The 71,665-nt window shown below is 44.1% G+C and overlaps 3 protein-coding genes and 1 long non-coding RNA gene across 7 annotated transcripts; 3 read left to right on the forward strand and 1 right to left on the reverse strand.

The window, feature by feature from the left end:
• The first annotated feature begins 16,244 nt into the window (after positions 1–16,244).
• Positions 16,245–25,743, forward strand: LOC100282682 (myb family transcription factor-related protein). Of its 2 annotated transcripts, none has more exons than XM_020547733.3 (6): positions 16,245–16,914; positions 17,911–17,987; positions 18,063–18,117; positions 23,989–24,058; positions 24,188–24,257; positions 24,819–25,743. In XM_020547733.3, exons 1-6 carry the CDS (start codon positions 16,731–16,733, stop codon positions 25,059–25,061), a joined length of 699 nt encoding a protein of 232 aa, XP_020403322.1. In that variant the 5' UTR covers positions 16,245–16,730; the 3' UTR covers positions 25,062–25,743.
• Positions 25,744–26,969: 1,226 nt separating this feature from the next.
• On the forward strand, positions 26,970–30,106 carry LOC103647350 (phosphatidylinositol N-acetylglucosaminyltransferase subunit P-like). Of its 3 annotated transcripts, none has more exons than XM_020547988.3 (5): positions 26,970–27,219; positions 27,735–27,812; positions 28,613–28,919; positions 29,228–29,346; positions 29,468–30,106. In XM_020547988.3, exons 3-5 carry the CDS (start codon positions 28,639–28,641, stop codon positions 29,584–29,586), a joined length of 519 nt encoding a protein of 172 aa, XP_020403577.1. In that variant the 5' UTR covers positions 26,970–27,219; positions 27,735–27,812; positions 28,613–28,638; the 3' UTR covers positions 29,587–30,106. The 3 variants fall into 3 exon arrangements, with proteins under 3 accessions (XP_020403577.1, XP_008670114.1, NP_001288464.1); XM_008671892.4 differs by having other exon boundaries at positions 26,975–27,219; positions 27,721–27,812; positions 28,609–28,919; NM_001301535.1 differs by having other exon boundaries at positions 27,021–27,219; positions 28,609–28,919; positions 29,468–30,075.
• A 4,682-nt stretch (positions 30,107–34,788) lies between these two features.
• Positions 34,789–35,278, forward strand: LOC103647351 (uncharacterized). The gene is made up of 3 exons (XR_562779.2): positions 34,789–34,876; positions 34,966–35,180; positions 35,262–35,278. It is a non-coding gene; the product is annotated as an uncharacterized lncRNA (long non-coding RNA).
• A 19,420-nt stretch (positions 35,279–54,698) lies between these two features.
• LOC103647353 (two pore potassium channel c) lies at positions 54,699–58,691 on the reverse strand. Its single transcript, XM_008671895.4, has 3 exons — positions 58,567–58,691; positions 56,904–58,301; positions 54,699–55,133 (listed from the first exon to the last, which is right to left on the reverse strand). The coding sequence occupies exons 2-3, from the start codon at positions 58,079–58,081 to the stop codon at positions 54,944–54,946; spliced, it is 1,368 nt and encodes a 455-aa protein (XP_008670117.1). The 5' UTR covers positions 58,082–58,301; positions 58,567–58,691; the 3' UTR covers positions 54,699–54,943.
• Positions 58,692–71,665: the final 12,974 nt, after the last annotated feature.

The following is a 71,665-nucleotide window of genomic DNA, read 5'->3' on the forward strand; positions in this document are numbered from 1 at the left end:
GTCAACTTTTACAACGACCATATTTGGTGGTTGGGGCTATATCTACCCCCACTAGCATTGAAAAAACACAAGAGCTACACCAAACATCTATACACTTAGTGCAACACTCCCGAGCATTCAATAGTCTCCAAGTGCCACATCTAAGTGAATTGAGCTAGAAAAGAGTTAGCGCCTTGTGAGAGACTTATTCTTGAGTTGTTGCAAAGTTATTGTGCTATTGTTTGTGTTTCACTCTCATTCCCAACCCCATTCTTTCACCGTGTAAAGCTAGCAAGAGACACCAAATTGTGTCATGATTCTTGCGGGGACTTTGTGTCCTTTGAGATTAAGAAGCACTCAACCGGTCTAGGTGACTGATTGAGAGAGGGAAAGAGCTAAAAAAGATCCATCCTTTGTGGACTCCTCGATGGGGACATATATAGGTTCTTCGTAGCCGAACCTCGGGAAACAAATCATCTATGTTCTTTGTGTTTGATTCTTTGTTGTGATTTGTTTCTTCCTTTTCCCTCTCTCTAATTTTCTTGCTTGCACTTGATTTTATATCATTTGAGTTGCTTCCAAAGTAATTCTGCAATCGTTTGAGCAACTCTAGCAAGAACTCTCTCTCCCTCACTCTGATTGTTATTATTCTTGTTCTAACGCCTAATCAGGATTGAAGTTTGTGTTTTAAGCTATAAAATTTCAGGTTTCGCCTATTCACTTCCCCTCTAGGCAACTTTCATCGGCCCATTGGTGGAGCACCGAAGCTGCCACAGAGTAGCTACAGGCACAACTGAGGAGTTGGATCCCATCGAGGTGCGCGTGGTATTAGCGTCGATTTCTCAAAAAGTTTCTAGACGGTCCATCGATGCACGATGGTGCTCAAGGGAGGCAACAAAGCATGGTTCTCTTTGGCAAAGGGTGTGGCTTCTTGCTGCTACCCATGAGGCAACAACATCGGGGAGCACGATCGCATGGAGGAAGCGGTGACACAACAACATTTTAACCCTAGAACAACAAAACTAGCAACTGGAATCTAGCAGCGTAGATCACAGAGATAGAAGTGTATTAACCATGGATCCAGTACTCGTAGAGCGGATCGAAGTAGAGGACACTCATGCGAAAGACATGGCTGTGGGACCCATATGTCATGCTCATCGAGCAATAGAGGAGGTGGAAGGTGCATGTGAGGATGAGAAGAAATGAAAATGTGCTTCACACGTGACATATGATGACAGTGGAAATGGTAGAAACCGATGCTTTATAGTGGTAAAGACTTAAACTTGAACACCCATCCAGTGTAGAGGTTGCATGTTTACATACTAAGGGGTGTTCTGATCCAAAAAATCTAGCTCTAATCTAATTCCTTTCCAACGAAACACCTCTCCAATTCCAGAAAAATGTGGATCTATGTTTAACTCTAGTTTTTTGTGGAGCTCTGAAAAGGATGCTCCATAAACTGATGATTCTAATGTACTCATATAGTTGTAACCCACCTTTGTGAAAGGGAAATGAGCTTTGGACCATTTCTATATTGGTTTGGTGTTTGATGACCATCACAACTTATTTGACTAACTAGCTGGTAAGTGTTTGGTCACAGAGTCAAGATAATGAGTTTATAAGACCAAATGTAGAATTGTAGCCCAGACCTTGAGGAAATGTGCATATTGGAAACGGACCTTGGGTCATTTTAACATTTGGATAAGCTATAAATGATCAGAACAGTATATCATAACTCATTGGATCATCTAGATAACTTAGATTTAGAATTTGGAGTTTCGAGGGTCATTTGTAGCATAAACTCAACAAAAAAGAGCACATAGATTTAGAAGATAAATTGAGCCAAAAGATATGACTTAGAGTGTTTGGATAGACTCAACATATATTTATCTAAGTCATAGAAGTACCTAAGACACAAGCCAAGTGAAGACAATCAAAATGGACCCAAGTTATAAAAGTTTAGGCTAATTCAGAGTGCATTGAACCTATCCGGTGTGACACCAGTAAGGGCACTCAGAGACCATATTTTTAGGACATCACTGTGGCTACACCTGAGCTGTCCGATGTGACACTAGATATGTCACTAGATAGGGCATGCAGAGAACATGTGTTTGAAGCAGTTTGGACTGAGCGCAATGGAAGTATTCGATGTAACCCTAGATACACAATATATCCAATGGTTGTCAATAGGGGGATCCAATGGTCTGCTAATGTGGCAGGTTTGGTGGTGTCCGTTGCCTCATGTAGCAACCTGACTTTGACAGCTTTTCAGAACGACTACTGACCTAGCAGGTGAACAATGTCATATCGGGTGCACCACTGCGATGTCTCTAGTGTCACAACAGACTATGTAGTTTTGTGAGTGGAGTTCAAATGGTATATGTGGTCTAGGAGCCTATAAATACATCTCCAACTAGTTGATACAACATCCATGAGCTGATAAACAAAGCATACAAGTTAGAGCAACACCTCCAAGTCCTCCAAGTGATCCAAGTGCCTCAAATTATGTAGTGTGCTTAAAGATGTTCATCCAATTGAGTGATAGTGACAGAGCACTTGTGTTTGGGCTGAAAGAGAGGAGTTGGTGTGATCTTTGTGATTGGACTTAAAAGCTCTCATTCAGTTGTAAATCAGGCAAGAGTGAAAGGGAATTAGGCTTACACTCAGTCCCTAATTAATTTTGGTGGTTGAATTGCCCAACACAAATAATTGGACTAACTAGTTTGCTCTAGTGTATAAGTTATACAGGTGCCAAAGGTTCACACTTAGCCAATAAAAAGACCAAGTATTGAGTTCAATAAAAGAGCAAAGGGACAACCGAAGGCACCTCTGGTCTGGCGCACCGGACATGTCCGGTGCACCAGAGGACACCAACTTCAAACTCGTCACCTTCGGGAAATTCCAGAGGCGACTCGCTATAATTCACCGGACTGTCCGGTGTACACCAGACATGTCTGGTGCTCCAAGGAAGAGCGGCCTCCGGAACTCGCCAGCCTCGGGAGCAGCTCCGCTATAATTCACCGGACTGTCCGGTGTACACCGGACTGTCCGGTGTAACAGCGGGGCAACGGCTACTACGGCGCCAACGGCTACCTGCAGGCGCAATTAATGCGCGCCAGCGCGTGCAGAGGTCAGACACGCCCATGCTGGCGCACCGGACAATCTACAGTACATGTCCGGTGCGCCACCGGACATCCAGGCGGGCCCAAAAGTCAGAGCTCCAACGGTCGGAACCCAACGGCTTTGGTGACGTGGCTGTCACACCGGACATGTCCGGTGTGCACCGGACTGTCCGGTGCGCCATCGAACAGACAGCCTCACCAAACGGCTAGTTTGGTGGTTGGGGCTATAAATACCCCCAACCACCCACCATTCATTGCATCCAAGTTTTCCACTTCCTAACTACTTACAAGAGCTCTAGCATTCAATTCTAGACACACCAAAGAGATCAAATCCTCTCCAAATTCCACACAAATGCCCTAGTGATTAGAGAGAGAGATTTGCTTGTGTTCTTTCGAGCTCTTGCGCTTGGATTGCTTTCTTCTTTCTTGATTCTTTCATTGCGATCAAACTCACTTGTAATTGAGGCAAGAGACACCAAACTTGTGGTGGTCCTTGTGGGAACTTTGTGTTCCAAGTGATTGAGAAGAGAAAGCTCACTCGGTCCGAGGGACCGTTTGAGAGAGGGTAAGGGTTGAAAGAGACCCGGCCTTTGTGGCCTCCTCAACGGGGAGTAGGTTTGAGAGAACCGAACCTCGGTAAAACAAATCCGCGTGTCTCACTTCACTATTCGCTTGCGATTTGTTTTGCACCCTCTCTCGCGGACTCTATTATATTTCTAACGCTAACCCGACTTGTAGTTGTGTTTATATTTGTAAATTTCAGTTTCGCCCTATTCACCCCCCTCTAGGCGACTTTCAATTGGTATCGGAGCCAGGTTCTTCATTAGAGCCTAACCGCTCGAAGTGATGTCGGGAGATCACACCAAGAGGGAGATGGAGACCGGCGACAAGCCCACTACGAGCCACGGGAGCACTTCATCGGAAGAGTCCCGCACCAAGAGGAAGGAGAAGAAGAAGGACTCCTCCAAACGGAAGGAGAAAAGATCTTCTTCTTCTCACCACAAAGAGAAGAAGAAAAATCTTCTTCCCACAAGTCGCATCGGAAAGGCGACAAGCACAAGAGGATGAGGAAAGTGGTCTACTACGAGACCGACACTTCATCAACATCGACCTCCGATTCCGATGCGCCATCCGTAACTTCTAAGCGCCAAGAGCGCAAGAAGTTTAGTAAGATCCCCTTACACTATCCTCGTACATCTAGACCTACTCCATTACTTTCCGTTCCATTAGGCAAACCGCCAACCTTTGATGGCGAAGATTATGCTAGGTGGAGTGATTTAATGAAATTTCATCTAACCTCACTCCACAAAAGTATATGGAATGTTGTTGAGTTTGGAGCACAGGTACCATCCGTAGGGGATGAAGACTATGATACGAACGAAGTGGCCCAAATCAAGCACTTCAACTCTCAAGCTACAACCATACTCCTCGCCTCTCTAAGCAAGGAGGAATACAACAAGGTACAAGGGTTGAAGAATGCAAAGGAGATTTGGGACCTACTCAAGACCGCGCACGAGGGTGATGAACTCACCAAGATCACAAAGCGGGAAACGATCGAGGGGGAGCTCGGTCGCTTTCGTCTTCGCCAAGGGGAGGAGCCACAAGATATGTACAACCGGCTCAAAACCTTGGTGAACCAAGTGCGCAACCTCGGGAGCAAGAAATGGGATGACCACGAGGTGGTTAAGGTTATTTTGAGATCACTTATTTTCCTTAACCCTACTCAAGTTCAATTAATTCGTGGTAATCCTAGATACACACTAATGACTCCCGAGGAAGTTATTGGGAATTTTGTGAGCTTTGAATGCATGATTAAAGGCTCAAAGAAGATCAACGAGCTTGACGAACCCTCCACGTCCGAAGCGCAACCGGTGGCATTTAAGGCGACGGAGGAGAAGAAGGAGGAGTCTACACCGAGTAGACAACCAATTGACGCCTCTAAGCTCGACAATGAGGAGATGGCTTTAATCATCAAAAGCTTTCGCCAAATCCTCAAGCAAAGGAAGGGGAAGGATTACAAATCCCGTTCCAAGATGGTTTGCTACAAGTGTGGTAAGCCCGGTCACTTTATTGCTAAATGTCCTTTATCAAGTGATAGTGACAGGGATAACGACAAGAAGGGCAAGAGGAGAGAAAAGAAGAGGTACCACAAGAAGAAGGGCGGCGATGCCCACGTGTGCCACGAGTGGAACTCCGACGAGAGTTCCACCGACTCCTCCTCCTCCGACGAGGACGCCGCCAACATCGACGTCACTAAGGGACTCCTCTTCCCAAACGTCGGCCACAAGTGTCTCATGGCAAAGGACGGCAAAAACAAGAAGGTTAAATCCAAATCCTCCACTAAATATGAATCTTCTAGTGATGATAATGCTAGTGATGAGGAAGATAACTTGCGTACCCTTTTTGCCAACCTTAACATGGAACAAAAGGAAAAGTTGAATGAATTGATTAGTGCCATTCATGAAAAAGATGATCTTTTGGATTCCCAAGAGGATTTTCTAATTAAAGAAAATAAGAAACATGTTAAGGTTAAGAATGCTTATGCTCTAGAGGTAGAAAAATGTGAAAAATTGTCTAGTGAGCTAAGCACTTGCCATGAGACCATTAACAACCTTAGAAATGAAAATGCTAGATTAATTGCTAAGGTTGATTCCCATGTGTGTAATACTTCAATTCCCAATCTTAGAAATGATAATGATGATCTACTTGCTAAGATTAAGGAATTGAATGATTCTCTTGCTAGCCTTAAAGTAGAAAATGAAAATTTGATTGCTAAGGCTAAGGATTTTGATGTTTGCAATGTTACTATTTCCAACCTTAGAAGTGAGAATGATATATTACATGCTAAGGTTGTTGAATTAAAATCTTGCAAACCCTCTACATCTAATGTTGAGCATGTTTCTATTTGTACTAGATGTAGAGATATTGATGTTAATGCTATTCATGATCACATGGTCTTAATTAAACAACAAAATGGTCATATAGCATTATTAGATGCTAAAATTGCCGAGCATAACTTAGAAAATGAAAAATTTAAATTTGCTAGAAGTATGCTCTATAATGGGAGACGCCCTGGCATCAAGGATGGTATTGGCTTCCAAAGGGGAGACAATGTCAAACTTAATACCCCTCCTAAGAACTTGTCTAACTTTGTTAAGGGCAAGGCTCCCATGTCTCAGGATAACGAGGGTTACATTTTGTACCCTGCCAGTTATCCCGAGAGCAAAATTAGGAGAACTCATTCTAGGAAGTCTCACTCTGGCCCTAATCATGCTTTGATATATAAGGGTGAGACATCTAGCTCTAGGCAACCAACCCGTGCCAAGTTGCCTAAAAAGAAAACTCCTAATGCATCAAATGATCATAACATTTCATTTAAGACTTTTGATGCATCTTATGTTTTGACTAACAAATCCGGCAAGATAGTTGCCAAGTTTGTTGGGGGCAAACACAAGGGCTCCAAGACTTGTGTTTGGGTACCCAAAGTTCTTGTTTCTAATGCCAAAGGACCCAAAACCGTTTGGGTACCTAAAGTCAAGAACTAAAATTGTTTTGTAGGTTTATGCATCCGGGGGCTCAAGTTGGATACTCGACAGCGGGTGCACAAACCACATGACAGGGGAGAAGAAGATGTTCTCCTCATATGAGAAAAACCAAGACCCCCAAAGAGCTATCACATTCGGGGATGGAAATCAAGGTTTGGTCAAAGGATTGGGTAAAATTGCTATATCACCTGACCATACTATTTCCAATGTTTTTCTTGTAGATTCTTTAGATTACAATTTGCTTTCTGTATCTCAATTATGTCAAATGGGCTACAACTGTCTCTTTACTGATGTAGGTGTCACTGTCTTTAGAAGAAGTGATGATTCAATAGCATTTAAAGGTGTGTTAGAGGGTCAGCTATACTTGGTAGATTTTGATAGAGCTGAACTCGACACATGCTTAATTGCTAAGACTAACATGGGTTGGCTCTGGCATCGCCGACTAGCCCACGTTGGGATGAAGAATCTTCATAAGCTTCTAAAGGGAGAGCACATTTTGGGACTAACAAATGTTCATTTTGAGAAAGACAGGATTTGTAGCGCATGTCAAGCAGGAAAGCAAGTTGGGTCTAATCATCCACACAAGAACATCATGACTAGTGATAGGCCACTGGAGCTCCTACACATGGACCTATTCGGCCCGATCGCTTACATAAGCATCGGCGGGAGTAAGTACTGTCTAGTTATTGTGGATGATTATTCTCGCTTCACTTGGGTGTTCTTTTTGCAGGAAAAATCTCATACCCAAGAAACCTTAAAGGGATTCTTGAGACGAGCTCAAAATGAGTTCGGCTTAAGGATCAAGAAAATTAGAAGCGACAATGGGACGGAGTTCAAGAACTCTCAAATTGAAGGCTTTCTTGAGGAGGAGGGCATCAAGCATGAGTTCTCTTCTCCCTACACCCCACAACAAAATGGTGTAGTGGAGAGGAAGAATCGAACTCTATTGGACATGGCAAGAACCATGCTTGATGAATACAAGACACCGGATCGGTTTTGGGCCGAGGCGGTCAACACCGCTTGCTACGCCATCAACCGGTTATATCTACACCGAATCCTCAAGAAGACATCCTATGAACTCCTAACCGGTAAAAAGCCCAATATTTCATATTTTAGAGTTTTTGGTAGCAAATGCTTTATTCTTGTTAAAAGAGGTAGAAAATCTAAATTTGCTCCTAAAACTGTAGAAGGCTTTTTACTAGGATATGATTCAAACACAAGGGCATATAGAGTCTTTAACAAGTCCTCAGGACTAGTTGAAGTTTCTTGTGACGTTGTGTTTGATGAGACTAACGGCTCTCAAGTAGAGCAAGTTGATCTTGATGAGATAGGTGAAGAACAGGCTCCATGCATCACGCTAAGGAACATGTCCATTGGGGATGTGTGTCCTAAAGAATCCGAAGAGCCACCAAATGCACAAGATCAACCATCCTCCTCCACGCAAGCATCTCCACCAACTCAAATTGAGGATGAGGCTCAAGTTGATGAAGGAGAAAATTAAAGAGATGAGCCACCTCAAGATGACGGCAATGATCAAGGGGGAGATGCGAATGATCAAGACAAGGAGGATGAACAACCCAGGCCGCCACACCCAAGAGTCCATCAAGCAATACAACGAGATCACCCTGTCGACACCATCCTCGGCGACATTCATAAGGGGGTAACCACTAGATCTCGTGTTGCACATTTTTGTGAACATTACTCGTTTGTTTCCTCTATTGAGCCACACAGGGTAGAGGAAGCACTTCAAGATTCGGATTGGGTGATGGCAATGCAAGAGGAGCTCAACAATTTCACGAGAAACGAAGTATGGCATTTAGTTCCACGTCCTAACCAAAATGTTGTAGGAACCAAGTGGGTCTTCCGCAACAAACAAGACGAGCATGGTGTGGTGACAAGGAACAAAGCTCGACTCGTGGCCAAGGGGTATTCACAAGTCGAAGGTTTGGATTTTGGTGAAACCTATGCACCCGTAGCTAGGCTTGAGTCAATTCGCATATTATTAGCCTATGCTACTTACCATGGCTTCAAGCTTTACCAAATGGACGTGAAGAGTGCCTTCCTCAATAGACCAATCAAGGAAGAGGTCTATGTTGAGCAACCTCCCGGCTTTGAAGACAGTGAGTATCCTAACCATGTCTATAAGCTCTCTAAGGCGCTTTATGGGCTCAAGCAAGCCCCAAGAGCATGGTATGAATGCCTTAGAGATTTCCTTATTGCAAATGGCTTCAAAGTCGGCAAAGCCGATCCTACTTTATTCACTAAAACTCTTGACAATGATTTGTTTGTATGCCAAATTTATGTTGATGATATTATATTTGGGTCTACTAACGAATCTACATGTGAAGAATTTAGTAGGATCATGACACAGAAATTCGAGATGTCGATGATGGGGGAGTTGAAGTATTTCTTAGGATTTCAAGTGAAGCAACTCCAAGAGGGCACCTTCATTAGCCAAACGAAGTACACTCAAGACATTCTAACCAAGTTTGGAATGAAGGATGCCAAGCCCATCAAGACACCCTTGGGAACCAATGGGCATCTCGACCTCGACACAGGAGGTAAATCCGTCGATCAAAAGGTATACCGGTCGATGATTGGTTCATTACTTTATTTATGTGTATCTCGACCGGACATTATGCTTTCCGTATGCATGTGTGCAAGATTCCAATCCGACCCTAAGGAATCCCACCTTACGGCCGTAAAACGAATCTTGAGATATTTGGCTTATACTCCTAAGTTTGGGCTTTGGTACCCTCGGGGATCTACATTTGATTTAATTGGTTATTCGGATGTCGATTGGGCGGGGTGCAAAATCAATAGAAAGAGCACATCGGGGACTTGCCAGTTCTTGGGAAGATCCTTGGTGTCTTGGGCTTCAAAGAAGCAAAATTCGGTCGATCTTTCTACCGCCGAAGACGAGTATATTGCCGCAGGCCACTGTTGCGCAATTGCTTTGGATGAGGCAAACCCTGCGGGACTACGGTTACAAACTAACCAAAGTTCCTCTTCTATGTGATAATGAGAGTGCAATCCGCATGGCGGATAATCCCGTTGAGCATAGCCGCACTAAACACATAGCCATTCGGTATCACTTTCTTAGGGATCACCAACAAAAGGGGGATATCGAGATTGCATACATTAACACTAAAGATCAATTAGCCGATATCTTTACCAAGCCACTTGATGAACAATCTTTTACCAAACTTAGGCATGAGCTCAATATTCTTGATTCTAGGAATTTCTTTTGCTAATTTGCACACATAGCTTATAACTATACCTTTGATCATGTCTCTTTTATATGCTATGACTAATGTGTTTTCAAGTGTATTTCAAACCAAGTCATAGGCATATTGAAAGGGAATTGGAGTCTTCGGCGAAGACAAAGGCTTCCACTCCACTCTACTATTAATCCTTCGCCGTCGCTCCGCATCACTCTCCATCTTTGGTATAATCTTCACTTATATGTTTTATTTGCCAAAGGGGAGAATATAGTTAGGAAAGGGCCTATATTTCATTCCAAGTATCCGTTTTTGGCGATTCATGCCAAAGGGGGAGAAAGTATTGGCCCCAAAGCAAAAGGACCGCACCACCACCCTAATTTTAAAAAATTAATGATTTTCAATTGGTAAATTTCAAATTGGTATCTCTTTGTGTTCTAAAAGGGGAGTTTCAAAATTGATATCTTAAAACCCTCTTGAACTCTAAGAGGAGAATTTATTGAGGGGGAGTTTTGTTTAGTCAAAGGAAAAGCATTTCAAACAAAAGGAGAAAATTTCAAATCTTGAAAATGCTTCGCAAAAATCTTACTCATTTACCTTTGACTATCTTGCAAAAAGTCTTTGAAAAGAATTTACAAAAGAATTTGCAAAACAAAACTTGTGGTGCAAACGTGGTCCAATATGTTAAAAATAAAGAAACAATCCATGCATATCTTGTAAGTATTTATATTGGCTCAATTCCAAGCAACCTTTGCACTTACATTATGCAAACTAGTTCAATTATGCACTTTTATATTTGCTTTGGTTTGTGTTGGCATCAATCACCAAAAAGGGGGAGATTGAAAGGGAATTAGGCTTACACCCAGTCCCTAATTAATTTTGGTGGTTGAATTGCCCAACACAAATAATTGGACTAACTAGTTTGCTCTAGTGTATAAGTTATACAGGTGCCAAAGGTTCACACTTAGCCAATAAAAAACCAAGTATTGGGTTCAATAAAAGAGCAAAGGGACAACCGAAGGCACCTCTGGTCTGGTGCACCGGACTGTCCGGTGTGCCAGAGGACACCAACTTCAAACTCGTCACCTTCGGGAAATTCCAGAGGCGACTCCGCTATAATTCACCGGACTGTCCGGTGTACACCGGACATGTCCGGTGCTCCAAGGAAGAGCGGCCTCCGGAACTCGCCAGCCTCGGGAGCAGCTCCGCTATAATTCACCGGACTGTCCGGTGTACACCGGACTGTCCGGTGTAACAGCGGGGCAACGACTACTACGGCGCCAACGGCTACCTGTAGGCGCAATTAATGCGCGCCAGCGCGTGTAGAGGTCAGACACGCCCATGCTGGCGCAACGGACAATCTATAGTACATGTCCGGTGCGCCACCGGACATCCAGGCGGGCCCAGAAGTCAGAGCTCCAACGGTCGGAACTCAACGGCTTTGGTGACGTGGCTGTCACACCGGACATGTCCGGTGTGCATCAGACTGTCCGGTGCGCCATCGAACAGACAGCCTCACCAAACGGCTAGTTTGGTGGTTGGGGCTATAAATACCCCCAACCACCCACCATTCATTGCATCCAAGTTTTCCACTTCCCAACTACTTACAAGAGCTCTAGCATTCAATTCTAGACACACCAAAGAGATCAAATCCTCTCCAAATTCCACACAACGCCCTAGTGATTAGAGAGAGAGATTTGCTTGTGTTCTTTCGAGCTCTTGCGCTTGGATTGCTTTCTTCTTTCTTGATTCTTTCATTGCGATCAAACTCACTTGTAATTGAGGCAAGAGACACCAAACTTGTGGTGGTCCTTGTGGGAACTTTGTGTTCCAAGTGATTGAGAAGAGAAAGCTCACTCGGTCCGAGGGACCGTTTGAGAGAGGGTAAGGGTTGAAAGAGACCCGGCCTTTGTGGCCTCCTCAACGGGGAGTAGGTTTGAGAGAACCGAACCTCGGTAAAACAAATCCGCGTGTCTCACTTCACTATTCGCTTGCGATTTGTTTTGCACCCTCTCTCACGGACTCTATTATATTTCTAACGCTAACCCGGCTTGTAGTTGTGTTTATATTTGTAAATTTCAGTTTTGCCCTATTCACCCCCCCTCTAGGCGACTTTCAAAGAGCCTCCAAGTGTCTACAGAGCCGTGCGAGGCTTAGGTCTCACCATTGAGCAAAGGGAAAGACTCAAGTTTGATCTTCGTGATCACTTGTGTGAGGAGAGGGTTGAAAGCAATCTGATCCTCAATCGACTCCTCAATAGCGACGTAGGTTTCTTTGTGAAACTGAACTGTGATAAATAAATTGCTTGCCTCTTTATGCTCTTGCTTTGCCATTTGTTTTGTTCCTTCCTCTCTAAGTTCTACTTGCTTTAATCTTCACTTACATTCTATATTGTTGCTAAGTTCAATTTCACACTTACATTATTAGTGATAATAGCAAGTATTGAATTTGGAATTTATCCCGAGCTAACCTTTTCTGTTCTAACACTTAAAGTTTTATAAATCTTGGATCAAGTGTTGTTGTTTGAGTTAAAACTTTAGATATCGCCTATTTACCCCCTCTAAACGACTTTCACTTTGCCATTCGTTAAAACATTTCGATCTATTTTTCACTCTTCTCCCACAGTGTGGTAACCTTAATTGCCTTGCCATCTCACCCCTCCTCCACACCCTCCACACATGTGCCGTCACAATTCACCATCACCTTGCCCTTGCATGCCACAATCCTGCCCAACAACCGACACGTGTCCAGCTCTTGAAGTCCCGAAAACATGCTCCCGTCAGTTATATATGGCCAAGTAGGCTATGCTAAATGGACTGGCACTAGGCACGACAGAACCCGTAGTGCTTTAGCATGACACGAAACGATCCATATAGTGCTCATGCCAGTACGACACAGGGTCTAGTGTCGTGCCCGGTGCCACCCCAGCATGATGGGCTAGCACGAGCAGGACATAATAAGTGGTTGGCATTATCAAATAGGGCTTAGGCCAACTGGTGGCCTATAAATCATGTGATTATGATGCGTGCATTTTATTGTGAATTATGATTTGTTATTGTTTTGAATATAATAAATCCACTCTATAGTGCTATAAATGTTAATGTTTTAAAATTATTGTCGGGACCATAATTAGGGGTACCCCCAAGACTCCTAATCTCAGCTGGTAACCCCCATCAGCACAAAGCTGCAAAGGCCTGATGGGCGCGATTAAGGTCAAGGCTCAGTCCACTCAAGGGACACGATCTCGCCTCACCCGAGCCCAGCCTCGGGCAAAGGCAGCCGACCCCGGAGGATTCACGTCTCGCCCGAGGGTCCCCTCAAGCAACGGACACACCTTCGGCTCGCCCGAGGCCCAGTCTTCGCAGAGAAGCAACCTTGGCTAGATCGCCATGCCAACCGACTGTATCGCAGGAGCATTTAATGCAAGGATCGCCTGACACCTTATCCTGACGCGCGCTCTTCAGTCGACAGAGCCGAAGTGACCGCAGTCACTTCGCCGCTCCACTGACCGACCTGACAAGAAAACAGCGCCGCCTGCGTCGCTCCGACTGCTGTGCCACTCGACAGAGTGAGGCTGACAGCAGCTAAGTCCAGCCTCGGGCGCCATAGGAAGCTCCGCCTCGCCCGACCCCAGGGCTCGGGCTCAACCTCGACGCTGGACGACGGACTCCGCCTCGCCCGACCCTAGGGCTCGGACACAGCCTCGGCCTCGGAAGACGGTCTTCGCCTTGCCCGACCCAGGGCTCGGACTCAACCTCGATCTCAGAAGACGGACTCCGCCTCGCCCGACCCTAGGGCTCGGACTCAGCCTCGACCTCAGAAGACGGACTCGACCTCGACCTCGGAGGAGCCTCCGCCTCGCCCGACCTAGGGCTCGGACCGACCACGTCACAGGGGGGCCATCATTACCCTACCCCTAGCTAGCTCAGGCTACGGGGAACAAGACCGACGTCCCATCTGGCTCGTCCCGGTAAATAAATAATGATGGCGCCCCGCGTGCTCCATGACGACGGCGGCTCTCAGCCCCTTACGGAAGCAAGGAGACGTCAGCAAGGATTCGACAGCCCCGACAGCTGTCCTTCCGCAGGGCTCCAACTCTCCTCCGACGACCACGACATCACATGAATAGGGTGCCAAAACCTCTTCGACTGCCACGACGGCATGTACTTAGGGCTCTAGCTCCTCTCTGCTAGACACGTTAGCACACTGCTACACCCCCTATTGTACACCTGGACCCTCTCCTTACGCCTATAAAAGGAAGGTCCAGGGCTCTCGTACGAGAAGGTTGGCCGCGCGGGAGAACGGGCCGACGCATAAGGCTCTCGCTCTCTCTCTCTCTCTCTCCCACACGAACGCTTGTAACCCCCTACTGCAAGCGCATCTATCCGCCCTGGGCGCAGGACAACACGAAGGCCGCGAGTTCCCCTTACTGTTCTCTCCCCTTTTTGTGTCCCGTCTCGCGCCGACCCATCTGGGCTGGGACACGCAGCGACAATTTACTCGTCGGTCCAGGGACCCCCCGAGGTCGAAACGCCGACAATTATATATATAATCTTAGAGATGTTCTAGATGTTTTTGGCTCGTAGAGTAAAATAGTGCTTGTGCTGGCACGACGACTAACATGTGCTAGTGCTATATAGTGCTAGTACGATACGATTAGGTACTATAATGTCGTGTCTGGACCGATGACTAGTCACTAATGCTGACACATCACAACACGATTACTAACATGGCTCATGCTTTATAATGTCAGTGCCATTACCGTGTTGTGCGTTTATTTGGCCATCTATATCATCGGTGAACAACACGACCACAACGTCATGCGTGGGACATCGAGCGAAACAAGTCACTCCAAGAAGTCGTCCTCATCTACGCGAGGAACCTACCCCATCGGGTGCACCACTAGCTGCCTCCTCCCAGTCCTCAATGTCGTCGTTGCCTTGTCCCTAGCCATCTCGGCATGCGTCGAGGCTAGGTCTCTCCTAGTGAGACTGAGGGGATGTTTAGTTTCCCTGACTGAAGTTTAGTTCATATCACATCAGATATTTAAATATCAAATACTAGTATTAAATATAGTCTAATTATAAAATCAATTACACATATGAAAACTAAATGACGAGACAAATTTATTAAACATAATTAGTCCATAATTATCAAATATTTACTATAGTATCACTTGTGCAAATTGTGGACTAATTAAGTTTAATAGATTCGTCTTGCTATTTAGCTCTTATCTATATAACTAGTATTATAATTAGATTTCTAAATAACATCAAACATCCAGTGTGACGAGAAATTTAGTAGGGTGGATCCCAACGCCCCGAGCGGCCGAGCCTGAAACCCAGCGCCGCCATTATCTACTCCTCTTGTAAGCCGTCATCTACGGACGACGTTCTATAAATATTCCACATATAATGAATGTTTTAACTGTCTGGTTCCAGTGGTTTCCCTTCGTATTAAAGAATTTCTAATGTAATCACATGTAAATCCGCGTGTCGTGCTCTATGATTTATTGATTGATTTACTTTGTTTTTAATGCCGTTTCCTAACAACATGGTCGTCGGCGAGCGATGCAAAATTGCAATGTAGTGTCGTACGCGCATGCTGTGTAAATTTCAATCGTTTTGGAAACAAGGATAAGAAACATTTTCTCTAAAAATCTATTATTTATAAGTTAAAGTCAAATGCTAAGTTAAACAGATTTTTTTCTATTTCAACTCTATGATAGAGATTGTATGGTGGAATATGTGGCGTCAAATATTTTTTTTTTGGAATGAAGCAGCCCAGACAAGAGTAATATCTTTGTCCAGAAAGGGTGATGACGTCTGGATCTGGACATGAACATGTGAAAGACAATATTTTGTAAACAAGAAACACAGGAGCAGCAGAAAGAAAAACCCTAAACAATTGGAGAGGAGGCACCCATCAGTCGCTGTTCAGGTTGAGGCCTCACCCTCACATGTGCCGCCGCCCACTCTCGTTTTATATATTTTCTGCAAGCAAGAACTGATTAATCAATTACTATACTTCAGTCCAATTGCCAATTTGGCCCCCACCGAACAGACAGCAGAGGGATGGAGAGTGGGAGGGTGTTTGGTTGCTCCTGCTAAAGTTTAGCCCAGGTTATCAAGCGTTTGACTTTTAAATAAGAGTATGAAATATAGACCCAACCAACTGGACTAGATTCGTCTCGTCTTTTAATCTTTGGCTGACAAATTAGTTTTATAATCCGACTACATTTAATACCCGGAACGGAGGTTCAAACATTCGATGGGACAGGGGCTAAATTTTAGTGGGGTGTAACCAAACACGCCCTGAGAGTAGTGAGAAGGTAGCCCAAGTACAAAAAGGCAAAAGGGTGATGAAATTTCAATGCCCCAATGATTGTTCAGCCACCAACAACTCAGGATTTCATTCTACTCCAATCAAGCGAGATTAAAGAAACGATTTTTTTTAAAAGGTGGTTGTTATTTGTCTCAGAGATAATGATGTCTCTACTGACTTAAACAGATACAGTATTTATTAAGTCAGATGTAATTTTCCATCGACGGTGTCAGAAAAGGACATCGCTCTGCACTAACAAATATCATTACCGCCAATAACGTAATGCGAGTCTTGCAGCTTCAGCCACCAAGAGACCAGGGCTGAACTGCTGAAGCTGAGATAGGATTGAGAATCGCTGCCAGTGGAAAGCGGCACTAGCAGCAGGGCAGAAGCAAGAACCAGCAAGAAAGGGGAGAGAGAAAGCGGAAGGACTTTTTCTCGGATTGGATCCTTCGCTTTTGGGGGAAGGAGAAGGCCCCTCTCTGTCCTCTCTCCATCCTTGCGGAGGGCGCTAGCAGGAGCAGCGGAAGGAGGAAGAGATGTTCCCGCCTGGCCTGATCCACCACCGCCCTGACGCCCCCGTTCCCGGCGATGGGGCGACACGCTCCGGCCCCGGCGGGCCGAGCCTTGTACTGACGGCGGACCCCAAGCCCAGGCTGCGGTGGACGGCCGACCTCCACGAGCGTTTCGTCGACGCCGTGGCCCAGCTCGGCGGACCCGAGAGTGAGCTACTCCCCTCCTTCCTTCCTCTCCAATCTGGCTTCTTTGGTGGTCCGGGTCCTTGCTATTGGCATTGGAGAGCAATGCGTGGTTGCTGGTTAGTGCATTCATGGTGCTCACCTTGGTCTTCGGTAGGCGAGATTTCGTGGCGCGCTCGAGGTTCTGGAACGGGGAATGCACAGGATTGGGATGCATGCACTGAAATTATGGGAAAGTTCTGATCATTAGTGTAGAAATCCTGGAATTTAGGCTCGAGCTAAACGCAAGCCGTTTCTCGTTTGGACAAGTGCACTGTGCATGTGCGGTCAGATCTAGTGTGCCCGAGACAAGATGGTATTGCGGGCGTGCATGAATGATTTTTCCTGCTTTCTTGCTGTGGACCATGCTGACAGGTATGGCATGGATTTCTGCTGCATGTAATAAAGATGGGTCCTTTTGTTGATCACATCCGGTCTTTATATTATGCTGAAGTATGACCTGTACTGAACTACTGATGAAGTTTGATTCTTGATAGCAATACTATGAGGAGGGATTTCTGTTTTGTAGATTTTTGAACTTAATGTTGATCACTGGAACTTGATCAGCTAGCAAAAAGGTGGCCATGTTTTCTGTTAGCTACTTATCAGCATAAGCAAACATGACTTTTGCATATTGCTGCTTCATATGGTTTTTTCTTGTTCAAATTTTAAGTTGCTAGCACTTGATTCTGTTAATTTCTGTATGGATTTATTTCTGGCATCAAATGGCCAGTAAATCCAGCTATACATGCCAAACATTCAAAACTAAGTATGCTTTGGAGTTTTAGCATGATTTTTTATGTGAACTGGGGCAGCAAAGTAGTCATAACTGTCACTAGATCCATTTGAATGTTGAATTGTTACTCTACATGTAGTATGCTATTAGTCACTTGCTATCAATGAACCAGGAAAGCACACACTAATTTAAATTCTAGTTTGCTTTGTTTTGAAAATATTTTTAATGAATGAGATAATCATGCAGAAGCAACACCAAAAACTATCTTAAGGACAATGGGCGTCAAGGGTCTTACTCTTTTTCACTTGAAGAGCCATCTTCAGGTACTTCAGCGTGCTCACATGTTTCGCAAAACTCTAAAGAATAGTTGATTCTAAAAGTTTTTCTTATGTGATCAGAAATACAGATTAGGGAAACAATCTGGTAAGGAGGGATCAGAGCAATCTAAAGATGGTAAGTTGTGTTAATCAATCTTTCTATTTTATTCGGTTGCGAAAGGGCCTCTAGTTGAGTTGGTTATGTGGTCTGAGTAGCACTCCTCAGGTCCTGGGTTCGACTCCCCGTGGGAGCGAATTTCAGGCTGTGGCTAAAAAAATCCCCTCGTCTGTCCCATGCTAAAGCACAGGTCTAAGGCTCGGCCCCTCACATGGGCTTCGATGCCGATGTGTATGGGTGGGGCAGGGATTCGGGGGTTTTCTCGACCTGTGTGAGAAGGTCTTCTTCTTAATACAATACTCGGGGGCTGTCTTACCCCCCGTAGGTTGAGTTTTTTTTATTTTGTTCGGTTAATATTCAATTCTTTTTGTATTATCTTCAAATATTTTATGTTGTTAAAGTTCATTTTTTGTGGTACCTTGTTTGTATGTTTATTATTATTCTGATTAGCTAATAGTTTTTCTATGTTAGCTTTCTCATTTTTTTCTAGTCATGAAGTGATACATGAATATATCATTTGTGTGAGTACATATAGTATGTAGTCTTTTTATGGAAGATGGAAACCGGTGGTAAGTTTGTAAAGGGAAATGTAGCCTTTCCCTAATTGTAAATGGTCGTCTATTATTGATCAACAGACTTTGAAGTGAGGATGCAGAATGAGTCTAATGAGGATGTTATGGTCGCTAGATCGATGAGGGATTGGAGAGGAGTATCGATGGACAGGATAGCTTGGGTTTCGATCTGATCCCATGGCTTCTGTTGCCAATTTCGCGGCGTCATCCTGGCAACCGGCGTCCCCATCTCCATGGACTGCGTCGCATGTCACCTTCGTCACGCCGTCCTGGCAACCGACGTCCCCATCGCCATGGGCTGCGTCGCATGCCACCTTCGTCACGCCATCCTGGCAACCGGCGTCCCTATCTCCATGGACAGCATCGCCTGTCAATTTTTTCACCACATCCTGGACGCCGACGTGCCCATCCCCAGGGACAACGCCAAATTTCGTCACATCATCTTCGTTGACGGCGTCTCCGTCCCCATGGGCGATGCCACTAGGGGCAGCCACGGCCCAGCAATCACCAGCTCCATCGATGGGGAACTTGTGGATCAACATAAGGGTTGATCTCGCAAAGATGCAAGCCATGCTCCAGAAGGTTGAGTAAGGGCTGCTGTAAATCAAGGCAACAGTGCAACATGAGCAGCACAACTGGCGTTGTCCGCACGGCTCCAGACGTCAGCGGCTGTGGGCATACAAGCTGCTGCTCGTGGTTTCCTTGCACGACGGAGAGTGCGGGGGATGCGCCGGCAGATGCTCAAGGCAGCCTTGGTGACGGTTGACCTCGGCACACGGGGGCGCGACCTCGCCCTATCGGACAGCCATCAACAGCGGCACCGGGCTGCTATCTCCAAGTGCGAGCATGGTACGTGTCTCGCGGACGACAAAGTTCAACTCTACGACAGCGGTGGTAGGGACGACACTTCCCTCGTCATCGGTAAGGGCACACTATTTAGCGCCACCACATTCCGCTACCGGCCGCCACGAGGGCGCCTCCGCTGGTTATTGTTGCGACCTACTCCAGGTGCCCGTCCATGTGCTCCCCTTTCGTCCAGATGGCGTCCATGGGATCCAGGTGGCTACACACGTGCAAGTCCAATGCGCGGAGGGTGTCTGCCTTATCTTATGGGATAAAAAAATTCAGATTCGGAATAATAAGATAAGTCGAGATGTAAAAGGCTTGTCTTCTAGGTGTCTGGTTTTGGGTCAAGTAGACTCGGTCTTAGAGTACCCGTCATGCTGCAGCTCGAGGACGAGCTGCTTGTTCAGGAGGGGTGTAGTGTCAGGGCCTAAGGAGGCCCACAGAGGGGCTGCGACAGCAGCAACCATGGGCCCTCCAAGGGGGATTAGATAAGGATAGTTAGAGATAAGATTAGTTGAGATTATTTAGGAGATTAGTTGAGATTATCTAGGAAGGTTATCAGTTAGTAGTTTGTTGAGAGTTTTTAGGAGAGTTTTTAGGAGATACGAATCTCTAGCTAGATAGGGGCGGTCAGCCGGCTTATTTATGTAATCAATGGATTAGAAATAAAGCAGGCAAGAATTAGAAGGGAGAAACTCTCCTCTTGCTTGGCCGTGGACAGAGGCCCCCGGCCGACGTTCCTGTCCATCGATACCCCTCTCCAATCCCTCACCGATCTAGCGACCATAACAGAGGAAGAACAGGAGGAGTCAGAGTAGTTTGTTCTTATGGTGACCGAATATGTAGGATCTTTTAGTCATAGTGGAGCTATGGTTAACGGGAATGCCAGGGAAAAATGACACTGCTGAAATTGCTGCATCATGGCAGTTAGAAGAGAGAAGGGTAGGCCTAGTGTGGTGGTGAGAGTTGTCTCCCTGAGTCATTAGGACACAGGTTCGAAGCAGCCTCTCCGTATTTGCAGGAGCAGGCTTGCCTCCTTTTATCCCTTCCCTAGACCCCACTTATGTGGGAGCCTCAAGCACTGAGTCTGCCTTTTTTTTATGACAATTAGAAGAGAGACGTGTTCCCGTTGTTCTTCCATAGTAAAATATCATGAATCTCATGTCACAAACATTTATTACTTGATAAGGATGTATTGATTCTAACAATAATTTGTAAAGTGATTTAGTTGTGCTTCCAAATGATCTATGCAAACACAAACTGAACTTGCATCATATATACCTTTTAGGAATGTATGCGCTCATGTGCTACTAAAAAATGATATAACATTGATGCATATTGTTATTCTTTGCCAAGGCGTCCAAGATTATCTTCTCATTTTCATTTTCAGTTTGTTTTCCCGGTGCAAATCAAGTTTAAGGCATGGATTTAGCACTTGGCGGCTTAACCTCAGTTAAGTTAAATGAATGCAGGCGCCAAATATCACCGTTTTCCTGCAATAGAGTAATAAACCATGCAGCGCTCGCATGTGTAGCTGGAGGGGCCAATGATGATGTGATAGTGCGTTTATGAACCTTTGAGGTCATCAACATCTATGTTCATGAGAACATTGAACCTTGGGACCCAAGGGGTAGTACAGGGCTACAGGCATAGTAAAACCGACCACAGATGTAGCAGCTTTTAGTTAGATCTGGATTATTTGTGACTCATGAATATGAAAAAATTAGCCCTTTCATTATCCATCCACTTGGAATAGTATCCACCCTTTCTGCGTTTTAATATTTGTAACTTGTTTTTTGAAGGAGCACCTGACCACCTCTCGCTAGAAGAATCTATATAGAAAGAAGCATGTTACGGTTAATTGGTAATTTTTTTCACTCTCGAATATGCAGGAGAGCTGTGTATCATCGCATTAAGAAGAATTTAAATATTTACAATAATCTCACATCCCACACACCAGACAAACTTCAGGTTACATACTCGGTGGAGACAAAAGATAAACCCAACCAATGCTAGCTTAACGTCCTTTTAGTGGCAGCAACCTCAAGTTGCATTAAACCCCTAGCTCCTGCTAAATACCAATGGTGTCTTCCTCAGTTATCTAAGGATTGGCTGCATGCTTATTTGCTCACAAATTTTCAAATGAATTGTAGCAGAAAACTGTGGATTACTATTACAGATTTGAATTTATTGAGATCTGCCATGTGGGCACATTCCTTCTAAGGAGCCTTGTTCGGGCACGTCATAGGCCTACCTAGTGGCTAACAGCCACAGTCAATTAGAGGAAAATCTGTTCAGCCTTGCCTTAGTTGGTTGATTGGGTTAATTTGGAAGGTTGGAGGAATGATAGAAAAGAAGAGAGGAATTAACTTGTATGAGGATTAGACACAAGCAGGAATTAGACGGAAACACTTCCTCTCTTGCTCGGCCATGGGCAAGTCCCTCGGCCGGCTCCGGCTCCCTCTTTCTCTCTCCCAACCCTAGCTGCCACCATAACATCTGGTATTAGAGATGTTAGGTTCCGATGAGGATGACAAGCAACCAAAGAAGGTGCTGCCGCTGCCACCGGATCCCATTGCCAAGGTATTGGCCAACCTCACCCAACAGATGGCATCTCTCTGGGCGTGTCTAGAGGCCCTGAAATCCTGACCGAGGCAAGAAGGAATTAGAAGCAAACACCTTCTCTCATGTTCAACTGTGGACAAAGCCCGGCCGGTCCCCCTCTCTCCCAACCCCATCCGCCACCATAACATCTGTTATCATAGACATCAGCTTTCGATGAAGGCGACAAGCAACCAAAGGTGCTATCGCCATCGTCGCCGGATTCCATTGCCAAAGCATTGGACAACCTCACCTAGTAGATGGCATCTCTCTGGGCACGCCTAGAGGCCATGGATATCTGACCGTCGGTGACCACCACCACCATGCCGCTAGTGTTCCCTTGTGGCTTGCTGGGCTATGGGACGCGGGACGGCAGTCGTCTCCATGCCAGATTCAAAGATGAAGGATTGTGTCAATGTAGCTGAGTAAGAAGAGTGCCCACTAGTTGTCGGTGATGGTGTGGCTGTAGGCTGCTGCATGGCCTCCTAGCATGTCGGTAGGTGCAGGAGATGTGCGATCTGCACCTGATTTAGCCCCACACCCCTTCGCAGCTTCTCCAAGTTGCGCATCACTGCGCCGCATTGGGAGGGCATGCGGTTCCACATGTGGGAGGCAGGCAGGTTCTTTCCCCCGTGGATGGCGAACTTGGAGTTTGCGGCAGTGGCGGTTGGGGAGGGTCACCCCTCCCTCATCGCTGTTCTCTATCGGAAGCCCTCCTCTTTTCTCAATCCATTTCAGGTTGAGAATAATAAAATGAGCCGAGATGTAAAAAGCTTGCTTTTAGGTGTTAGATCGTTGGTTAGGTTGCAGCTCGAGGATGAGCTACTTGTCCAGGAGGGGTGTAGTGTTAGATTGCTGGTTAGTTGATTGGGTTAGTTTGGAAGGTTGGAGGAATGATAGGAAAGAAAAGGGGAATTATAGGGAATGGTTTAGCCAGGGAGGCTTGTTATCTGCAACCTGTATGGGGATTAGAAAGGAAACACCTTCTCTCTTGCTCGGCCATGGGCAAGGCCCCGGCTCTCCCAACCCCAGCCGCCACCGTAGCAGGCCTTGGCTATAAATTGGAGGAAAAAGGAGAGACGTTCAAGTTACTGTTTGTAACCTCAGCCTGCAGTTATGCTTCTGATAGGATCACCACACTGCCGACATGCATAATCATGTCCAGATGGAGGCCTCCAACTGCATCCGCATATAGACATTGGATGGAAAAAGAAACAAATTTAAAATCATATGTTTATTTTTTGGCATCACTGTGTTTGTTTATATTATTACTAAACAGAACGGTGTTGTGATTGTGTACCACCTTTCCTCTGCAGTTATTGTGTCTGCCAACTCTTCAGAAAAAAAAAAATGAGTGGGGACCGTCCCCATGGAACAACCTGTGGATTTACGATGTGTCCATGCATATGCATCATAAGTATGAAAATTGTTGTTTAATTTTAGGAGGAATAATTGGAAAAATACATCTCGATCATATGTTTAAAGTTGAATGCATGTGCATGGACACGTGTCGCAAATCCTCGGTGAGTACCCCCATATTTACCACATGGGGACGGTTTCTACTCTTTTTCCCCCCAAATCTTTAGCGTAGTCTGTCTGCAGAGATTTTTCTTTTTAAAAGAGCACCATTAATCTCATATGTACTAATTGTATGATACTGCATGTATTAGTATTATCAATCACCAATAATGAAATAAATAGAGGAAAACACATGTATGTCTTGTGACATGTATATAACTTCTTACCATATGGCATGTGTTCAAGCTATCCATTTTTCTTAGTCTAAAGTTTGAAAGCAGTGAAAGAGCTCCTTTTGTTCTCGTACTAATTTTCTGACCTCCTTTTTGCGCTTAACTTTCCCAACCTGCAGCATCCTATCTTCTAGATGCTCAAAGTGGAATGAGCGTGTCCCCTAGAGTTCCTGCCCAGGATATGAAAGAGTATGGTTCATCAGCTTTTCCTTGTCCAGCATATTAGTTTATTCTTCTTCGTTTTCTGTAGACTGAGTACTCTCAGACTATTTACTGTGATTGATTCGAAAGAGTTGATGTTATGATTACTTGCTGCAGAAGCCAAGAAGTTAAAGAAGCACTGAGAGCGCAGATGGAAGTCCAAAGAAGACTGCATGAACAAGTGGAGGTAATTCTGATTATTTGTTCTATCATGCTCTTAAATTAGTTTCCTGAATTGCGTGAAGCGAGAAAATGCCAACTCTTGTATTTTCTGCAGTAGTTTTGCTTTTGTCACATTCATTGAGCTCAGAAGTGAAGCTTGGACTAGGGTTTATTAATAGATTCTTTATCGGACGATGCAGAATCCTTAGGCTTCACTTATCCATATATTCAATTTAACTAGTGAGCTGCATTTGTGGTGCTAGTTGAAAGGACAGTCTCGTTAATGGAATAAGTCAATTCTTCTGAAGGAGTTATGAATTCACCATTGAAATTTTCTACAATATTTGTGTTCTTGCTTGAAGGGTGCTTTCAGGTTTGCGAATACTGTGTTGATTAAATGGTTTCTTGCTAAAAGTAAAAAAACGGAATCTCAGGAAATAAACAATTAGTTTAGGAGGCTGACCTTAACTGAAACAATTAACTGCGGTGAGCAGGCTGATTATGGACAATAGGACCTTCAGGATATCTGCTCCCTATGGAGCATATCTGAGCCCAATATAATGCGGGATGCATTTATTTGTAACAGCCACAGCTGCATACAAGGCCTTGCTCATTACAATCGTTGGCTGGTTTTACCATTACCAGGTCCAAAAGCGCGTGCAGATCAGAATGGAAGCGTTTCAGAAGTACATCGACAGTATCCTGGAGAGCGCGTGCAAGATGGTCACCGAACAGTTCGCTTCAAGTGGCTTCAGCATCTCTGACCCTGATCTCCCGGAGATATCCCCTGGAGGGGTGGTCATGTGTGGCGGCCCCACGGACACGTTGAGCTCGTCGGTGTTCAACCAGCTTTCCGTCAGCTCCATCGGCTCGCACAGTCCAGGAGGCAAACCTTCCCCTTCCCCATCAGGCATGGAATGTCCGCCGCTGCTCCTCCACAAGTCGCATGAGCTCAAGCGGAGGTCCTCTTGAACTGACAAATCGGCGAAGCCTGAGGGCGCGGTGATGGCTGTCTTTGCTAGTGTTGTCGGATATGGTGGTACTGGTGGTGACAAGGGAAATTGGTGGTCCAGTCTTGTGGTAGCTGACTTTCTCCAGGTAGCAAGATATTGCTGTGTTTGTTTGATCAGTCAAAGCATCAAACAGACAGACCTACGTTCATGTGAACTGCCTCATGCATGTGCTAGATTGAAAAAAAAAGTTATCATATTTTGTCATGAGATTATGATTCTACTAGCTAGCATCCTTAGCACACTTGAGATGTTGTTGACTCGTGTCCTAGTGTCCTCTGTGTTGATCCATGTATGCACAGCGATTCATGTTGGGAGTTGGGACTGGGACATGTTAACACCAGATGTTTCAAGCTTCGTACTTTGCCTCAGTTGTCCATGCATGCAGCAGGCATCCCAGTACTTCACCTGCTGTTGAACTTGAAGACTAGTGTATTCAGCTTATGAAAGATTCATGCTGAGTTTGTACCCCCACAAATTGCTAGTTGCAACTTTGAACTATATTTTCCTTTTCTTCGTTTTGAAAAGATTGAACCACCTATTCAGCACAAGATTAATACACCATTTCGATTGGGAAAACAGTATCGTTTTAATTGACAGACCAAACTACAGGTTCTCCGCATTAGGCTTAAAATAATGAAATTTAGAAATTTCCAGAGAGAGAACCGTTGCAATGACTGTCAAATTCAAACTGACATGATGTGATAGCTTGAAAATAAACCTTGGTACACGGGTGACTGAGGGCGGATATTCGTAGCATCCTCCTGAAGATGCCTGCCATACCAGCATCCAAAACCAAAAATGCAAATACAATAATAAGCCTTGGGTTACTGTCGAGTGTCGACAACGACCAGCTCGCTTCCAACTGGGGTTAGGATATTTCGCGTGCTAGCTTCGTCACACCATTTTCAACATTGTCATGTCAATAAAAGTAAGATAAAATAAAGAATAAAATATGTTCTTTTAACCAAGAGTTTTATAACATAATTTAATAGGGTAACACTTGACTTAAATGTTGCACCTAAATAACAAATAGAAATAGATAGATATGAAATAAATTGTTATCAATAATGATTTCACGCGCTTTTCAATACCTTAGCAGTGTTTGACATAGTTTTATGGTGATGAATTTATTTTTACATATTTCATAATAAATATATCGGTATGTCATAAAAAATCTTATGTGGTATACTAATTAATGTCATAAATCTCTAACAAAACTCTCATTGATAATGAACTTAAAAGGACAAGCTTTATTTCAAGATGAAATCGAGGGCTCGAGGCCTGCCTGATCAGTAGATGTGATAGTTCCAGCAAGGATGGTAATTCCGAGATTTTGAAGACTGCAGACAAATCCTGGTAGCATCAGGCTTGCAGGGCTTGTTCCTTTTTGCTGTCAATCCATGTGTATTAGTTGGGTTTAAATATCAAACAAATCAAAATCTTTTATAATTTTTTTTAATTCCATTCAATCTAGCCGGTTAGCATTTGCCAGCTAGATATGTGACCAGGGATTAACTAAATTGTTTTAATTTAATTTCATACTAACCACAAAAAACAGGAAACTAAACGGTTTTCGACAAAATTTCGAATTTTTCGATCAGTTTACAAATCCAAAATAAAAAAACGGTTTTCGTGAATCATTTTTTTTCTAAAAAAATATTCGAAAACCGCTACGAAGTTCGTTGTTTTTTAAAAAAAACGATGGTATTCCCCGTCTTCAGTCTGCACTTGTTCCTCTCAACTCCCTTCCCTCCACCGGCTCTGTCATTCTGTCCTCCATTACCGCCACCTCCTAGTTTCTCGCGCCTCGCCGTCGGCGAGCGGCGCCACCGTCGGCGTAGAGCCAGGCCCGAGGCCATTCCTCCCTCGCAGGGAGGCGTCGCCGTTGCCCCGCCCTCTGGGCTAGCGCGGCGTGGAGGGGACAACTGGAGATCCGCCTGTCTCTGCTTGGATTGCTTTTTCCTCCTCTCGCCGGTAGGCCAGCGACCCTGCCTCGCTCATGTTCCACGGATCCCCTTGCTTCTTGTGCCAGGTCGCTCGTTGGTTTTATCAGTTCTGGACCAAATCCAAACATTTGTCTTTCTCAGTCTCGATTCCGTTAGCTTTCATGCGGTTTCTGCGTCGCTAATCTAGTCTGTTTTTTCAATTGAGATAAAAAAATTAGTCTGAGATAGCGTTTTAATTGAGCATTCCGATGTGTCAGGTCATTTATATGCCTGTATAGGAACTGAATAAGAACTTTATGAATTTCTGGACGTATATCATCTATTTCTTCATCATATGGTGTGCATAATTGTCAGGGAAAGTCTTGTGATTTCACTAAAAGGCTGGTGATCAGTGTCCCTGCACGCTGCACTGGACCACTAGAAATCTTTGCACTTATTTCACTTTGTGTGTTAGTGATTTGTGGCTGACTATAAATCTATAATGGTGTGAAGTATCTAATATTTTTCTGAGTTTTGATAAACCTATTAGCTTCAATGTGGCAGTGCATGATTCAAAAAGCTTTGCAAGCAGAGAGTTGCTGAATTGAAGAGGGAATTGCATAAGTCAGAAAGTTCTATTGGGTCAGTACCAGTTTGTACTTATCTGAACATATTTTTGTGCATGTGGGTTGCTGCAAGAGCTAAATATACAGTTCATGTATAGTTTTTTACACTAGCAATGCACTAGGCTTCTCATTAATGATCGGATCGTCTGATCCTTTCCCTATGAAAGATTTAGGAGAAAACTCAAACCTGGTACACAATTCTGACTACAACCTTTTGCAAGCAGCCCTCTTGAGGAGCTGTTACGCTGACGTTATTGTCAAAACTGGTGGCATTCCTAGTCAAGTATGGTTATGAAATGATTGCCAACCTTAAGCCCAGACACAGAGTATTTCTTTTGCCATGTATTCCAAGATTTTAGTGGCACACTTCTAAAGCCTTATCAATGTGAGCTTACTGATTTTTCAACTCAAGTTCTTGTGCACAAGTAACACAACCATATATATAAAGTTCTTGAATCTCTCGGTTAATCAAACAATCACGTGTAGTTCATCCACAATCTTGTTTTGTCACATCATGGTGCAACACGCATGCAGAAGCAAATTACCATGATCTTGATTTTGGCTTGGATACCACACATCCCATGCAATTTTTTTGTTGCTCCTGTTGAAACGCATGGGCAATCACCTTGGTAGAATGATAATATCGAATGAAGCTGTTCATGTAGGCCATGTATTTTTTTAGAGTTCAGTCACTTACATTTTACTTGTGGGATTGGTCGCCTTCTCGAGCCCAGGGCCCATACACGATTTGGCCCATGCTTGCTTTGTTCTAGCCTTCATGTATAACCCATTTGTTTCTTTGGCACATGAAGACAGAACTACCCTACTGCTGCGTGAAGACGATGGAGTGGCCACCACCGTCGACGTCACCATCGCCGTCGCTGGTGGTGCGCAGCCCCAGGCAAACAGTCAGCCTGATCCGCAACCGGCGACCCCATCGTGACTGGGCCCCCTCATCGAGGTCTCCCTCTTTCGCCGCCCGTGACCATGGCCCCAAGCCTTCGGAGGTGTACGGCTTCGTTGGATCCATCACCACCGTCATTGCCACCGCCGTGTACCTCGCCTGGGCATACACGCCCGAGCCCGTCCTCCAGTCACTCGGCATCACCTACTACCCTAGCAAGTATGACACGCTTCTCTAGTTCTCTTCTCCCCTTCACCCCCCTTACTGTCTATGCCTTTTTTCTCCTTTCGTTTTTGTTCCTTGCTCTTGCTCACTTTGAATAAATTCTATATCATCAGCAGCACTGGGATAGACAGTTAGACACTGAATGGTTGCAATTCCGATGAAATCAAATGAAACCTGAATTTCATCAATGTGTGGCATGGACAGCCCTGCTACTTGTATTATGTTATTATAGCTTAAAAAAACAGCTCGATTCGGATGGTTGCCACTTGCTGTAGCTGATTGCAGGCCTTTCCTTCGTTCAGGTACTGGGCACTGGCGGTGCCATCGTTCGTGGTTGTGACCGTGGTGCTGTCCATGGGCATCTACATGGGCCTCAACTTCGCTGCCACTCCTCCTCCGACTTCCTTCAGTACTATCTTCGGTGAGTGAGGCTGAATCTCGTTCCTCGAAACGATCGTACTGTTTTGCATATTCTAGTTATTTTATTTTATTTTTTATATGTTGCCATTTTCTTGTTGTGATGGCTGATGATTGTTTCGCAGATGAAAAGAGTAGGGAGCACACAGCCTTTTCTTCTGCAACTGAGGATGAGAGGCCCATTGAACCCATCTCAGACATCGGTATTGATCGGATCAACAGTCTTATGTTTGGTGATAGATGATTTCCCCCGGTGGAATATGAGTTTACCATGGAGCGCCGGATTGGAAATAGATGCAAACGCGAAGGAAGATTTCCATGTCAGCTGAACTTTGTTGCCTGCATATGCTATTGAGAGGCCCGTCGAACCCGTTTTCAGACGGTAGTATTGATCAGATCAGGAATCTTATACTTGGCGGTGATAGACGATTACTCAAAAATGGAGTGTGAGTTTACAACAGAGTGCCAGATTGGAAGGCGTGAAGAAATAATCCACATTGTTAAGTGAACTTTCATATTACCTTCAAGCATAACCGACAAAGGAATTCGATCCTTGAGCTTTTCGTTTCACGTGAAGGGACGCCCTGTAACTGGATTTTTTTTGTGTTGTGTAGTAATGTGATGTGTACTGTGGTAAACTCACTGCGGCTGTGCCTAGGTATTTATTTGTGTTGTGTAGTAATGTGATGTGCACAGGGCTGTTCCTGACTTTTGAGGGGCCCGGGACAAGATTATAAATAGAGGCTCCAACACCATAAAAACTATTTTTTACTATTATATATATCAACTAATTATATTTGATGTACCATAGAAAGACTTAAACAGTAAAAAATAGAAGTAAGATTATTACCTCAAATATATTATAGAGATCAACTTAAAAATGTTTTCTAACATTTCTAGATACAAAATCATCAATGATGGCTTCAATATTAACATCATCTAATAATTTCTTCTCGATACATAAAGTTGCTAGCTCGTTTAAGCTTTCTTGAGACATTGTAGACCTTAAATAATTCTTCAATAACTTAAACTTTGAGAAGCTCCTTTCAGCTGATGCCACAGTTATTGGTATAGTAAATAATATCCGATAAACAACAAATATATTGTGATAACAATCCATTCTCCTAACAAACTCAAAAATATATTGGTATAGTAAATAATATCCGTTTCTATCCTATATTCCTATTAGACTTTGTGTACGGTGGGGCCCCTGAGAGATGGGGGCCTAGGTCGGCCGCCCCTCCCGCCCTACCTCAGGCACGGCCCTGGATGTGCACTGTCTCCTCCCAATTACTTTGCTCCTTACTTGTGATTGCCATGTCTTAATGAGGAGCATATATATGCCATGCATGATACATCTCTTCAACTTTTCATCTTTCACACAAGATGGATGATTCCAACTGACAGAATGGCTCTCCTGCCGTCCTTGAGTCAATGTCCTACTCAGGACAGTGGTGTGCTGCATCGTTGCTAACTTTGTTCAGCAGGGTATATATGCTGCATGGTCATGGTCATGGTCTCTAGGTCTGGGTCGTAGGCTGATGTCTCAAGGAGGAGTGTGTTGCTGCTGGTAGACAAAGCTCTAGGTGTCCAATCATTGCTTACATGGTATGCCCGTCTGCAGTTCAGTTGAGAACTGGAGATGCTCCAAGCTCAGGGCTAAGGTTCTGTTATGTGTGGTGTGGGGTGTAGACACGACACGAGGTTGCTAATCTGTGTCAGCAGAGCGTTAGCATTCTTCAACAGTGCTGTAGCTAGTATATAATCTTTAACGTCTGAGTTTTGATCAGAAATATTTGTCCTAAAATCAACTCCCATTACAATGAAATCTTCTACTCTAGTCAAGTAAGAGATTGTGTCACTAATATTCCTAGGTATTTGGATGTAAAAATAAGCTCTTATCCTTTTCGTTATTTGCGTATTCGATAAAGATTAGAAGAAGGCTACAGAAGATACAATTGAGAAGAGGTTAGACAGTTGGAAAGGAGAGAAAAATCTTATACTACATCATCATGATGGCCTCAGGCCTGTATCGTTACTATCATCATTGCCACCGTGCAATGTCACTGTCGATACGGATTTTATTTATTTTTATTTTTATTTTTGCTACGAGAAGTTTTCGATGTTCTCTCCTGAAGCGCTTCAAAGAAAAATTGACAAACACGCAGCAAACTATATCATCATGAATCATGAGTTCATGACAGGTAGTCCAGAGCTCCGCTGCTGCAACCGAACTGGGTTTTGTTTCAAGAGACGTCAGCATATATATATATATATATATATATATATATATATATATATATATATATATATATATATATATATATATATATATATATATATATATATATATATATATATATATATATATATACTAGATGAGTGCCCGTGCGTTGCAACGGAGACCTATAATACCACTATAATTATGTACAAATAGGTTTATGTCCGTGCGATGCTACGAGGACTATAATTATGTACAAATAGGTTTATGTCCGTGCGATGCTACGAGGAAACACATGAAATCGTTATCTATGTAGTACCGCAAATCAAACAAAGCATAAAATTTATACACATGACACGACACCGTAAATCAAACAACATATCTTAACACGAGACTTCTCAACCTAAATTAGATATATATAAATTTTACATGATCTTAAACAACAGTGTTTCAATCCACTCATATTATAACCACTACAAGAATTAAAAATAACCATAACAACTTTCATCAAAAGATAGATACAAGTAGACTTGACCACTATATCTGAGTAGAATATGGAATACAAAAGATTACACATTCATATTTAAAATAGACGTAAATATGGGATACAAATATATGATAATACATCCATTCAATTATTTTTTATGCATCACGATGTATATTTTCTATTGATGTGGCCATTTACTTGACCAATATCGTATTGACAGGCCATATATATATATATATATATATATATATATATATATATATATATATATATATATATATATATATATATATATATATATATATATATATATATATATATATATGCTTGTTTGCTTTACCACCGCAATTGACAATAATCATCTAAACATGTCACGTAAAAATAATAAGCTCTAGCTAGATAGTATAAATTTGGTAAGAAAAGGACGTAAATGAAGCTCAAATCAAACATCATGATAGCATGCACCAGGATTTTTTTTCTCAGAGAGAAGAATCCCTGCTAAAAAAAGAGAGAGAACAAAACACACATGGAGACATATGCATCACCCTCACCAAATTAGTGCATCTGAAAATAAAATTATTAGTATGGGGCCAGTGTGATTTTTCATAGTAATAAATGATTGCTCTTAATTGGTGCCTCTCAGTCCAGAAATGGCAGATGGTAAAAAACACACTATGAAAGAACCCAATATTTGTGGTAGATGAGCAATTGTTTTATGTTTCTCGATCAAAAGGATTTACAATTTTCTAGTGCTTGAGATGGTAGCATCCACTAATAATGCATCATCTTACAATGTAATTGGACGACAACAAAATAATTCATAACTACCAATGTTTGACACACCTTGTAAGCACGACAGTTGGGTTGCATTGCTCAACAAAAAATAAATGATCACCTATCACCGTTCTATTTTCAACTTATACAACAGATCTACATCATTGGAAAAAAATAAAGGCGCAATGCTTTTACATATCTGGAAAACAGATGGTTGATAATTGATACTTGCATTCGTTTTTCCTATGCCAACACCATGAACCCAAGCTGGAACACATGAAGGTGAGTTGGGAGCCACAGTGTTGCCTTACCCGCCTTGGCCTGCCGCTCTCCCCTTTGTGCCCTTACCACCGAGCCGCTACTGATCCCAGTTAATACAATGTATAAAAATAAAATGGAGGTTAGAGCATATATCTTGAAATTAATAGGATTTGTAAAACAATAACCATAGTTGGATAATTCATAACATCGGAAAAAGTGTCCAAACCACATATATTCAGAAGCAAGTGATTGTTCCAAGCAAGGTCTTGAGTGCAAATTAGAAGCAAGATTAAGGGTAGTAGTATCTCTGTGGACTGGCTATTACTTACTTGCTGGGGAAATTCTTCGTCCTCTGACTCCAAGAGGATCAAAACCTTTGCTGCTCAATGTAGAGGCGCTGGATCTCTCTCAGCCTGTACGGACAAGATTTATATACCATAACGGATATGCACATCGTGTCAAAGTATCCAGAGCCACAAGCTAAATGACAGACATATCCTGCATCAATCAGCGCCAGCATGGCCCAACACGTGTTCACTACATGAGCTTTGTTGCCTTTGAGATTGCGCGCGTCAAGAGATGGTTAATGCACAGTTCTTTTCAATTCCAAGTCTATATGCATATAGGAATCAACACCGCACCACTGTCTTGCTCAATGGAAAGTTTGCATTTTATCTGCTACTTACTTGTACCAAAATCTTCAGACAAAATAATGCACTCTAAATAGACAAGTTTTATCTTCAGTATAGCACATAGATGATGAAAATTGGAATAAACGTAGCGTGGCAAACAACATTGCCAGTATATCCATAGAACTATTAAGTGCTGTTATTTTGAAGAAACTGGCCGAAGTGAATTTACCTGGTCTTGAGATGATAAATAGCTTTCTCCCCAACCACCGGAAGGAAGCTATTTTTATAACAGAAAGTCGCATGCCTTTCTGATTGCAGGATTGTTCTCAAATGTTCTACCGACAGCAATTAGTCCCTTCACACCATATAGTGCAAGGGGGGGGGGGGGGGGGGGAGGGGGGAGGATGTTATAAATTAAGCTGCCTAAATAATATATCCAAATGATTACAAGTAATAATAATACAGAATGGACTATAGGAGAGCAGTTAAAATCAAAATGCAGTGCTACCTCAGATGTGGACGGGAGAACTTTACTCACTAACGACACTTGCCATAAACAGGTATGAACTCCACGCTCCGATGTGGAGTATAAATCAGATGTGGAGTATAGATCAGTCAACAGATGTGGACGGGAGAGCAGTTAAAATAACAGCGTGTTCTTTTTCTTTCAGTTATTTTTAGCCTCCTCTTTTGCTCATGTTGCTCTGTATAGATCTTTAGGCATTATATAGTTGTGGTCCCCAAAAAACATAATTTTCTTCATTGTTTTTGTTTCAGATATGTTTTGTGGTCCCAAAAAAACTTATTGACTGATTTATATACAGAATCAGCTGCAAGGAAAAACATCAATTACAGAAGCAGCTGCAAGGAAATGTGAAGGTTCTAGAGGAGGAAAGGAATAATATTTCCAGTCTCCAGGCAAAAAATGACTGAAGTCAGTCCATCTTTTCAAGCGCTACATTACATTTTATAGCCTATAGAGTAAATGTGATCTGAAATTATTTTGTCCTTACTCTTCTATTTGTATGCTTATTCTGTATTTGTCATTTTTTCGATTTATGATGCACACTGGTTCTAGCTGGGGATCCTGAGACCGACAAGCAAATCCGTAGAGCAACAAAGCGTGTTCATTTGTCTGTTGCTGAAAGGCTGCTTAAAGGTTCATGCTGTTCCGATTTGATTTATTATTTAACTCTTGGGTTCATTTTATGATATTTTTGTGAAAGCTGGTGTTCCCTGTTCCTGCAGAATTTGCTTGTTCGATATGCCGGGCGGTGATTAAAGAACCACTTACGACTCCATGTGCCCACAACTTTTGCAAAACTTGTTTGCTTGGGGCATATGATAGCCAGTCTTCTGTAAGGGAAAGAAGCTGTGGTGGTCGGACTCTAAGGGCACAGAAGATTGTGAAGACGTGCCCTTCCTGCCCAACTGACATCTGTGACTTCTTAGAGAATCCCCAGGTGTGTTGAAGTACTGAGTTTGTTGAAGCATATATATACTTTAGAGTGTGGAGTTGGTCACATGATATGTTTTTGTTTCAGATCAACCGAGAAATGATATATGGTAATTTTGTTTCGGACTCTAAGGGCACAGAAGATTGTTTCAGATCAACCGAGAAATGTTTTTGTTTTATGTTTTGAAATACTCCATTTAAAGATATATGGTAATTTTGGAAACAGGCAGTCAGCCTCTGTAATATTTCCCCACCAGCGTATTTAGGATCATTTAAGTTGGACATATGAAAATGTGCTTGTTTGATTTCTGAAGTACTAAATATTGTAACATTAATATTTCTACAGATACTATAGTAGAAATAAGTTTTTGAAGTTGTTGTTTGAAAATTCCAACTATATTATAATATTAAAAAACAAAAAATAACTTCAAAAAGTAATACACAATCAAGGAGTCCAATTAACAACTGAATTCCGATGTTACATTTACCTGAGAAGAGGAAGCTAATGCTTGTGGATGTACATTAGGCTCCACCAGTCCATATAGCTGGGCCTCATTGGTTGTATGAATATTAGGATCTTTATGACCATAAGCCTGCAGATATTCGCGTTCTGCATGTCATGGACGATGCCAAAAGACTCTGGAAACAAGAATTGCAATTTCACTATCTAACTAATAATCTGGCAAAGAAAATGTCAAATAAAAACTCCTCAACACATGTGAAGCATCAACAAAGATACCCACGGACAAGCCAACTATAGAAATATTCCTCATTACCGAAAAAGCAGTCAAAGTCGAGGTGATCTGGGTACTGTCACCATATGCTGCTCCAACTGGAGTGTCACTCTGAACTAAGCCCAGCCCATCATCATTCTCTACTTGCCCACTCATTCGATCACTATCCTCAGATGGGGGCAAAGAAATCTCAGTTGTTGATGAGGACAGGTGTTGTGAAGATCTAGCTTGCTCATCCATGTCATCATTTCCATCATCCAAACTATCGCCTTCATTGACCTGTTGAACTGGTTCTTGTACACTACATATAATAAAGGGATTGTCAGGAAGCCATATTCTCTAAATTACCACACAACTTACCAGAGTGCAATAATAACATTCAGAAATGGCATGCTCTAAATATTAAAGTACAAAAATAAAATAATGTAAGATTAGAATTTGCCAAACATAAACCAACAATAATAAGTTATAAATGAATCTATGAATCTAAAAACATTATAGTGCTAACAGAGAGAGAAAGAGATTTACATTTGACTGAGTTTGCTTTCACATCTATTCTTGTTCTTTATCTGTGATTGGATCTCACCAAAGATCATGTCAGCTTTCTTTGTGCTAGTAGCGATGACAACCTGTATGAAAGAGAGCATAACTGGAGGTCAATACAATCGCTTTTTCAGATGTTTGATAATTCAATTATAGTTTGATTATTCTCAATTGTTTTAGTTCAATATAGATTTTAAAGTTGACAATGCATATATTTTAATTTTTTGGATAAACAGTATAGCATAAAGCATATTGGTTTATGTGAAAAGGTACAAATAGTTTGAGAGCAAAGAATAGCATAAATCATATTGGTTTATGTGAAAAGGTACAAATAGTTTGAGAACAAAGAAAAAACAAAGCCCAATATAGACTGAAAGACCATTAACTTTTCACGTTCTTATTATGGATGTAAAGAAAAAAGGTGGCATTTAATTTGTTAATGTGATAATGAGCAACAACACAATGATTAGTTCAAAACCTAGTAATCACAAACAACCGAGTAGATCAATTGAGAATTGGACTCACCTGTGTGACTTGTCTTCTGTTGCATATCAAATTCAGGCCTTCCATATGACCTTATTAGCCTAGGCGGATATCCCATCAGCACATTCAATTGTTGCATTCCAAAACTCCTCACCAGGTGAAGTAAGGGAATTCCTCAGTACAGATTTTAGGATTTCCACATCTGCTAGAGAAAACCCAACTTCTATCTGTGCACCATCCTAACTGGCTCCTGAAAGGGAATTAGGCTTACACCTTGTTCCTATATAATTTTGGTGGTTGAATTGCCCAACACAAATCTTTGGACTAACTAGTTTGTTCTAGTGTATAAGTTATACAGGTGTCAAAGGCTCACAACATAGCCAATAAAATGACCAAGTGTTGGGTTCAACAAAAGGGCAAAGAGCCAACAGTAGGCCCTCTGGTCTGGGCGCACCGGACTGTCCGGTGTGCCACCGGACAGTGTCCGGTGCACCACCGGACAGTGTCCGGTGCACCAGGGGACTCCAGCTCGAACTCGCCACCTTCGGGAATTTCCAGGGGCTCTCGCGCTATAATTCACCGGACTGTCCGGTGTACACCGGACAGTGTCCGGTGCGCCATGGAGAAGCGGCCTCAGGAACTCTTCATCTTCGGGAAAAGCCAACGGCTCGTCCGCTATAATTCACCGGACATGTCCGGTGTGCACCGGACTGTCCGGTGTGACTCCAGCACAACGGCTATCCCGCGCCAACGGCTACCTGCAGAGGCATTAAATGCGCCGCAGCGCGCGCAGACGTCAGGTTTGCCCATACTGGCGCACCGGACAATGAACAGGAGCTGTCCGGTGCGCCACCGGACATCAAGGGTGGCCCACAAGTCAGAACTCCAACGGTCAGATTCCAACGGCACTGATGACGTGGCAGGGGCACCGGACATGTCCGGTGTGCACCGGACTGTCCGGTGCGCCATCGAGCAGACGCCTCCAGCCAACGGTCACGTTTGGTGGTTGGGGCTATAAATACCCCAACCACCCCACATTCATTGCCATCCAAGTTTTCCACTTCTCAACCACTTACAAGAGCTAGGCATTCAATTCTAGACACATTCAAAGAGATCAAATCCTCTCCAATTCCACACAAAACCCTAGTGACTAGAGAGAGTGATTTGCCGTGTTCTTTTGAGCTCTTGCGCTTGGATCGCATTCTTTCTTTCTCTTTCGCTCTTGTGATCAACACTCAATTGTAACCAAGGCAAGAGGCACCGATTGTGTGGTGGCCCTTGCGGGGAAGTTTTGTTCCCGGTTGATTGAGAGGAAGGAAAGCTCACTCGGTCCGAGGGACCGTTTGAGAGAGGGAAGGGTTGAAAGAGACCCGGCCTTTGTGGCCTCCTCAACGGGGAGTAGGTTTGCAAGAACCGAACCTCGGTAAAACAAATCCACGTGTCACGCTCCTTATTTGCTTGCGATTTGTTTTGCGCCCTCTCTTGCGGACTCATTTATTATTACTAACGCTAACCCCGGCTTGTAGTTGTGATTATTTTTGTAAATTTCAGTTTCGCCCTATTCACCCCCCCCTCTAGGCGACTATCAATTGGTATCGGAGCCCGGTGCTTCATTAGAGCCTAACCGCTCGAAGTGATGTCGGGAGATCACGCCAAGAAGGAGATGGAGACCGGCGAAAAGCCCACTACAAGCTACGGGAGCACTTCATCGGAAGAGTCCCGCACCAAAAGGAGGGAGAAGAAGAAGAGCTCCTCCAACAAAGGGAAGGAGAAGAAATCTTCTTCTCACCACAAAGAGAAGAAAGAAAAATCTTCTTCCCACAAGCCGCATCGGAAAGGCGATAAGCATAAGAGGATGAGGAAGGTGGTCTACTACGAGACCGACACTTCATCAACTTCTACCTCCGACTCCGATGCGCCCTCCGTCACTTCTAAGCGCCAAGAGCGCAAGAAGTATAGTAAGATCCCCCTACGCTACCCTCGCATTCCTAAACATACACCTTTACTTTCCGTCCCATTAGGCAAACCACCAACTTTTAATGGTGAAGATTATGCTATGTGGAGTAATTTGATGCGATTTCATCTAACCTCTCTCCACAAAAGAATATGGGATGTTGTTGAGTATGGTGTACAGGTACCATCAATAGGGGATGAGGACTATGACACGGACGAAGTGGCCCAAATCGAGCACTTCAACTCCCAAGCCGCAACCATCCTCCTTGCCTCCCTAAGCAAGGAGGAATACAACAAAGTACAAGGATTGAAGAACGCCAAGGAGATTTGGGACCTACTCAAGACGGCGCACGAGGGTGATGAACTCACCAAGATCACCAAGCGGGAAACGATCGAGGGGGAGCTCGGTCGCTTCCGTCTTCGCCAAGGGGAGGAGCCACAAGACATGTACAACCGGCTCAAGACCTTGGTGAACCAAGTGCGCAACCTCGGGAGCACAAAATGGGATGACCACGAAGTGGTTAAGGTTATTCTAAGAGCTCTTATTTTCCTTAACCCCACACAAGTTCAATTAATTCGTGGTAATCCAAGATATCCACTAATGACCCCCGAGGAAGTCATCGGGAATTTTGTTAGTTTTGAATGCATGATTAAGGGCTCCAAGAAGATCAACGAGCTTGACGAGCCTTCCACATCCGAGGCGCAACCGGTGGCTTTTAAGGCAACGGAGGAGAAGAAGGAGGAGTCTACACCAAGTAGACAACCAATTGACGCCTCCAAGCTCGACAACGAGGAGATGGCCCTAATCATCAAAAGCTTTCGGCAAATTCTCAAGCAACGGAAGGGGAAGGACTACAAACCCCGTTCCAAGAAGGTTTGCTACAAGTGTGGTAAGCCCGGTCACTTTATTGCAAAATGTCCTATGTCTAGTGACAGTGACAGGGGCGACGACAAGAAGGGAAGAAGAAAGGAGAAGAAGAAGTATTACAAGAAGAAGGGCGGCGATGCCCATGTTTGTCGGGAGTGGGATTCCGATGAAAGCTCAAGCGACTCCTCCGACGACGAGGACGCCGCCAACATCGCCGTCACCAAGGGCCTTCTCTTCCCCAACGTCGGCCACAAGTGTCTCATGGCCAAGGACGGCAAAAAGAAGGTAAAATCAAGGTCCTCCACTAAATATGAAACATCTAGTGATGAGGATGATAAAAATGAGGAGGATAACTTACGGATTCTTTTTGCTAACCTCAACATGCAACAAAAAGAAAAGTTGAATGAATTAGTTAGTGCTATACATGAGAAGGATGAACTCTTGGACTCTCAAGAGGACTTCCTTATTAAAGAAAATAAGAAGCATGTTAAGGTTAAAAATGCTTATGCTCTAGCAATGGAAAAATGTGAAAAATTGTCTAGTGAGCTAAGTACTTGCCATGAGACTATAGACAACCTTAGGAATGAGAATGCAAATTTGTTAGCTAAGGTTGATTCTCATATTTGCAATGTTTCAATTCCTAGAAATAATGATGATGATTTGCTTGCTAGGATTGAAAAATTAAACATTTCTCTTGCTAGCCTTAGAAATGAGAATGAAAAATTAATTGCTAAGGCTAAGGATTTTGATGTCTGCAATGCTACTATTTCCGACCTTAGAACTAAAAATGATTTGTTGCATGCTAAGGTCATTGAATTAAAATCTTGCAAACCTTCTACATCTAATGTTGAGCATGTATCCATTTGTACTAGATGTAGAGATGTTAATGTTGATGCTATCCATGATCACCTAGCCTTAATTAGAAAACAAAATGATCACATAGCACAACTTAATGCTAAGATTAGAGAGCATGACTTAGAAAATGAAAAATTTAAATTGGCTAGAAGCATGCTCTATAATGGGAGACGCCCGGGCATTAAGGATGGCATTGGCTTCCAAAGGGGAGACAATGTCAAAATTAATGCCCCTCCTAAGAACTTGTCTAACTTTGTTAAGGGCAAGGCTCCCATGCCTCAGGATAACGAGGGTTACATTTTATACCCTGCAGGCTATCCTGAGAGCAAAATTAGGAAGATTCATTCTAGGAAGTCTCACTCTGGCCCTAACCATGCTTTCATGTATAAGGGTGAGACATCTAGCTCTAGGCAACCAACCCATGCCAAGTTGCCTAGAAAGAAAACTCCTAATGCATCAAATGATCATGCCATTTCATTTAAAACTTTTGATGCATCTTATGTGCTTACTAGCAAATCCGGCAAAGTAGTTGCCAAATTTGTTGGGGGCAAACACAAAGGCTCCAAGACTTGTGTTTGGGTACCCAAAGTTCTTGTATCTAATGCCAAAGGACCCAAAACAGTTTGGGTACCTAAAGTCAAGAACTAAATTTGTTTTGTAGGTTTATGCATCCGGGGGCACAAGTTGGATACTCGACAGCGGGTGCACAAACCATATGACAGGGGAGAAAAAGATGTTCTCCTCATATGAGAAAAACCAAGATCCCCAACGAGCTATCACATTCGGGGATGGAAATCAAGGTTTGGTCAAAGGTTTGGGTAAAATTGCTATTTCACCTGACCATTCCATTTCCAATGTTTTTCTTGTTGATTCATTAGATTACAACTTGCTTTCTGTTTCCCAATTATGTCAAATGGGCTACAACTGTCTTTTTACTGATATAGGTGTCACTGTCTTTAGAAGAAGTGATGATTCAATAGCATTTAAGGGTGTGTTAGAGGGTCAGCTATACTTAGTAGATTTTGATAGAGCTGAGCTCGACACATGTTTAATTGCTAAGACTAACATGGGTTGGCTCTGGCACCGCCGACTAGCCCATGTTGGGATGAAGAATCTTCATAAGCTTCTAAAGGGAGAGCACATTTTAGGACTAACCAATGTTCATTTTGAGAAAGACAGGATTTGTAGCGCATGCCAAGCAGGGAAGCAAGTTGGCACTCATCATCCACACAAGAACATAATGACGACTGACAGGCCACTGGAGCTCCTGCACATGGATCTATTCGGCCCGATCGCTTACATAAGCATCGGCGGGAGTAAGTACTGTCTAGTTATTGTGGATGATTATTCTCGCTTCACTTGGGTATTCTTTTTACAGGAAAAATCTCAAACCCAAGAGACCTTAAAGGGATTCTTGAGACGAGCTCAAAATGAGTTCGGCTTAAGGATCAAGAAAATAAGAAGCGACAACGGGACGGAGTTCAAGAACTCTCAAATTGAAGGCTTCCTTGAGGAGGAGGGCATCAAGCATGAGTTCTCCTCTCCCTACACGCCACAACAAAATGGTGTAGTGGAGAGGAAGAATCGAACTCTATTGGACATGGCAAGAACCATGCTTGATGAGTACAAGACACCGGACCGGTTTTGGGCCGAAGCGGTCAACACCGCCTGCTACGCCATCAACCGGTTATATCTTCACTGAATCCTCAAGAAGACATCATATGAACTCCTAACCGGTAAAAAGCCCAATATTTCATATTTTAGAGTTTTTGGTAGCAAATGCTTCATTCTTATTAAAAGAGGTAGAAAATCAAAATTTGCTCCTAAAACTGTAGAAGGCTTTTTACTTGGTTATGACTCAAACACAAGGGCATATAGGGTCTTTAACAAGTCCACTGGACTAGTTGAAGTCTCTTGTGACGTTGTGTTTGATGAAACTAACGGCTCTCAAATAGAGCAAGTTGATCTTGATGAGATAGGTGAAGAACAGGCTCCATGCATCGCACTAAGGAACATGTCCATCGGGGATGTGTGTCCTAAGGAATCCGAAGAGCCTCCAAGTACACAAGATCAACCATCCTCCTCCATGCAAGCATCTCCACCAACTCAAAATGAGGATGAGGCTCAAAATGATGAAGAGCAAAATCAAGAAGACGAGCCACCTCAAGATGATAGCAATGATCAAGGGGGAGATACAAATGATCAAGAAAAGGAGGATAAGGAAGAACCAAGACCGCCACACCCAAGAGTCCACCAAGCAATCCAACGAGATCACCCCGTCGACACCATCCTCGGCGACATTCATAAGGGGGTAACCACTCGATCTCGGGTTGCTCATTTTTGTGAACATTACTCTTTTGTTTCCTCTATTGAGCCACACAGGATAGAGGAAGCTCTCCATGATTCGAATTGGGTGGTGGCGATGCAAGAGGAGCTCAACAATTTCACGAGGAATGAGGTATGGCATTTAGTTCCACGTCCTAACCAAAATGTTGTAGGAACCAAATGGGTCTTCCGCAACAAGCAAGATGAGCATGGTGTGGTGACAAGGAACAAAGCTCGACTCGTGGCCAAAGGGTATTCACAAGTCGAAGGTTTGGATTTTGGTGAAACCTATGCACCCGTAGCTAGGCTTGAGTCAATTCGCATATTATTGGCCTATGCTACTTACCATGGCTTTAAGCTCTATCAAATGGACGTAAAAAGTGCCTTCCTCAATGGACCGATCAAGGAAGAGGTCTATGTTGAGCAACCTCCCGGCTTTGAAGACAGTGAGTATCCTAATCATGTCTATAGGCTCTCTAAGGCGCTTTATGGGCTCAAGCAAGCCCCAAGAGCATGGTATGAATGCCTAAGAGATTTCCTTATTGCTAATGGCTTCAAAGTTGGCAAGGCCGATCCTACACTCTTTACTAAAACTCTTGAAAATGACTTGTTTGTATGCCAAATTTATGTTGATGATATTATATTTGGGTCTACTAACGAGTCTACATGTGAAGAGTTTAGTAGGATCATGACACAGAAATTCGAGATGTCGATGATGGGGGAGTTGAAGTATTTTCTAGGATTCCAAGTCAAGCAACTCCGAGAGGGCACCTTCATTAGCCAAACGAAGTACACTCAAGACATTCTTGCTAAATTTGGGATGAAGGATGCCAAACCCATCAAGACACCCATGGGAACTAATGGGCATCTCGACCTCGACACGGGAGGTAAGTCCGTGGATCAAAAGGTATACCGGTCGATGATTGGTTCTTTGCTTTATTTATGTGCATCTCGACCGGACATTATGCTTTCCGTTTGCATGTGTGCAAGATTCCAATCCGACCCTAAGGAATCACACCTTACGGCCGTAAAACGAATCTTGAGATATTTGGCTTACACACCTAAGTTTGGGCTTTGGTACCCTAGGGGATCCACATTTGATTTAATTGGTTATTCGGATGCCGATTGGGCGGGGTGCAAAATCAATAGGAAGAGCACATCGGGGACTTGCCAGTTCTTGGGAAGATCCTTGGTGTCTTGGGCTTCAAAGAAGCAAAATTCGGTCGCTCTTTCCACCGCCGAAGCCGAATACATTGCCGCAGGACATTGTTGCGCGCAATTGCTTTGGATGAGGCAAACCCTGCGGGACTACGGTTACAAATTAACCAAAGTCCCTTTGCTATGTGATAATGAGAGTGCAATCAAAATGGCCGACAATCCCGTCGAGCATAGCCGCACTAAGCACATAGCCATTCGGTATCATTTTCTTAGGGATCACCAACAAAAGGGGGATATCGAGATTTCTTACATTAATACTAAAGATCAATTAGCCGATATCTTCACCAAGCCACTTGATGAACAATCTTTTACCAGACTTAGGCATGAGCTCAATATTCTTGATTCTAGAAATTTCTTTTGCTAAGCTTGCACACATAGCTCCTTTGAATACCTTTAATCATATCTCCTTTATATGCTATGACTAATGAGCTTTCAAGTTTATTTCAAACCAAGTCATAGATATATTGAAAGGGAATTGGAGTCTTCGGCGAAGACAAAGGCTTCCACTCCGTAACTCATACTTCGCCACCACTCCGAGCAACTCTCTCTTCTTCAGGGGAGAAATGAGCATCAAGGAAAAGGACTTCATCCTTGGGGGAGAGAGTAAAAGCTCAAACGCAAAAGGACTTCGTCTTTGGTATAATCTTAACTCACTTATTTATGACCAAAGGGGAAGATTGCACTTAAAGGGCTCTAATGATTCCGTTTTTGGCGATTCATGCCAAAAAGGGGGAGAAATGAGCCCAAAGCAAAAGGACCGCACCACCACCACCAATTTCAAAAACTTAGTGCTTTCCAAAAGTCTTTTATCATTTGGTATCCTATTATGTTCAAAAGGGGGAGAAAGTAGTATTTCAAAAATGGTATATCAAAACCCTCTTGAACACTAAGAGGTGGATCTCTTTTAGGGGGAGTTTTGTTTAGTCAAAGGAAAAGCATTTGAAACAGGGGGAGGAAATTTCAAATCTTGAAAATGCTTTTGCAAACTCTTATTTATTTACCTTGACTATTTGCAAAAGATCTATGAAATGGATTTACAAAAAGGTTTTGCAAAAACAAAACAAGTGGTGCAAACGTGGTCCAAAATGTTATATAAGAAAGAAACATTCCTTGCATATCTTGTAAGTAGTTATATTGGCTAAATTCCAAGCAACCTTTGCACTTATTTTATGCAAACTAGTTCAATTATGCACTTCTATATTTGCTTTGGTTTGTGTTGGCATCAATCACCAAAAAGGGGGAGATTGAAAGGGAATTAGGCTTACACCTTGTTCCTATATAATTTTGGTGGTTGAATTGCCCAACACAAATCTTTGGACTAACTAGTTTGTTCTAGTGTATAAGTTATACAGGTGTCAAAGGCTCACAACATAGCCAATAAAATGACCAAGTGTTGGGTTCAACAAAAGGGCAAAGAGCCAACAGTAGGCCCTCTGGTCTGGGCGCACCGGACTGTCCGGTGTGCCACCGGACAGTGTCCGGTGCACCACCGGACAGTGTCCGGTGCACCAGGGGACTCCAGCTCGAACTCGCCACCTTCGGGAATTTCCAGGGGCTCTCGCGCTATAATTCACCGGACTGTCCGGTGTACACCGGACAGTGTCCGGTGCGCCATGGAGAAGCGGCCTCAGGAACTCTTCATCTTCGGGAAAAGCCAACGGCTCGTCCGCTATAATTCACCGGACATGTCCGGTGTGCACCGGACTGTCCGGTGTGACTCCAGCACAACGGCTATCCCGCGCCAACGGCTACCTGCAGAGGCATTAAATGCGCCGCAGCGCGCGCAGACGTCAGGTTTGCCCATACTGGCGCACCGGACAATGAACAGGAGCTGTCCGGTGCGCCACCGGACATCAAGGGTGGCCCACAAGTCAGAACTCCAACGGTCAGATTCCAACGGCACTGATGACGTGGCAGGGGCCCGGACATGTCCGGTGTGCACCGGACTGTCCGGTGCGCCATCGAGCAGACGCCTCCAGCCAACGGTCACGTTTGGTGGTTGGGGCTATAAATACCCCAACCACCCCACATTCATTGCCATCCAAGTTTTCCACTTCTCAACCACTTACAAGAGCTAGGCATTCAATTCTAGACACATTCAAAGAGATCAAATCCTCTCCAATTCCACACAAAACCCTAGTGACTAGAGAGAGTGATTTGCCGTGTTCTTTTGAGCTCTTGCGCTTGGATCGCATTCTTTCTTTCTCTTTCGCTCTTGTGATCAACACTCAATTGTAACCAAGGCAAGAGGCACCGATTGTGTGGTGGCCCTTGCGGGGAAGTTTTGTTCCCGGTTGATTGAGAGGAAGGAAAGCTCACTCGGTCCGAGGGACCGTTTGAGAGAGGGAAGGGTTGAAAGAGACCCGGCCTTTGTGGCCTCCTCAACGGGGAGTAGGTTTGCAAGAACCGAACCTCGGTAAAACAAATCCACGTGTCACGCTCCTTATTTGCTTGCGATTTGTTTTGCGCCCTCTCTTGCGGACTCATTTATTATTACTAACGCTAACCCCGGCTTGTAGTTGTGATTATTTTTGTAAATTTCAGTTTCGCCCTATTCACCCCCCCCTCTAGGCGACTATCAGCTCCGGAACCAAACACTACCTAAATCACTAAGTACAAGAACACTATTGTGATGAATACACTACCAATGCAAATCAAACCACTTGTGCTAAATTCTAGTTAAACATAAAAAAGAAAAGAAGCAGATAATGCTATTGTCATAATCGAGTCTTTTCCATAAAGCAAAGCAGAGTTAATAGTAAAAAGAGTTATCCATTGGAATGACAGATAAATGAAATTACCCAACTCCAAAATGATGATGATTTCTTACCGGAGGGACTGGGTTCCCAGCGAGGGCAACATGTAGGTAGGCAGCAACAAACTTCATCCTGCTTAAGCCATCAGAAATCATCATATCAGTTAGTTCCCATTTTTAGCTACATGACAGAGTGAGGTGAGGTAATAAAATGGTAAAGCAGCCGATCGAAGGAATAAAAGCAAATCATCGCTAAATCAAATTATCAAAGTACCTCGAATCTATTGTCTGTTAGAATTAAAATGAAATATACAGTAGAGTCCCATTTTTTCTTGCTATATAGATCCACAGTTCATCACAACTATCTGCAGTCGAAATATAATGCTACTAAATACTAATAGCTACAACCGAGAAACTTTTTTTTACTATTGGGTTACTCTTTCTTGTCATGATGATAGATATGTAGATCAATAATGCATAGCACGTTGCCTCTTGGTCGGTCCCCTTTATCTGAACTGCACACTTCCAGCTCTATTGGTTCTCTGCTACTGCTACCACCAAAATAGACTCCGATCATGAGGTTTTCCACATGGCAAATTAAAGGTTGCTAGAATGGCGTATCGTTGGCTAGAAATCCCTTATCGGTTATTGGTTTATTATAGCCGCTAGGAAGCCTTTGCTCGGCCGAAAGTTCAGTAAGCAACAACACGAGCAGAGCCTTAAGTGGCAATCTTGCCTGCAGTTGCAGGCAAAAAGATCCACCCACCTACCCATGTTCTTGTGAGATCCCTACTTCCAAGCGGTAGGAGGGGCCATTCTGTGTGGACGCCCTCGTTAGGCTCATATAGGATAGTAGTGGGGCAAAGTACCAAATCAAAGGACACAATAAACCTAAAAGGTAACTGTAACCACAATATGCTCAATAGATATTTGTGAACCAAAGTATATATGAAGGTTGTAGTAAAGAATACTTACAAAGACCACTATCTGGCTATCTCGCAATCACACCAAAGTTCTGTAAACATTTCACAGTGAGCAAGAAAGACAGAAATAATAATATTTGCTTGTGTTTGCTGGTAATCTCAAAACAGGATTGCCCCCACCAAAAATACTGATGTTAGAGCCATGCAGTATCCATATAGGTCAAAGGAGAAATCTCCAAGTGTTGCAATGAGGACACCAGTGGCGGTGCAGATAACTGAAAGAATGACGAAAAAGTTCGTGCATCATAGAGGCAATACAAAAACGTGTCTACAACTCTACATCACGTATCATGGCGTTGCCTTTGCCAACCGAACATAATAACCCCAAGAAAGCAATAGTAATTCACACCAGCCGAAGTAACAGGCAACAGTTGCAAGATAGTGATAGAGACCCCACAAACAGGCAAGCATTATCACTTGGTGATAAACAAGAACAAGAACTTAAGGTGGATTTTTTTCGGGTTTCCAAAGAACTGAAGTTATCCACCATTGACATGCACCAATGCAATTATAGTTTAGCAGCAAGCAGAATATAATATACCATGTACCATCTCAGACGACAGTAGAGCGTAGTAGTTGTGCACTGCAAAGTTCATTCATCATAGGCACTGAAATATAGTATGCATCAAACACAAATTACCTGATTAAGCATCTCTGAGTATATCGAAGAAATAGGGCTCATCATTTCATTTGTTCAATCAGAGAAACCAGAATTTCCCTTGATATGTTGCTGCTCAATTCACCATATAAGGCACAACCGCAAACACAAAGAAAGGATGATTAAATAAGCTTGCAGACACGCATGTGCCTTTGTTCTCAATGGTATGGAATTTCCAAATACGATGTAGCATCATCGCCCTGGTATAGCACTACATTACACATTGGGGCTCAACTGCAGCTTGGTAGCATCGGAGTTGGCCATGACCACATGTTTCTGAAATTAAAAAAATATCAATAGGTTGGATGATACAAGTGTGGACATTCGTTGAGAAAATAATAAAGTGACATCACATACTGCCACTGCTAGTCCACTACTTGTCCCGCCTTAGTTGAATGGTAAATGGATTTCATTAGATCAGGGTTACTACAATTAATCGGGGATCAGTTGAACAACAATGAAAATACAAACTTGTGATGCTTGCGCTCGGTTTTTTGCACGCAATTAGGCATAAGGTCTAAAATCTCTACCACAGGAAAATTGTTCAGTAAATTTCAGCTTCAATATTTGCACAGCATGACGTGTCGACAATGTCAGAGTTAAAGAGGAAGAGGAAGGCCACCTTCTCATCTCGCGCAAAGGGATGAAGGCTACGACATGCCTGCACTCTGGAACTGAAAGCAAATGCTAGTCTAGCACGCAGTGACGTGCAGCAACTTAGTTGAACTGAGAAAGCGAGCAGGACGAACCTAAGGTCGCGGAGCAGGGCTCCGCGTGCTCCATCTCTTCCAAGGATGACGATGTGGTGGTGGACGACTCGTCATGAGCCTCCAGCACGAACAACGAGCTAGAGTAGTGTTTCCTCCCGTGGAGGCAAGCGTGGCCCGCCAACATCGACAGCTACTCAGCCTTGTTGGCGGCGAACTGTAGCCTGCATCGGCGCCCATTCCTCAGCCTACTCCTGGGCGTGCCCAACCTCGCTAGCTCGCCGTGCATCATGGCTGTGGTGGCAAGCAGGAACTCGCGCTCCTCCCCAACGTCGCGCTCCTGGCCTAGGTCCTCGAGGCTGATGCTAAAAGAGAAACGAGGCTGATGCAAGCAGGAACTCATCACTCTAGCACTTCAGTTTTTTGAAATCTGAAAGAGAAACGATATCTCATCTAGGGCTTCAGTGTTCTAGCGACGGGGTGGCAGCCTTAGACCAGGGAGGGGAGGCCGGCGCAGCACTATGGCGAACTGGCGGTGGAAGCTGGAGGTGGAGCCGCTGTCGACCGTCGTGGATTGGAGCCGAGCCGCCGACGAGGGGAGGGCGGCAGGCATGGGCCCGCGACGAATCTGTGGAGTGTGGTAGGGCACAAGCAGGGGGTGAAGAGGTTGCCAGATCCTGGATCCGTGTTGGACGCACGACGCGAAGGGTGCTAGCAGTCCGGCTGTCGAGCTCGTCGCCACGGGCACCGGTGACCAGCCATCGAGCTCAACCACCGCCAGGCAGCAGCATAAGACAGGAGGGAGCATCAACCGCCGCTAGGGATTGTGGGGGCGTGATGGCTGCAAAACCATGCCGTCGGGGATTGAGGGGCGAGGGTTTCGGGGGAGGGGCGTAGGAGGGGCCTGGGGTGCGCGCTGGCATGGCGGGATCTGCGGCCGGGGCGAAATTGCCGGGGTGGGGTGGGGAGGAAGGTGACGGGGCTGCGGGAGACCGTGGGGCGCTGATGGCGGAGAGCGGGGGCACAGTGAAGCTGTGTGGACGCCCTCGTTAGGGTCATATAGGATAGTAGATATATATATATATATATATATATATATATATAGGGCGATGGTAATGGAAGCCCTGGGCTTCCATTAGTATCAGGAAGCCCCAGTCAGGTATAGCCACGTTCCGTACCATCGTGCGTCCCATCGGACACGGGTTCTGACTTGGACAGATTTTAGCGTAAAACATGAACAAAAACAGCGTAAATAATTACGAATTTTAGCGTAAATCGTAGATCTGTTTTGAAACGGCGAATGCGGCCCGAAAATTACGGCGTAAAAATCTCGCGCGTCCCATCGAGATCGGGTTCTGACTTGGACAGATTTTAGCGTAAAACATGAACCAAAATAGCGTAAATGAGTACGAAATTTAGCGTAAATCGTATATCTGTTTCGTAACCGTAAATGGGTCCCGAAATTACGGCGCTCAAATAGATTTTAGCGTAAAACGTGAGCTAAAACAGCGTAAATGAGTACATAATTTAGCGTAAATCGTATACCTATTACGTAACAGCAAATGAGGCCTGAATTACAGCGTGAAAATCGCGTGCGGCCGATTGAGCGCGGGTTCTGGCTCGAATGGATTTCAGCGTAAATCGTGAACCAAAACAACGTAAATGAGTATAAATTTTAACGTAAATCGTCCATCTGTTTCATAATAACGAATGTAGACCGAATGTATCTCTCAGCGCATGAGGTTGTCATAAAACACATCAAGAAATTTCGTAAATTGGTGTAAGATACAACAAGTGATCTGAGGTAATTGTAGCGTAAAATGCAAGCTAACCATCTACAAGAGAACTGTTTCAGATTTTGCAATAAGATATAAGAGATAATTATTTCTGTACTCAACTATGATAATGTCGTGTTTACATTTTAGCTGTTGGTACATACACACAAAACTCTGTTTCACCATAACACCACTGTTAGCAAAAAAACTGAGTTCAAAAGGCTCTTCCAGCTTTCCTAATGTGGAGAAAACCACCGAGGTCCATATCTGCAAATGTAACATGAACTGTTAATATGATCTTTCCTTGTTAATATGTCTTTTCAAGTTTGTTATGACTAACATAACCTAAAGTCTAAATTGAATGCAAACTTGAGTTAGAAGATCAGATTACCTATAGCACAGATGTCATGTGATTCTGACTATTTTAGGACCAACAAACCATTTGGAAGCCAAACAAATCCCTGTTCAATTTGCCTCAAAGCAACATATAAGAAATTACATAATTAGCTTCTGAATATGTGCACTGCTCTTGGAATACATTCTAAGAGTTTTGAAAAGCCTTTTCTTGGAGAAGATGTATCCTAGAAGCCCCATAGAGAATAAAAATTGGAGCTAGTCATAAACAGTGCAATGGTGTGCATAAATAGTACTCCAATGATAGTCATAAATCGTGCAATGGTAGGTATAAATGTGTTTTGTAGGACTGCTAAAGTATAATAATATTGCAAGTATAAAAAACTCAATGGGTCAATCATTAAAAAGTTAAATTGTTTTTTTCTAAAATTTGAAAACGATAGTGCCAAGATTGTAATTAGCTTCTCTAGAACTCAAGTGACCATGCATAGAAACCATACATTAACAATTTAACATAGATGTCAGAGGTAGGGGGGACGAGTCATCCAAAGTAGTGAGATGTTAGTATAGAAACAAAGCAAGAAAGAGCAATCTTGAATCTAGAAAATGAAAACATGACCACAATATAAAAGCCTATATTCGAGAGAATAGTATCATCTATTGTTCTTTTTTCAAGGAATCTACAACTTCAAAATTGAACCAAACAAGTCTGTCTGTTCTAGTTCCGTCGAGTTATCAACATATAAGATGTATGGGTCAAGTATAAAAACAACCAAATTAAACATGCTAACATATAAAAACCCAGTGGCATGATCTTATCTCAAATTAAATGAGCTTTCCACCTATTTTGAATTATGGTACTATCAAATCATCACCAACTTAAAGCATATGTGCATGAATAACATAGATGGCAATTATAGAACTTGCACAGTTCTTAACAAGCTAGTCCATAATTTATGATCGTGAATGCAAATTGGAGGCGCCTGAGCTTTTTACTGAAAGTAAAACGCAACAAGAAGTGTTATAAATTTATTTTAAAAATGCGTAAATCACAATGATTATATAAAGAACTTGTTTAGTGCACAATATGCTAAAATATAAGCTCAACCATATAATATACATTCATTAATCACCACACCATCTGTGCGACCTGCTCTGTATTCTTTGCAGTCCAGTGCTGAAACTCCTCATGAGCAATTAGTCCGTTTAGGATCTATAATAATCTTCTGTCGGAGTCAACTGTAGTTCGAAGCACAGTTTGGTGAACTAAACAATATGGATGGATTTCTACCTTGTAAAGTAGCAGACATTTTCACCACCTTATATTTGCTTGTAAGTTTTCTAGACAATAGAATAATAGAAAGGGTAAGACTAACGTCCAATCCAAATAGCAAAGAAAACAATAAAAGGTATCACAATACATTAATGTGGCCTGCAGTAACTGTTTCTCCGCGTCGCAGATTCATCCTTTGGTCCGTAGAGGCTGCAGAAAAGGTGGGGTAAACTTTCATTTTCCAACACTAGTTACCACCATGAATAAATTATCAACAAATGAAACTCGCACGCGATTCAATGCAGTTCATAAATCGGGGAAGGAGATCAGCACTAGCCTTGGACTTGAGATTGTCTATGCTCTCGCACTGCTCCTCGACCAGCTTGCCGAGCGACGCTGCCTTCTGCTCCAGCCGGACGACCTCGACAGCGTTCCTCGAGGAGAGGCAGGCCTGGGTACACGCTCTGGGTGGAGGAATGGATGGTCGTGCCAAAGCGGTGCTGGATCTACCACCTCGCCTCGCTGCCGCCGTTCCTGCTCGTCTTTGCAGGCCACATCTGGGTGGTGGACCACTGGTGGAACCAGCACGGGCTCGGCGGCGACAACGTCGAGGGCCGATGTCGGGGTCTCCATTAGGGCCATATCAACCTCCTTCACTGGAGCGGCAAGGGTAAGTCGTGGCTCTGCCTCGACGCTCGCCGGCCGTGCTCCGTGAACTACCTATGGGTGCCCTACGAGGAGGAGGTGATGGGAGGATCTAGGTGGATGGCGATGGGAGGATGAGGCGGCGGTGGGGGGGTGCACGGAGATGGCAATGTTGGGCGCGGTTAGGTTTTTGTGCGTGGGTGGGGATGAGATGAGAGGGTTTGAGGGTCGTGTGGTGGGACGGTCGTGGGCGAGGGCGCGACGTGGGGTCAAGTCGCCTAGTCGGTCAACTGAGTAGGGTGGCTAGGGCTTTCTCTAATTAGGAGAGCCCAGGGCTCTTAATAGATATACTATATATATATATATATATATATATATATATATATATATATATATATATATATATATATATATATATATATATATAAAAGAATAGTATAAATCCAGAAAACGAAATGGTCAGCCGCTGCGGCTTTGATCAGTCAGCATCACCGAACAAAGATTTTTCTTTTTCATAACAACAGCCGATGTTGCCTTGCTATCATGAGTCAGGGAACGTCGTCATCACATGATTAAAATTTGTGGTATGCAATGTAGACATGTAAACCAAAAGGGGCCCGTCGATTCTGCCTCACCAACGTGAACTGTATGGAAGCCACAGCGTCCGCGGCTGGGCTCGTTCCATGCTGGTCAACTGTGGCCTAAAGCCCAGAAATATATATTCTTAAAAATGATCAGAAATGCTCCACATAAGGCCTTGTTCAGTTGCATCTAAATTCGAAATGGATTGAGAGATTTAAATCTCTTTATATTCAATTTCAAATATTCAATTTCGACTAGAAAGTGATTTAATCTCCTCCAATCCACCTAGAGAAGATAATAGATCACGATCAAAATGCTTCTTCACAAAATAGTATAACCTAAATAAATTTTAGTTTAAAAATGTATAGAAATAAGGTATGATCTTAATTCGATCCAATCTTTAAATTATATAGTGTAAAATTTAAAGCTCATTGTCACCTATAAATACAACACTAACCGAACAGGCCATAATGTGAGCAGCCTAATCCAATAATCCCCCACCAACCACCATGCATATTCTTTAGGGCTTGTTTGGGTAATCTTAAATTGAAGTGGATTGAAGTGGTATAAAGTGTATTGAAGTGTAATATGAACTAATTTTCCTTCCAATCCCTAAAATACATTTCAATCCACTTCAACCACCATGCATATTCTTTAGGGGTATTTGAATTTGAATGCATTAAAACTAATAGTTAATTGCTAAAATTAGTTGAAGATATCTATTTTTAGCAAATTAGTTAATAGTTAGCTAGCTAATTTCACTAGCAAATTTTTAGCCAACTAACTATTAGCTATAGTGCATTCAAACACCCCCTAAAAAAAGAATCTGAATAAATCATCCTCTATAATTGTTCATATTTACAGCCGCCTCCTAGCAGCAATGGTCATTCCACCATTTCTAGGTAGCATCATACCTGGGCCACAACTACTACGGAACTATCCTACTGTTTCCGCGTAGAAGAATGCCTCATGTCCCACCCTTGCTGATTTGGTGTATTTTCTAGTCCCAAAATTTTAACACTGTTCTACAATTTCTGTGTACATCCTATGACACCCCTGTTAAGATTTCTTCCCCTTTTTCTTGTCCCTGGCTTCTGGAACCAAGTGATGGCTCTCCAGAAGATCTGAAAGCCTAATCTTCCCACAGCTCCCTGTGTCCAGCCTCTGGAATTGGTCGCAGATCATCATGATATCTTTTTCAGAAATCTTCCCCATCTCCTTGAGCTTATAAACAACAAATTCTGATTTCCTGAGTAGCATAAGCAATGATTTTTTACATGTCAGTCAATTCAGAAATTATTACCTTTTTCTGCAGAAGGGTGGAATCTGCACTCTGGGCAGAAATAAATAAATCATGTTCAAAAAAAGATATCAAGAATCCTTGCTATTACAGAACGATAGTCATTATGGTTATTTTTCTGACGATGAATATATGGTATAGCTGAAAAAGTGTCTCTGGTGTGGCTTCGCATAACTAATAGAATTATGATAGTGGGTCAGTAGCAGAACAGAGGGGTGGAGATCATAATAGGAAAAAAAAAGTTTGAAGACAATTTCATAAGTGGTCCAGGGGAGAAATGGAAAAATTAAAAGTACAGCATATAAAATCTGAAAACTAAATACAAGCACCAACCACAAAATTTAGAAGACTGCCATACAAGCTGGCAAAATCAATGAGCTGATCTACCATTTGTATTGCCCCTATGTATATGTTTTACAGATTATTCTACTACCAGGGTTGACATACCATGCTGAATGAAAATTGAAATAGCTGAGCATTCTGCATCATCCTAATATCAGCAAAGCTTCCACATTTCCTTTATGGGCATGCTATATTGCTATATGCTGCTTAAGGCCGTGTTTGGTTAACTAGAGTTTCTGGTGATCAGATAAATTGTATCGGATATTGATCCAAACGTTTTGCTTTCTGTGTATCAGATAATGTGCTGCTAGAAAGAATCTACATTATCAACTTTACATTGGTTTTTCTTGGATAGTGTGCATTATCCAGATTTCAAAAATGTGTCGGTTCCCAAACGCGGCCTAAATACTGCTAAATGCAAGTGGTGATGCATATTAATCAAACTCTTTAAGCACCCATTTGTATTGAAAGAATTAACTTTTATGCCGGTGGATGGTGCTTAATGATGCAGCAGCATTCTCTCTGTTCAGGTGGCCATGTTTACACATCTTGTTATACATGCCCTGATAGGAGGTACTATCCAATAATCCAATATGTAAGATCAGGCACATCACGAATTCATAAATGCAAATCAAAAGAAGCAAGAGAGGTAGAATATTTGAAACATGAATATCACAAGCCAACTAGAAAGGAAGGGAAGGCAAAGAAATAGAGAACAGGGTGCATACTAGCAGTAATATTGCTCATATTCCTTTGTGAAACTCCATTATAATTTAATCTTGTAAATCAATAACTTGGTTTAGGAAGCAAAGGCCCCTTGTATAGTTGCCACATAAATTAGCATTTACGGAATCTCCATCAATTCTTAGGTCAGTTGCAATCAAATAATTGAACAATGAATCTTGAGACCAATAACAACAGAACAAAAAAAAAATAAACAACCTAGTGAACAACCAATGCTAGTGCTATATGATTGTTGGCTAGTGCCTAGCTGGCTCTAAGTGCATCTGCAGCTTGAGGGCTTGTTCGTTTTGAGTGGATTGAGGGGGATTGGAGGGGATTAAATCCCCTCCTATACAATTTGTATAGGAGGGGATTTAATCCCCTCCAATCCCCCTCAATCCACTCCAAAACGAACAAGCCCTGAGAGTTCAAAATATTTACTTTGCCCGATTAGTTCCATAATGTCTAAAAAGTGATCTTGAAATAGGAAATCAACTTAAAACCTCTCTGGAGGATAATCAACTTAAAACCACCCATTTGCATGGTATATGAATGGATGATTGATGTGTCCTCGGCAAAATTAGGAAATCATTTGGACATAATCTTGCTATAGGTAGTAAATGCAAGCAGGAAAATGTGAAGTCATGGACTTACGTGACATATCCATTGTTGTCTATGTCTGCAGCAAGAAATTCAGACACGGTCATGTCCCTCGACAGCACCCAGTTAGCCATGGCTCGGTGCCTCTTGTCAATCCTCATCTCTGCCAAGTAGAGGAATGCCCTTGCCACAGCCAGGGTGGACACGAGCAGCCAAGCGGATGCAAAAAGCCGCCCAGCTAGTGTCTGGAACGCCTGATCCCCATAACCGACTGTGGTCACCGACATCACTGCAAGATAGACGGCGTCGAGCCACCCAAGGCTCTCCACCTTCCTGAGAACTGCAGCCCCGACACCGACGCAGACAGCCACGACGCCCAGCGCGAGCGCCACCTTCATACGGATGCGCATCCTGCCCTTCTTGATGTCAAAGATGTAGTTGTGGCGGTGCTTGCGCGCAGAGGTTGGGTTATTGAGCGCGGTGATGAGGAGGTGCTCCTGCAGATCGAGCACATAGGAGACCATCCCGGAGAGGAGGATGTCAACGAAGCCGAAGCCGACGAGGACGAAGGATATGGAGAAGAGCTTGGCGGCGGGCGTCGCTGGCGTGATGTCCCCGTACCCGATGGTGCAGAGCGTGACGATGCAGAAGTAGAGCGCGTCGGCGACGGGGTGCGTGGGCCCCGCCGAGGAGGTGAAGTTGGCGGGCGCGGCGGCGTAGAAGGTGACGCCGAGGGCGAGGTAGGCGAGCAGGAAGAGGAAGGCGTGCAGCACGATGGAGGGGCGCTTGGGCGGCGCCGGAGTCTGGTCCCCGGCCGCCGCGGCGGCCGCGAGCGCCACGGCGCTGAGCGGCGCCATGGCCGGGGCGGTGCGGGAGCGGTGGAGGTTGGTGCGGGCGCCAGCGATGAATTCGAGGAGGGAGGGCGCGCCGCCGCCGGCGGAAGGGTCCTCCGGGTCCGACGGCGGCGAGGGCATGGACGAGGAGCCGGAGGGCAGGTCAAGGTCGTGGAGGCCGTCGACGGAGCTGTGGCGGTGGTGGGCGCGGTGCGAGCGCGGCGGCGGAGGCGGAGGGGGCGGCGGCGGCGGCGGGTGTGCGCCGAAGATGATGCGGTCCTTGTAGAAGGAGGCCGGGGATGGGCAGGCGGGGGAGGGCGGTGAGGAGAAGTGGGACACCTCCGAGTGCTCCGGCAGCGGGTGGAGGAGGTGCGTCGGCAGCAGCGGCTCCGTGTCCATGACGCACGGGCTCCCCTCGCAAGCAGAGAGACGGGCCGGGGTTTGGACTCCACCGATTCCTTGTTCGTGGGGACGCTGCGCTGTGGGAGGGGTTGAGGAGGAGGAAGGCGTCTCAGGAGATGTTGGAAGTCTGCGGCCGCTGATGCCGTCTTCTTCTGGTGTGCTCTCCTGCTTGACGACGGCGAATCCCGTTTTTCTTGCGTTTTATTGTTATTTTTTCCTAAAAAAGAGGGAAATCATTAATTATTGGGAGGAGAGGAGATGAGATCAGACGAGCCCAAACAAATCCTCTATCTCCACTCTAAACATTGCAGATAAGACGAGCCCAAGCAGCGATTGTATCCTCGTCTGGGTGACGCAAGACGTCACAAGCGCCGAACCTTTCATCTCAAAGATGAGCATGTGCTATTCTCCTTCCTTCGAAGTTCTAAGCTGAAGAGAAAGGAGTGAACGCGCCACATGTCGTGCTCTATGAGAGAACGTACCTGAACCTGGCCTCTCGTCATCTTCTCTCGTCTTCCTCGTGTTCAGCCCCGTCATCATCTCCTTTGTGCCACGCTTTGCCTCCTCAGACTAACTCGCGAGCTCCCCCTCCTCCCCTTGCATCTCCCCTCGCGTGCCGGCTACAGAAGCTCCCTCACACGCTCAGCGCTGCCCTCTACAAGGCCTCCAGCCCAGTGGACCGCTTCTCTCTCTCTGTTCCTTGTGTGGCACTGCCATCCACTCTAACATTATTTGGTACTGTAGTTGTGGGTACGCTAGTAATTATTAATAGATAAAAAATTAGTATTGATAAAAAGTAGGTATAGAAAATGATATTTTATTGTTGTAATGGGGTACAGAGAGATTTAAAAAGAAACCACTGCGAGAGATGAAAAAATAGGGGACAAAATGTTGACGATGTGACGCAAAAAAGTGATATAGGGTGAGATATTTAGGGAGAACCGTTGCAGATAGCCTCAACCCTGCCTCAACCCTGTTTCCCTCACTAGCCAACGACTCTCTCTCTCTCGCTTGGCCATCATCTTTACGAGCATTCTCAAGGAGTTTCATGTTTTTTAAGACCTATGTGGCCATTTTCAAGGTACAGTTTCATGTTTTTAAGACCTATGTCAACAGTTGTCTAGGTAGCAGCATATCGTTTTATTTCAATAAAACTCTCTATTGGGTTAGACATAGGAACATAGGTCCTGACATGTAGGCCCAAGCATTGGGCCACCCAGCAGCTAGCCGAGAACGACCATGGAGTTCGGTCGATCGCGCGTCTCGTTGAGCCGAGTGAAGGAATTCCAGCAGTTGGGTTTTTTCGAGGCAGGTACTAGTCGCGTTCTTGGATCGAAGACAATGCCTCGCTCCAAGGGGGAGATCGTGGTCTTCGAAGCCTTCTTTGATGCTAGATTTTGACTGTCACGCCACCGGTTTCTCGTCGAGGTCTTGGAGCATTTTGGTGTTCAACAGCATTAGTTGACGCCGAACGCCCTGGTGGCGCTGACAAAGTTTGTGTGGGGAACCACTACATGCATTATTGTTTGCACTAGCAAAAGAGGACGGTGGCTGATAAGTTGACTCAGTTTGGGAGCTGCACGTTTACATCGATGGGCAAGACTTTAGGGGAGGTGCTAGAGATCATACCCTGCGCGAAGAATAGGTGGGGCAGTTGGACCAACTCGTGGTTTTACGTAAAGATTGGCAAAGGGGAGCATACTTGCCGCATGTGTCCTCGAGTGAGATGGTGGCACACAACTTTGTGTCCATCCCCAGGTTCAAGGCCAGGGAGGGGGACCGCAACGAGGCCTCCCCGAAGCACGCGAAGGTGAAGAAGCTAGAGCTCCCAAAGAGCACAGATATTTGGGACTACAATATTCGGCTAAACAGAGTTTTCAATTTGAACGGTTTGAATTATGGCCCATATCATGACGACGCAGATGATGATGTTGATGAAGCTATGGGCATAAAGGGGAAGGGAGCTTTGAAGGGGAGTGGCATAGATGAAGGGGTGTCTAAGCGGAAGGCGCCCCTTGTCAAACTGAAGAGGAAAAAGAAGAAGAAACGGTCGAAGTATCCTATGCCCATGAGGGCGTCGAGTGGTGACGAGGAATCTATCATGGTCGCTCTATCAGCTAGTTTTGTTGAAGACCTGGCTACCACATACCTGGCCTCGGGCCAAACAATGTCGCATGCTGGTCTTGAGGAGGCATCGTCGAGGGCGTCTAAGGTCCCAAGGGGTGAGTGCCCTAGGGGCAAAAGAATTTCATAGGCTACTGGCGGAGACTTTAAAACGTCTAGGCTAACGCGAATTTTTAATGTTTTCCCTTATGGTCGTAACATTGAAGATGTTGTATCTCCTCTCATGGAGAAGGACCGGAAGGAATCCAAGAAGAGGGCGATGCCTTCATGCCTAATCAACCCGCGCTAGGCTACAAAGGCCTCCTTGCCAAGACGATGGGGCCAATGAAGGTCGTCGCCCCTCTAGTGGGTCTCTTGATACCGCTCGCACGGTGTGTAAGTCACCGATAACCGAACTTGGTCGTGTATACATGTACAAAAAGCCCATGGCCCGGTAGCCCACACGAAAACCCACTATCTTGCCTAGCGCTAGCCTGACCCAGCTCGCTTCCTACGAGCCCATGTCGATGCAGCACGAAGGGGCGTGCCAGACCCGTACAGAGAAGTCAGCCCGTTGGGCTAGTACAACATGACCCACTTTTAATAGTCGGCCCGCTAAGCCCCGCCATCCGCCCGCCACATATAAAATCCTTTCTAACAACTCATTGCACAAACAACTCATTTAAGCTCAATTTATGGTTACAATTCTATGTTTGTGTGTTTCCTGAGGCTTTCTCTATCGAGAATGTTTCAATTCAATCTAGTTTTCTCTGTGTTTTGAGGGGTTTCTTGGTTGACAGGTCTAGGTTAGCTCGACCCTATTTTTGTCGTGCTTGTCGGGCCAGCCCGACACGCTTAGGCCCGCAACGTGTCGGGCTCGTACATATATGTCAACACGTGAGCCTTCAAGGCTTCGACCCGTTTCCTAGCCATGCCTGGTGGGTCGTGCCTCACCGAGTCCATGTTGTACTGGGTCGAATGACCCGTTTGTACATCTATAGGGCAGTGCAGCCTTCATCCACAATCGGCATCCGTGATGTGGCAGAAACAGTCGTGGCGTCACCAGTGCGAGGGTTCCAGGAGGCTAAGGCCCTTGCCACCGTGACTACGAACCTATCGATGGACGACTACATCACAAATGAAAATTTTTACTTTGGTATCCGTGAGCGGACCACATCTAGTGGTAAGTTGGTCTCTGTTGTGGGGTCATGTTTTTATGTTCCTTGCTTGTTTTTGAAACTTTTGCTTGTTGTTTTTTGGTGTAGGTGGTGAGATTGGCTAGGACATGATCGTTCGCGACCAGACCGTGGTGAAGGGGAGGGGGTAAGTGACCCCTAGGCATGACTCTACACAGTAGTGGAGGTCGGTGGTGATGTTGCTGGTGTTGTGATTTCGGATGAGGTGGCCAAAGCCACAGCGAGGGTGGCGAGGAAGGTGGTCGAGGCTGCAAAGGTTGCTGGCATCAAAGGCTACCCTGGGGGCCGCAAATGCATCCTCACAATAGTTTGTGATATGTAAGTGTTTGTGACTTTCCCCGCTTGTGATATTGAGCCTAGTGTTGATGTGATGTACAACTTAGAGCATTCGCCGACCACGTTGCAATGGGAGACCTTGCCTCCTCGGCCACCTCGCAACTAGAGGCAGAAAAGAAAGCCTTGGAAAAGAAGGTGGAGTGGCTCCTCTCGTAAGTTACTGAGGAGATAAGGGACCGCAAAGCATTCTAGGCCAAGAGTCGATAACTAGCGGAGAAGGTTGCCCGGGTCGAGGAAGATAGTATGTCCCTTCATTGAGAACTCGGTGAGTCGAGAGTGGCCTAGGACATGATTGTAATTTTGCTGAAGTTATACCATGCAACTATAAATAGAGGAACAATGTCATGCATTAGGGACGTTTTTTGAACCCGGAGATGGTTGATTTGCTTCGCCTACGAAGCTATGTTCTCTACATACCTTTGCATTACTATCTGTAAAGCTGAAGATACATTTGTAATCATTTGTTATATTGTAAAGAATGAGGCAAAGTAATAACATATCAAGATGAGTAACTCATTTAATCTTTTATATTTCTTCGTCTATTTGTGTTGTTACTTGTCCATGTTTCTTATTAGTTCCCTTTAATTAATCTTCTAATAAGAGTTAATTAAAGGGAGAAACGTGAGAATAATTTATTTATGTTGCCTTGTTTTTTTATATTTTTAGGAGTAAAAAACGAGTGACCAACACCCTTCCCTCATGCTGTTGTTGTCGTCGATACTCTCTCCTCCCCTCTCCGGGATCATAGCGTTAGCATGAGCTATATAGTTGAAAGTCGCCTGGAGGGGAGGTGAATAGGCAAATCTGAAATTTACAAAACTTTAAGCACAATCTACAAGCCGGGTTAGCGTTAGGAATAAAAGTGAGTCCGAAAGAGAGGGCAAAAACAAATCATAAGCAAATGAAGAGTGTGACACGGTGATTTGTTTTACCGAGGTTCGGTTCTTGCAAACCTACTCCCCGTTGAGGTGGTCACAAAGACCGGGTCTCTTTCAACCCTTTCCCTCTCTCAAACGGTCACTTAGACCGAGTGAGCTTTTCTCCTTAATCAATTGGGACACTTAGTTCCCACAAGGACCACCACACAATTGGTGTCTCTTGCTTTGATTATAATGGTGTTGAGAACAAGAAATGGGAAAGAAGAAAAGCGATCCAAGCAACAAGAACTCAAATGAACACAAATGTCTCTCTCTCACAAGCCACTAAATCTTTGGAATGTGTTTGGGACTTGGAGAGGATTTGATCTTTGCTTTTGTGTCTTGGAGTGAAGTCTAGAGCTCTTTTATTGAATGTGATGGCTGAAAACTTGGATACCTTGAAGTGTGGTGGTTGGGGGGTATTTATAGCCCCAACCACCAAAGTGGTCGTTGGGAAGGCTGTCTATCGACGGGCGCACCGGACAGTCCGCTGCGCCACCGGACACTGTCCGGTGCGCCAGCCACGTCACCCAACCGTTAGGGTTCGACCGTTGCAGCTCCGACAGGTGGGGCCACCGGACAGTCCGGTGGTGCACCGGACAGGTATTGTTCACTGTCCGGTGCGCCTTCTGGCGCCTGCACTGACTCTGCGCGCGCAGTCCGCACTGTTCACTGTTACTGTACAATTTTACAGTCGACCGTTGGCGTTGTAGCCGTTGCTCCGCTGGCACACCGGACAGTCCGGTGAATTATAGCGGAGTGGCATTTCTAGAAACCCGAAGGTGGCGAGTTCGGAGTTGATCTCCCTAGTGCACCGGACACTGTCCGGTGGTGCAATGAACACTGTCGGTGGCACACCGGACAGTCCGGTGCGCTAGACCAGGGCAGCCTTCGGTTGGTTTTGCTCCTTTTTATTTGAACCCTTTCTTGGACTTTTTATTGGCTTGTGTTGAACCTTTGGCACCTGTAGAACTTATAATCTAGAGCAAACTAGTTAGTCCAATTATTCATGTTGGGCAATTCAACCACCAAAATCATTTAGGAAAAGGTTTGAGCCTATTTCCCTTTCAATCTCCCCCTTTTTGGTGATTGATGCCAACACAAACCAAAGCAAATATATAAGTGCATAATTGAACTAGTTTGCATAAGATAAGTGCAAAGGTTACTTGGAATTAAACCAATTTACATTTCATAAGATATGCATGGATTGCTTTCTTCATTTTAACATTTTGGACCACGCTTGCACCACTTGTTTTGTTTTTGCAAATGTTTTGGAAATTATTTTTCAAAGTCTTTTTGCAAATAGTCAAAGGTATATAAATAAGATTTCGAGAAGCATTTTTAAGATTTGAAATTTTCTCCCCCTTTTTCAAATGCTTTTCCTTTGACTAAACAAAACTCCCCCTTAATGAAATTCTCCTCTTAGTGTTCAAGAGAGTTTTACAAATTGAAAGAAGATCAAATATTTTAGATACCAATTTTTTGAAAAACTCTTCTTTCAAATATACCAATTGAGATAGAATTTTTTGAGGAATACTAATTTGAAAAATGCCAATTGAAACAACTTTCCGAAAAATTTGAAATTAGCGTGGTGGTGCGATCCTTTTGCTTTGGGCTAATACTCTCTCCCCCTTTGGCATTAATCGCCAAACACGAAGTCTTTAGAGCCCTTTTCAAACTCTCTCCCCCTTTGGTAAATAATATAGGAGTGATGTGTGGCGGAACTGCCCGAATTATTCCAACTTAAGTGCCTAAGTCCCGCCTCAGAGGCTAGACCACGCTTAAATGGTGATAACCCGTCAATCCCTCGGATCTAGTCCGACGAGGCCACTAACAGGATCAAGTACCATAGTCTCACTCGATGGTGAGTCACAGAGCAAATACAATAAAGCATAAAACCATACATTAAGGAGTATTAAATTTATTACATCACCATCAGAGTTTTTGCAAAAGTAGTCATCATTGTTCGAAGTGCAGCGGAATAAAACTAACGATAAATAAATAGAGAGATGGGGAAGCGTGTCCCATCACTCCTCATGCTCCTCCTCAGCCGAGGCAGGATCCCACTCGACTATCCAACCCGGTGGCAGGATGGACGACCAAGTCACTCCAGCAACCATGTCCTCCAAAGAACCTGTAAAATTATGCCACAAGCAAGGCTGAGTATACTAATACTCAGCTAGACTTACCCGGTGTGAGGAGTCTACTCCTCTACCTCTAGACATGCAACTGTTTGGCTGTGGGGTTTGGTTGCCAAAAGCACTAGCTGAGTTTATAAATCAAGTTTTAGCTTTGTCAAGTTTAAGTGTGACTCTCTTAAGGCTAAAAGTGTACTATCTACTCATACATGGTATCAAACATATTTAGCAATCAACATCTTGTGTCAACTCATCACATTTCCACTTGTTACTCAATGTAGCAGCATGGATCAAGCAGTCTCATTAGCTGCGAGAAGCAGACGATTCGAATCGAGTTTTTATCCTTGCAAGGTAAACCTAAACACACGACATGTAGGGGCACTCCGTCCCCACACACATCAACCGTCCCCATCGATTCCCCGTCAGCAGATCAGGGCTCACCGCCTTGGCGTACAATGCCTCACTGACCCCGACTGCCGTCGTGCAGTGACCGCACTTGTACCCACCATAACCGGAATGGGAGACCTCGTCTCAGGTCGCGTGAGGGGATATGTCCACTGCCAGGTTCACTCAGGTACTAGGCTTACTGATTTACCATATTTCTCGGCATGTGCTTAGTACGTTCAAACGCTTGACTTACGATATCAAAATGGATACAACCAATTCCTGACCTCGCGCGAGTGCTAGAAAAATCACTCGACTTCTACCGAGATCCCTAATTAATAAAACAGCTACTCGGCTTAGCATACTAGTATTCATCTCAATGGGATTCCTGAGATCATGCAACTAGGGTTCCAAACAACTCCTACACTTAAGTGCACATTCAATCCTACAATCATTAAGTGTAGTAAAATAGCATATAGAATAGGTTATGCATAAAACCGGGGCTTGCCTTCCAAAGCAGTGGCAGGCAGATCCTCTGGTGTAGGCTCTGGTGCTGGATCCGGGGCTACCTCCTGAGCAGCTCCTTGCTTCGGCACGAGGACGTACTCTCCGTCAGCGAGGTTGCAGTCTATCGAATGCAATGAATAAGAATAGGCATGTCATGATTATGCAGGATTTAACAACATTATGCTAAAGGAAGAAGAACTAAGTTAGTTAGCAACTTAGGGTTTTCTTGGTCATAGGTGGCTTTTAGTGGTTTATGCTTATCACTCTAGGTTTAGGTGTTGTGGAGAATATGCATAGTGGATCTGTATTTTCCCCTTACATATTTCAGTGGGCAAATTAAAAAGGGTTTTGCTAGTTGGGTTAGGGTGACACAAGTTTCCATTATCAATTTCCCCTTTTCATTTTCTAATTGAGAATTCTAGTGTGGGTTTGAACTACAACAGTGGTTTAACTTTTTCCAAAAATTCTGTAAAAATTACAGTGGGTTGCCATTGGTCACTATAGTCTGTTCTAGGAATTTGAGGTTCAGAATAAAAAGACTATGCCTTGGACAAAAATAACAAAAGTTGGGCAAAGGGGTCACTTTGCACTACAACTCTTAACTAGGGGTGGGTTCTGTCCTAAGGGTCATTTTTTTGGCATCTAACAGTAATAACAAGCTTCTGTGCCAAAAATCACAGAGAGTTAATTGATGGTTATTTAGTTGTGATTTTCTAAAGTTAAATGCCAAAAAGGCACTTTCTACTGCCTTGTTATTTGAAAAATGTCAAACAACAGATTTCATATTTTTCCTATGTTCTCAATAACAAAACATTAATTATCCCAAGGTTTGGGGTGTTTTGACCTTGGGGTTATTTTTCTAGGTTTTTTTAAGTTTTCCTTTTTTTCTTAAAATAAAAGGTATCCCAATTATTTTGTACTAAACCAGAGTATAATAGATTTTTCTAGTGAATTATACTGAATAAGTAGACTAACAAAAATATGGGTGCTCCCTGGTTCTTTATTTAAATTACCTTTCCTATTTTCTTTAACTTAAGGCTAAAAAGGATTTAAATGGTAAACTCTATCTTAACTGGGTGTACAGAGGGGTTTATTATTTTTAAACAGGTTAGAAAGTAATTAGGTACTCCTCCAAATTTTCTTAGCCTCAGTCTAACAGTGTAACCATTTTTCCTTTTATTATTTAGCTTTTGGTCAAATCAATATTTAAATCAAAACCTTAAAGTTTTCTGTAACACTTAGGGGTTTTATATTTTTCTTAAGTAGTTTACATTATTTAAAATCTGACAAAATTGGTTTGACTCAATTTGGGTGAACAAAACAGAAGATATGAATTGTTTAAGCTCTGTTTTAATTTTAATCAGATTTTTAAAAAGGTTTCCTGGAAAAACCACTTTGCACCGAAGTCCTCGGGTTCTTTCCAAACTAACCCTCTCAGTTATACCCATGCGCTACTATTCCCCTGAGTCACTGACAATGCGCAAAACCCCCTAGCCTTTTCTTCTTCTCCCCCGCGGTCCCTCCTCAGGTTTAAACAGTACCCGCGGAAAAGAAAAGGGCGGCGCGGCTTACCGGCGGCGAGAGAGGTCCGACGAGGGGCGGGGTTGGCTCTGGGAGGTCCTGGCGGTCACAACGGTGTACGGCTCGACGGCGGGGGTGGCCGGAATCGTCTGGTCCACGTGCGCAGGCGGGTGCTCTTGTCGGCGGCGGGTGTTCCGGCCGAACCATGGCGATCTAGTTCAATCAAAGGGCACGGTGAGATTCACGGGGTGACGTAGAGGCTATGTGCACAAGGAATCGAAGAATGGAGCAGAGGATTACCCGGTCTACGTTCACCGCCGGTCGGGCGAAGTCCGGCGACCGTGGACTGGCTTCTCCGGCGAAGCAAACTCCGATTCCTCGCTCGGGGAGCTTCACTGAGGCGTGCACAGTCTTCTCCAAAGGTTGGACGGGGTTGGGAAGGGTTCTGTTGGCCGGTCTACGGTGGCAGGGGCTCGGGTGGCCGCGGGCACGCCGTGCACGGGCAAACGCCGGTGGTTTTGGGCTCCGGTGAGGTCGAGCGCGTGAGGAGGGGTACGGTCGAAGTCCCTAGGGGCTTTATAGGCGTGGGCAACAGAGTCGGCTCGGCCTTGGCACGACGCGGGGCACGCGGGGGCGCGCGTTGGGCGTGCTCTGGCGAGCTCAGAGCGCGTCGAACACGTGGCTCTTTGCTTCTGCCTCTGTTCTTCCCTCTGCTGAGCGGCCAAAACGTACGAATCTTGCCCTAGGACCTGTGAGAGATTTCTTCCCTGCACCTAGAGCTACCTAGTTCATGTGAGTTGCAAGGGTAGATGTGGTCGGGTTAGAGAGATACGGGGGTGGGAAGTCGGCTATGTCAGAGATGTCCAAACCGAGGCAAAACTTGTGCCAAGTCATGTCAAACGACTTAGGGTTGGGCTCAACCCTTTCCAGGGTGTTCTAGAGGTATTTTGGCGCCACTTTGTCAATTGGGTCAAATGATTTTGAAGTTTGAAAGATGGTGAACATGTGTGATCTTTGGCCCAAGGTTGGTTTTGGACTTAGACAATTTCTGATTTTTCTTTCATGCTCAACCCTTTTGGTGCACATTTTGGGGCTTTTCTGAATTCTTTTTGGGGTTACTTCCTTACTATTATTTGTAGGTTATTAAGTGTACTACAACTTTTATAATTGGACCAAGTCATGATCATGTGGTTTTCATGACCCTTTGGTCATACTTACTTCTAGGGTTCCCATTGTCCAAAGGGGGTTTGCATTAGGGTTTGGGCAATTCTCCCCTTTATACTTGCTTAACAAGCCAAGGCATGACATCTAAGATGGGTTACACTTACTTAGGAGTTTGATTTCCAATTTTGGTGTACTTTGCTCAAACTAAACCACATGTGATAGTAGGTTTAATGGTGTGGCCTTGGGTGAACACCCAAGGTAACACCTGGGGTGTTACATGATGGATTATACCAAGGTTGGAGAGCGATGCGGAGTGACGGTGAAGGATAAATAATATGATGGAGTGGAGTGGAAGCCTTGTCTTCACCGAGGACTCCATTTCCCTTTCAATCTATGACTTAGAATGAAATACACTTGAAACCACATTAGTCATAGCGCATGAAAGAGAGATGATCAAAGGTATATAAATGAGCTATGTGTGCAAAGTATCAATCAAAGTTCCTAGAATCAAGAATGTTTAGCTCATGCCTAAGTTTGGTAAAGGTTTTCTCATCTAAAGGCTTGATAAAGATATCAGCTAATTGATCTTTGGTGCTAACATAAGCAATCTCGATATCCCCCATTTGTTGGTGATCCCTCAAAAAATGATATCGAATGGCTATGTGCTTAGTGTGACTGTGCTCAACGGGATTATCTGCCAGGCGAATTGCACTCTCATTATCACATAGGAGAGGGACTTTGGTTAATTTGTAACCATGGTCTCTAAGGGTTTGCCTCATCCAAAGCAATTGCGCGCAACAATGGCCTGCGGTAATGTACTCGGCTTCGGCGGTAGAAAGAGCTACTGAATTTTGTTTATTTGAAGCCCAAGACACCAGGGATCTTCCCAAGAACTGACAAGTCCCTGATGTGCTCTTTCTATCAATTTTACACCCTACCCAATCAGCATCTGAATAACCTATTAAATCAAAAGTGGATCCCTTGGTGTACCAAAGTCCAAACTTAGGTGTATGAACTAAATATCTCAAGATTCTTTTCACGGCCCTAAGGTGAACTTCCTTAGGATCGGCTTAGAATCTTGCACACATGCATACGGAAAGCATAATATCCGGTCGAGATGCACATAAATAGAGTAAAGAACCTATCATCGGCTGGTATACCTTTTGATCTACGGATTTACCTCTCGTGTCGAGGTCGAGATGCCCATTGGTTCCCATGGGTGTCTTGATGGGCTTGGCATCCTTCATTCCAAACTTGGTGAGTATGTCTTGAATGTACTTCGTTTGGCTGATGAAGGTGCCCTCTTGGAGTTGCTTCACTTGAAATCCTAAGAAATACTTCAACTCCCCCATCATTGACATCTCGAATTTTTGAACCATTATCCTACTAAACTCTTCACAGGTAGATTTGTTAGTAGACCCAAATATGATATCATCAACATAAATTTGGCATACAAACAAATCATTTGCAATTGTTTAGTAAAGAGAGTAGGATCGACTTTTCCGACTTTGAAGCCATTAGCGATAAGAAAGTCTCTTAGTGAAAGGGAAATGTGCCTTTAGGCCATTTCTATAATGTTTTGGTGATTAAGTGTCCAACACATATTAAGTGAGTAGATTATGTGCCAAACAAGCAAGAAGTGCAAATCATGTAACAAGGTATGCTTCTAGACTTAGTACATTGTTTTGAGTACTAACATATATTGTCTAAGTGCTAGAAATAGAGAAAAGAAAAGAAGAAAGGAATTGCAACAAAAGTCCAGCTCAGTCTGGTACACCGGACAGTGTCCGGTGCGCTAGGCTGGACTCCGGTGAACATGCCGCTCTCGGGAAAATTTGGCGGCGTACGACTATAATTCACCGGACTGTTCGGTGGTGCTGGACTGTCCAGTGGTGCAACGGTCGCCAGCGCAACGATCGGTCGTGCAATCCGCGGGCGACGCGTGACCCGTGCCAACGGTCGGCAGGGGGCACCGGATAGTGTCCGGTGCGCCAACTGACTCGGCGCTGCAACGGTCATCTGCGCCAAAATAGGAAGGAGATCCGCACTAGACCGTCTATAGTGATTGTCCGGTGGTGCATCGAACTGTCCGGTGCACCACCCGACAGAAGGCAACTTTGGCCTTCCTTGTTGGCCTCCAATGGCTCCTAGCTGCCTTGGGGCTATAAAAGGGACCCCTAGGCGCATGGAGGAGACACCCAAGCATTCACTAAGCATTCCAAGTCTCCCACACTCCGTCTCTGAGCACTTGATCGATTGTGTTAGTGATTCGAGCTCCGTTCTAGTTGTGAACTCTTTGTGCTTCATTTTGAGCTCAAGTCTTGGCTTGTGTGCGTGTGTGTGCTGCGGATTTGTGTGTGTTGCTCCCCAACCTTACTCTTGTGCTTTCATTGAGATCTTTGTTGTAAGGGCGAGAGACTCCAACTTGTGGAGATTCCTCGCAAACGAGAAAAAGAGATAAGGAAGAAAAACTGTGGTATTCAAGTTGATCATTGGATCACTTGAAAGGGGTTGAGTGCAACCCTCGTCCATTGGGACGCCACAACGTGGAAGTAGGCAAGTACTACTTGGCCGAACCACGGGATAAAAATCGTGTGTCTCTTGTGTGCTTTCTATTTGATTATCTGTGTTCACAAGAACTAACTGCAAGCTACTTAACCATTCTAACTTTCATAATCAAGTTTTGTGGCTATTAGTTTTTGATTTTTACAGGATCACCTATTCACCCCCCTCTAGGTGCTCTCAATTGGTATCAAAGTCGTCCTCTTCACATAAGGGACTAATCGCCCGAAGAGATGGATCCTAAGGGAAAGGGGATGGTGGTCAATGACAAGGAAAAGGAGTCTTTCCTCAACGAGCCTAGAGACGACAAGCCCACTGACTCTGGCTCGAGTCACAAGAAGAAAGACGGAAAGAAGAAGAGGCGCATCAAGAAGATCGTCTACTACGACAGTGATGAATCTTCTTCTTCACCAAGAAACGACGACGATGACGATTCTTCTTCCAAGAAAAAGACGGTTAATCAAAATTACTCTTTTGACTATTCTCGCATGCCGTACAATACAAATGCACATTTACTCACTATTCCACTAGGAAAACCTCCACACTTTGATGGAGAGGACTACTCATTTTGGAGTCATAAAATGTGTATTCATCTATTTTCTCTCCATCCTAGCATTTGGAAAATAGTGGAAAATGGGATGCATTTTGATAGCATTGATAACCCTGTATTCATTAATGAACAAATTCATAAGAATGCCCAAGCTACTACTGTCTTGTTAGCTTCGCTTTGCAGGGATGAATACAATAAAGTAA

The sequence above is a fragment of the Zea mays genome, chromosome 2, assembly GCF_902167145.1.
Source record: "Zea mays cultivar B73 chromosome 2, Zm-B73-REFERENCE-NAM-5.0, whole genome shotgun sequence".
NCBI lineage: Eukaryota > Viridiplantae > Streptophyta > Magnoliopsida > Poales > Poaceae > Zea > Zea mays.

Bases quoted from the DNA above. Each gene is read 5' to 3' on its own strand.
- LOC100282682 (XM_020547733.3), top strand. From the start codon at position 16,731: ATGTTCCCGCCTGGCCTGATCCACCACCGCCCTGACGCCCCCGTTCCC. The intron at 16,915-17,910 runs GTGAGCTACTCC...ATAATCATGCAG, and splicing joins CCAGCTCGGCGGACCCGAGA to AAGCAACACCAAAAACTATC. The intron at 17,988-18,062 runs GTACTTCAGCGT...TTATGTGATCAG, and splicing joins ACTTGAAGAGCCATCTTCAG to AAATACAGATTAGGGAAACA.
- LOC103647350 (XM_020547988.3), top strand. From the start codon at position 28,639: ATGGAGTGGCCACCACCGTCGACGTCACCATCGCCGTCGCTGGTGGTG. The intron at 28,920-29,227 runs GTATGACACGCT...TCCTTCGTTCAG, and splicing joins ATCACCTACTACCCTAGCAA to GTACTGGGCACTGGCGGTGC. The intron at 29,347-29,467 runs GTGAGTGAGGCT...ATTGTTTCGCAG, and splicing joins TTCCTTCAGTACTATCTTCG to ATGAAAAGAGTAGGGAGCAC.
- LOC103647353 (XM_008671895.4), bottom strand. From the start codon at position 58,081: ATGGACACGGAGCCGCTGCTGCCGACGCACCTCCTCCACCCGCTGCCG. The intron at 55,134-56,903 runs GTAAGTCCATGA...TATGCTACTCAG, and splicing joins GACAACAATGGATATGTCAC to GAAATCAGAATTTGTTGTTT.